Source organism: Homalodisca vitripennis, unplaced genomic scaffold (assembly GCF_021130785.1).
Source record: "Homalodisca vitripennis isolate AUS2020 unplaced genomic scaffold, UT_GWSS_2.1 ScUCBcl_1272;HRSCAF=4685, whole genome shotgun sequence".
NCBI lineage: Eukaryota > Metazoa > Arthropoda > Insecta > Hemiptera > Cicadellidae > Homalodisca > Homalodisca vitripennis.
In genome coordinates, this window is record NW_025777425.1 from 1 (window position 1) to 72,089 (window position 72,089).

Genomic DNA, 72,089 nt, shown 5'->3' on the forward strand with positions numbered 1-72,089 from the left:
CTCATAACAACGCAAACGCAAAGCAAAGCATTGTCGCGCCATTATAGAGTTGAAGTAGTCTTAGACAAACTTAGTAGTACTATTGGTGATGAAAGTGAAGGTGAACATATCGATATTGCTGTTGTAGGTGAAAACGAGTGTACCATTGACTGTAGCAAGAAGACTAAGACTAAGCACAAAGAAGACGAATCACATAAAGATATAATATTACCAACTCCAAACGTACTTATTGATGATAGGCCCTCATCATCATCTATCACTACCCATCCAAACTGATTCTCTATTTATTCCAAGTAAAGACCCATATAACTGGGAAATGAATAATGAAACAATTATTTGGTTAAAAATGACATTGTTCAAAAACACTGAGGCGGGTTTTTCTAAGTCACTGCGTTTTTACACCTGCATTTTCCAGTGAAGTGGGGTTTAATGATTGGGCCCATGCAGGGCAGAGAATATCTGAACATGAAAGCTCTAAATCTCATATGGATTGTTTGTTAAAGTTTAAAGTGAGAGGAGCAGAAAACAGTACGATTGGCCATCAAAATTCTTTCCCAACGCGAAGAAGTAAAATACTGGAGAAATGTACTACTACTATTTAGTACAAAGAGTAGTCTCTGTTGTCAAGAAAATTATCCTCCAGAGGGTTAGCTTTTAGAGGTGAAAACGAAGTGTTCGGGTCAATTCATTATGGGAATTTTATGATGTGTTTGGAGCTTATAGCAGAATATGATCCGCTTCTATCTGAACATATTGCTCGACATGGTAACCCTGGTAGTGGCTTGACCTCATATTTGTCATCAAACGGTCTGCGAAGAGTTAATTAAAGTTATGGAAGAGTCCGTTTCATCAAAAATTGTTAAGCAGGTTAAATTGTCTAAATATTACTCTTTGATTATTGATTCCTCCCCAGATATAACGCATTCTGGTCAACTAACTTTCATTTTACGTTATGTGAACGAAAATAATTGTACTGCCGAAGAGAGGTTTTTGTGCTTCATAGAAAACCCAGGCCATACTGGAGAAAAACTGTCAGATGCTGTTTTCCAAACACTGAGCAAGTTTGGGTTAGATATTGAAATTTGTAGGGGCCAGTCTTATGGCAATGGGTGAAACATGGCTGGTAAATACTCTGGCTTACAAGCAATGGTAAAAAGTGCAAATCCACTTGTGTATTTTGTACCCTGTGCTGCTCATTCTGATTCAGTAAACTTCAGGAACGAGTTCTGATAAATCTTGCAGATCTTTTGAATTTCTTCAAAGTTTGTATAACTTTTTCTCATATTCAAATGAAAGATGGAACTTTTTGTTGATTTTTTTTAATAAGGTTAATTTAACTTTGAAAACATTGAGCAAAACTCGTTGGAGTGCCCGGGAGGACGCTTGTAAAAGCCTGAGCTTGAATTGGCAAGCAATCTGCTTGGCTCTGGAAAAAGTTTATAAATGATAACGGACAGAAAGATATATCCAAGAACCAAGCCGCCAAAGCACTTTTATGGCTGTAGTATGGAATGCTATTTTTGCACAATACGGGAAGACAATGACCAAGTTGTGCAAAAGAAGATGTGGACGTCTCTCAAGCTGTGTTACTGTGTGATTCCTTGGTCAGCTACATTGAAGAATTGAAAGAAGGAGTACCATAAGAAAGCAATAAATAAATAAATAAATGAAGAAACATTGAAAAACACAAAATGTGTTCTTGATAGAAAAAAGTGAACCAGTTCTAGAGAGAAAACGAAAAAGGAGATTTTTTCATTAATCTTTTTCAGAAAGCGAAGAAACGTTAGAAGATACAACAGTTCCTAGCAAGGGTAGGACGTTTGAGGAGCAAAATCTGATTAATGAACGAAAAATGCAGTCTAGTTTCAACTTAATAACAAATTCATTACTTGAGGGTATTGGAAAACGTGCTACAGTCTACAAAGAGTTTGCAATGATGTTTGACTTTTTTGACAAAAATAGAGACCATAGACCAGCCAAACTTATTATTTAAATCAGCTAAAACCCTCTGTGAAACGTAAAGTAGAGGTATTGAAATTAATTTGTTAGAAGAGTGTCTGAACTTGAAAGGGTGCGTAAAAAATGAAATCACCAATAAAAAAGAGGAAACGTTGTAGTGCCAAGGACTTTAACGACCTTATACAAGATGATAGTGGAGAAAAACCTGCAAGACATATACCCGAACATTTGCATTGCCCTAAAAATAATTACTCCACACCAGCTACAAGTTGTTCAGCTGAAAGATCTATCTCAGTTTTACGCAGGATTAAGAATTACTTACGATCAAGTCAAGGAAACAACAGACTAGTCAACAGTGCAGTGTTGTGCATTGAATCACTGATTGTGCATCACTGTAAAGTTGGATTTTGAGGATATTATCAATACCATTGCTTAAAGACCGTTCAAGAAGAAAACTTCTTATTTGAACAAAAACTCTTAAGTTTAAAAAGATCAAGTAAGCTAACAAGGTATGTTTTTAAAATAAGTCAAATATTAGAATACTCTGTCTGTAAATGTAAACTGTACAACTACACTGAACGTTGCTTTATTTCCAATATTATACAATTTTGTAAAAGTATCCTACTTTGCTTTTTTACCACGATAAAGTTTCTTCTTAACCTGGTTTTTCTTACACAATAAACTCTTGATTATCTGGGATACCACGTTTAAAAAAATAAACAATAAATTAAAATGAGTTCGAAAACTTTAATTTAATTATATTCATTTAAATAATTTCACTTTGAAAGGTTTTAAATATGTACTGTAATTTATTAAAAGTTATCAGAATTAATATAAGAATAGCCTCCAACGTGTAGGCTACTGTACAGGTCTTCGGTCGAAATATTAGTCGAGACCGGAAGAGTGGTTGGGCTGTTTGTTTGCACAGCGAACACCTTTTAAGCCCCCCACACACCTTCGAACATTTCACCCAACCTGACCTGGCGTCGTACCCAACGCCCAACCTGTCAAGTTAGACGTTTACCCCCACACTGTCGAACGTGCGATCGAGCAGGTTGGGTGTCTTGTCAGTTGTATTATGGATTTCGAGACAAGTGTAGCTGTTTGTGCTGGCGCTTTTTGTCTGAAACGACAAAAGAAGAAAAAAGATCGACGCTTGTGGTCTAAAAAATGGTTTTTGGACCGGAGTAAGTTTAGCCATATGTCGCTTCTTGCTGAACTTGCCATTAGTGAGCCTCAAGACTTCAAAAATTATCTAAGGATGAGCGAGGAAAGCTTTGAATATCTATTCGGAAGACTGTGTGAGCACATAGAAAAAGAAGATAGCCTTTTGAGAACCTCAATTCCTGCAAAAGAACGTCTTGCAGCCACTCTCCAGTTTCTAGCCAGTGGTAGGAGCTACGAGAATCTGAAGTTTAGTTGTGCAATATCTCCGCAAGCACTAGGAAAAATCATACCAGAAACTTGTGCAGCTATTTTTGATGTTCTAAAGGAAGATTTCTTAAAGGTAAGTACAAATATTTGTTAATTAGTTTTAACTCACTCTTTTCTTCTTACATTATTATAATCCATAATTTACACAATTGTTTTTTGAGCGCAAAATTGGTTATTGTCGCGCGAGAATAAAGCAGGAGGGTACGAAATGAGTATAACCATCTTCCGAGAGCGACAATAACCTATTTTGCTTCAAATTTATCCTATTACGTTATTACTTATTTTTTAGGTCTAAAAAAAACACACATAATTTCAGAAAAAAAATTTATTTTCAAATCTATCTTTTATAAACTTTTCAAAAACATCAAATTTAAAGTCATCAAATAACAAAAAAAAAAAGCTGTAACAGAAGATGCTGTTGTCAATGTAATAGCCTATTATAAAACAAAACGAACAAACAAAGATGAAAAAGCAACTTATTATACATTGTCCTCGCTGACACCGGGTAGATTCAAATACTGTTTGAGTTCATTCCGAACTTCTTGTTGAGCAGTTTTTTCTTGAATCGCTAGTGCTTGACCTGCGGTAGGTTTAGTTGCTGCCGTTTGACTTTGAGCAGGTTCTGGTAAAGAAAAATTCTTAGGACAACGTACAGTTTGAGGTGAAATATCTACTTTTTGTTGCTGTACATGTTTTTGCTGTACTTGTTGTTGTAGATGTTGTCGTTGTACCTGATGTTGAGTAGGGTTGATTTGGCTTTGCACATAATATGGGTCAAAACTGAATGTCTGATGTTGATAATTTTGATCTTGTAAGAAATATTCAGCGTCAGCCGGCCTATACGGATATGGATTGTTGTTTTGATTAGTGTCCATAAAATGGTTAAGTGATGGTATATTCCGTTGGGTTGGCTGTTGTTCTGTCAATATGGCCGCAGATGCTTTCAAACTGCCTAACTTACCGTGGAACAAAACATCAGATATAAGCTTTTCTGCAATTACTTGTTGTTGACGGTCCATATCTTCCAGTTGGAAGCCCACGTTGTTTCCAAAAGCCCGGAACTTATTCTGATTACATAGGACAGACGTAGCTGTATCCAAAAATCGTTCTTGTTTCTTTTCAAAATCAGATATCTTTTTTCGGTTTGTTCGAGTAGTTGATCCTGGGTTAGACCTACTTGATACTGATGGGCGACTTACTGGTGTACTTGATGGTGATGGGCGTATATCAGCGTGTATCCCTGTAGATGCGTCATCTTGAGCCTGTAAAAAACACAAAAACTGGGTTTAAAACAGTTATATATAACAGCACGTCAATCAATATTACCTCAATATAACATTGTTAATTTTAATATATTATAATTTTAACTTTTATGTTTACTTTTTGCAGTTTCCTTGCAATGAATCGGACTGGATGAACATAGCTGTGGACTTCAAAAAGTACTGGCAAGTTGAAAACTGTGTCGGCGCTATAGACGGAAAACACATAGCGATTCGTCAACCTCCGAAAAGTGGGTCATACTACTACAACTACAAAGGGTTCCACAGCATTGTTCTTTTTGCTGTGGTCAATGCTAATTATGAATTCATCTATGTAAATTGTGGTACTAATGGAAGAGTATCCGATGGTGGCGTACTTATGGAAACTGATTTTGGAGAGTTGCTGGAAAATAAGGAATTGCACTTGCCGTCACCAACAAGCTTCGATGACAGGAGAGACGTTTGCCTCCCTTTTACATTCCTTGGAGATGAAGCTTTTCCTCTGAAGGAAAATCTTATGAAGCCCTATCCAAACAAAGGAATCACCCACGACGAAAAGATTTTCAACTATCGGATGTGCCGTGCTAGGAGAGTGGTGGAGAATGCGTTTGGCATCTTAGCGACTCGATTTAGAGTCCTTCTTTCGACAATGAATGTTAGTGTAGAGAGGGCAGAAATCATTGTTTTGGCGTGTTGTACTTTACATAATTTTCTACGCCAGAAAAGTCCAACCTACCTAACTCAAAGTAGTGTGGATTGGGAGGACACTTCAGCAGGCCAGTTAAATGAGGGTGAGTGGAGGCAGAACACGCAAGAACTTCTTGGGTTTAAAAGAATGAGGCGGGATGGCAGAGAACAATCAATTGCCAATGCAGTTCGAGGTTGGTATAAAAGTTTCTATAACAACGAAGGAAGTGTTGATTTCCAAGAAAAAATGATTAATAAGCGTTGACAGTTCGGTATTGAGTGTAAACAAGTGCGATGATATAGTTAACAACAACAAAAATTATAAAATATGTTGATTTTGCTATGTAGTCCTATCTTTTTCAATTTGATAACTAAATATTGGTGAACTTTGTACATTTTTTCTAATTCGTTTAGATACCATAACTGTGTCTTATTTATATTTTAATTCGCTAACTTTGGAAAAAAGCAATGTTGTAGTTTATTTAATTATATTGAACTTAGAAAAAAACTAAAGTGTATTTGTTTTCCCTTTAACGTATGCCTAAATATTACTGTATTGCAATTATATATTGCAATTTTGATTAATATATTCATTCTTGAAATTTAACTTTTATTATGTAAACTTATTAGATAAAAAATTAACTTATATTACCCTTCAAACATGTGCCAAAGAGCTTTTTGTCACCCACGATATTTTTAATATTGAGGTATGTTACTCTGAAGACAGTTCTAAGTAAAAATAAATAGGAAGGTAGATAGAAGTAAAACCAAAACAGATGAAATTCCTAGGAAATATACGCGTTTATTCATCACCATGAGCAATGCTCAAGGCTACACCTCTGTGGGGTTAAGTTAAATGACTGAATATCTATAAATGTTAGAAAACTTGCACAACATTAACACGCAAAGGATATGAGTTTTATCCTAATTATTTATTATTATTTATTTATCATAATTATTAAATAGTTTTTATCTTGGGGGCAAAATTATAGTCTATTGCAACGTACTACGAAATTAAGGAATAAAGTTGAATTTTTCAAACATCATTGACATAATGTTATACTGTTTATATATATAAATTAGTTTTGTGCTGTTTTTAACTTTAATATAATTTATTGTAATCTAACTTAACCGTACGAGGTGTTGTCCAAATAATGACCTAGCGCTCAATCCTAAGTAAAAATAAGGAAAGTAATAAACAGTAAATTGGTAACAATTAAACTGACACTTACTTTGGTTATTTCGTCCTGCGTTTCCGCTTCCACGTCGTCCACTCCTTCTTCATCTTCTTCAAGGGACGCAATACTTCTGGATCTTTTGCCGATCGAAGATACACCTTTCCTGACTACCTCTTGGTCTGTTATGAAAAGCAGTAAATCAAAATACCAAAGAGATGGTTCATACACATCATCCTGACCACTTCCGGTAATCTTTTGATTTTTCAACCTTTTTCAGCTCTCTTCGGAACGATGCCCTCAAGGTTTCGATTTTGGATTTGACAAATTTCTCGTCGCAATCCGGATTAACTTCCTTGCATTTTTCAACGAGAACGGAATATCCTTCTTTTCTGATATTTTTGTTGGAATAATTTTTACTTTTTATGTCCCATAAAGCTCGTTGCTCCCTATAAAGTTCAATAAACTCACACCAAAATGGTTTATTATCGTTAAACGACATTATGAAACTGGCCTCGCTCCGAAAAAACAAATAACAAATCTAGTACTACGCCACTGCACTAGGGAAACTGAGGTCTAGCCAGTCGAGCCGCTCGACAGTTCCCCCACACACAGCCCAACATGACAGGCGCGCGGTTGGAGTTGGGTGGTGCTGTCGTACCCAGCATCCAACCCAACAAAACCATCGCGCATGTTGGGTTGGAGCCCACACACTCTCGAATATGTTCGACAAGACGTTGGGTTCCCAACTGCTCGACCAACATGTTCGATAGTGTGTGGGGGGCTTTAGGGTGAGTCATCCAGGATCACTGCCTATCCGCCATCGCCACTACCGAACTACAGTACTTACTCAGTCAACACATCCACACCAAATGCATTTTTACGTCAGTTTATTTAATCTAAATTGATGGTAATTTTGTGTTGGTTTTTTGTGCCAACAGCCACTTTTTAGCCAATATCGGCAATTTAGCGAAAAATATACTAAATTCTCTTATATTTATATTCACGGATAAACTTCGTGGATAATCGAGAGTTTAGGGGAAAGGTGGGCATAGTGGCCACCCTAAGGAAAACTTATTTTTTTCAAGCTGTTATAATTGTTCAAAAGAAATGAAAATTATTTATAAGATACCATATATAGTTACACTCATTATTAAAAAAAATAATATATACCTGTATCTTAGTTACTTTTTTTAAACATAATTTTTTTGTCACGCCCTACCAAATGGCCACTTTGCCCGTTGGGGTAGGGCAAAATGGCCACAGGGTGGCTACTTTGCCCGATGTCAAAAATAATACTACAAATGCATTTTAAATACCAAAGTATGTATGTATTGTTACAAATTTAGTTATTATTACATTGTCTACATATTTTGAAACGTGTTAAAGTAGAAAATAATACAATAAAAAATTACTTTAGGCCTACAACTTTTTGCGATTTTGTTGTCTTTTGTTTGCAGGTCTATTTACATAGGTCACAAATGAATTCATTATCATCCTCTTCACATCCGGCAACACGCTTCATGTGCCCATTTGTGGCAACCCGAACACCGTATCCACCCTTCATTACTTTTAGATTTTGAGAACAAGTTCTGGCAGTACAAACAATCCGCGTCACTTTCATCACTATCTGATTCGTTCAGAAACAAAGCACGTTTTGCCACTTTTGGTTTCCTTTTCTCTTTGACAGGCTTCTTTTTTTTGTTCGCCAACTTCTTTTTTTCTTCTTTTTTCTCCAGTTTAATTTTCTTCAGTCTTTCTTTGTTTTTCCTTTTCTGCCTTCGCTGCCTCAAGTTCAGCCTTGTAAGGGCTTGAGGTTAACACTGCAGAGCCGAACCCTTTTTCCTCTTATTTTGTCGTTTGATGATGTTTGTTTTAGGAATCGGGATAATTTCTTGAGGGCCTTACAACAAATGATGTACTGGGTATGGCGGTTGGACTTAAAGCAGATGAGGTAGGCCTACTAGGCATGGAGCTTAAGGCAGATGAGGCATTGGGTTTTAATGGACGTTCATTGCTTGAGGTATTTGGGCTTGAAGAGACGAGAACAAATAATGTTGTGGGGTCTCCGGAACCTAATATAGGCCCTGAGGTTGTACTTGCATTGGGATCGGGATCAACAGGCCCTGATGTTGCACTTGCATTAGGGTCGGGATCAACAGGCCTGATGTTTTGCACTTGCATTAGGGTCGGGATCAACAGGCCCTGATGTTGCACTTGCATTGGGATCGGCATCAGCAGGTCCATCTTTATCAGGGTCCGGTGAAACTGGATTGATGTCAGCTGTTGGGTGTGACTGAGATGGATTGGGAATTTCCGTTGTTGTAGAAGCAACAAAATCTGCATCAGTGAACACATCCCTGTTGATTGGCACTATGCCACACCTTCTAAATCCCTTAACCGCAACAGTAGGAGTAGCAGCACTTAAAAATGATTCCCCGAGAAGACGAGACACTTGGTATTGAGTTACTTGCCTACCAGGGTTATTTCGTAAAAATCTCTCGATTGCTTGGACATAATAGGTGTTGAATGGCCCCATAAACGCTACGTCTAACGGCTGGAGCTTGTGGCTGCAATGAGGGGGGATGCAAAACCACAGTTGTATGGTTTTTCCTAGCCTTTTCGATAAAGTCAAGGTTCCTTTGTGTGAGTTGCATGTCCATCAAGTACCAATAAGACGGGGGGTCGTCTTTTGAAGGCTTAGCAAAGCGCAAAAAGTGCTCAAAACCATTGAGTGAAAATGTCCGTTTGCATCCACCCTGATGGATGGCAGGCAAAAAACTGTCCCTGGTGGAGAACCATCTTGCAGCTCAACTTTCATTCGCTGCCTTGGAAATATGACCATAGGAGGTATAAAAGTCACCTCCTGCTGACATTGAAACTACAAATGTCGAGAGAACACCTCTTTCAGCAGATGTGAGTGAGCCAACTTGTCGTCTGCCTTTAAGTGCAAAAACCTTTGACGATTTAGTCTGGACAGTCATAAGTCCTGTTTCGTCGACATTTGAAAACCCTGTGAGGTGGATATAAGTGGTTTTTCTGGACATCCTCTAAAATGTCAAAGAACTTTGTAACATTTACTTTGTTAAAAGCCTGGGCTCTTGCTGCCGAAGTAGCCTCTGGTACTCTCAACACCATTTCAGGGTGGCGCTGTCTAAAGCCCCTAACCCAATCTTTCCCAGCTAATTTTGTTTCATGGTTGAAATTATGTGTGATATTATTTTGCTCTGCAAGTTTGTAAGCAAGACTACGCAAATCATTTAAAGTGATTCCAAAAAATCGTACCTCCATTTCTAAAAATAGATATTCTACAAGATGCTGTTCTTGTTCTGCATTAAAAAACAGGACGGTAGTGGCCAAGAACTTTGTTTGTTTCCTTAGCATGCTGGTTCTTATTTAAAACCCGGCGTTTCAACGTTATTTCTTGGCACATTGAAGTTTTTTGCAGCTGTTTGCATTGGCATACCATCTCTCACGGCGTTGATAGCTCGTTGCATCGCCTGAGGGTCCCAAGACTGCTGCTCGGTTTTCCGTTTGTATTTGGACACCATGACTCCAACTAAAAAAAAAAAAAATACGTTGTAGTTGCATACAAGTGAATACCGTTCTAGGTCACCTAAATTGGATTTGGGCACATCGACAATTAATATATTTTAAATATAAAACTAAATACTTGCTTTAGGGCACCTAAACTGGGTTTCGGAACAGGTTAAAACAAAATAATATTTGTTTTATATTATATAAAATAAAGTATATTTTATATTAAAAACTAAATATTTGATGTCGGGCAAAAAGTGGCCACGGCGGAGGGCAAAGTGGCCACGGCAGTGGCCACTTTGCCCCTTTCTGACGCCATTACAAAATAGCGACCTTGCACGTACATCTGTAACACCCAGCTCTTACTCCTACACATGAATTGATAGCCTAAATCACACTCTTTTTTTAATGGTTATTGTCAGCATTACTTACTAGGGTCGTAGTTATAGTTTATAACAAGTAAGCAGACCACTTACCTTACATCAGCAACTTGAAAAACAACACATTTGATGAATAAAATCGAACACGTAAACTGACCACCTTCACAACGCTACAGAACACTAATGGAGGGGAGGTCTCGCGCAGTAGTTGAGGCGTTGGCCGCTGCGTAGCAGCACTGCGTGGCAGAGAAATCGGCCGTGGCCACTATGCCCGCAGTGGCCACTTTGCCCACCCTTCCCCTACTGTAACTATTTTTCAGTTTAGCTTTTTGCACAGGGGCATCAAACACCATAAATCCGACCCTGGGTATATAGTACGTATAAACATTGACCAAGTACACTTCCTTAAGGAACTCCGGATTCTATTGAATGTATTTGAGTAAGAACATCTTAATATTTTATTCGGAAAGATCGTTTTTATATGATTTTAGTGTTGAAAAATGTAACGGGCAAAAACTTCTTAATTTTGTTTAATAGACCAGTATGCCTTATCAAATTCGTGATTGACATCTAAAAAGGTAGCTGTATGATAACTTTTATTTTCTAAGTGAGACAGTGGCGTAGCGAAGGGGGGGGTCCAGGGGGTCCGGACCCCCCCCGAAATTTTAAGACGTATTAAAAAATAAAGCATGGAGCAGGGGAAAAAAAGGAGAGTTATCATTTACTCTTGTCTGTAAACATTAAATTAATTGATTTAATTTATTAAGGTGACCGTTGTTAAAAATATAATTGTCCTTTCGTTTAAATCATAAAGTATCAAACGATACTTTTGGGCTCGGCCTTACGGATAGTGTAGTGTAATCACGGTATGCTATAGAGCGCGGTCACGTAACGTCGCAAAGCAAAATAAATTGTAACACGGCGAGCATTCAACCTCCAGCGCTCGTTGTGTCAACAACTCCTGGAACAACATGAGTGACATCTTCAAGAAGATGGGACAGCGTGCCTTTGGAAGCGCCGGGCAGCCAGCTAAGAGGCCTAGCTCTCCACCTGCCAGCTCAGCGCCTAAGAAGGTCGCTGCTCCAGTAAAGGGCATTTTTAAAGGCCACAACGTCACTACTGCTACTGTGGCATCTGACCAACCTACGGCTTCGGTTTCTACGCCCAGGATACCCTTGCTTTTCCTGGACAGTGTTCCGTGTTCCTACCCACGCCAACAAGTTGGAGGAGTTGGCGCGGGATGGCCTGATGACAACATTCCGCGGTGCTCACTATCACTTGAAAGTGACCACCGTGGAGGACTTCAGGGCATTTCAGCGGTGCCTATGTTCCAAGAAGCTGCCCTTCTACACTCACAACCTTGGGCGTGAAAGATCGCTTAAAGTTGTGATCAGCGGACAGCCCGACACCGATGATGTGGAGCTCTTCGATGTCTTAACTGACGAGGGCTTCGCCGTCGACGAGGTTGCACGACTTCGGACAGCCAGGGGACCTACCAGGAGCTGGCTGATCACGCTGACCAGGGACAGTGAGCGAGAGATCCCTGACACCAAGCGGACTTGCCAAATCTACAACGTGACAAGCCTGCTCCATGTCAGGGTATCAGTCACTGTCTACAAGAAGCCGGTCGGGCCGCCGCAGTGCTACCGGTTCCAAAGTTTTGGCCACGGCTCCGGCAACTGCGGGAGGCCGAGAAAATGCGTCCGCTGCGGGGAAAATCATCTGAAGATGAACTGTCCCAAAATCTCGACGGAGAAGGGTCACTGCTGCAATTGTGGCGGCGATCACAACGCCAACTATCGTGGGTGTCCAGCCTACAAGGAGGCCAGAGCGGCAGCTGTCCAGTTAGGCCGCAAGTCCCGGCCAACCAAACCAGCGGCGAGGCGATCAACGGCCCAGCCGCCCAAGCGAGCAGCGCGGGACGAGTCACCAGCGGACTCCATATCGGAGAGTGAAGCTGAGGACGACATGCCGCAGAAGATGAAGCGCCGGAGAAAACCCCAGAACCCAGCCAACCGACTTCCTCGCCCGCCGGCATCTGTGGCTGACCTTCCGGTCACACAGAGGCCCAGGGCAACTCCCAGGCAGAAACTAGAGTGGCCACATACACCAGCCACTCCGCCGCAACAAACGGAGGCGCCAGCAGCTGATGCAGCAGCAGAAGCAGCCGCCCCCGCCCAGCGCAGCCTACAAGCCGTCTTGAAATAGCTGCGCAGCTGACCGCCCTCATCCGGCTCTTCAATGAAACAGTGGCCCTCAGTGGCACACCGACCAGCTCCTAGACTGCTGCAGGAGCAAATTGTTCCAGTTGACAGGCAAGTCATTGAGCTCAACTGCTCAGATACTGCCCACCGACCAGGAGGAGCGCCCAGAGGCCATCCTAGCGACCCGACTTGGACTTGGACAGTTTAAATTAGCGACCACTTCATTCAAATTCGTCTTGGGGACGTAAAATGGCTGCTTAGAATTAAGTCACGACGTTGATTTTAGTGTCATTAAACTGTAGACGTGTATATAATTATCGAAAAAAATATAAAAAAATCACTTTCGGTCGGAACATACACTTTAAAAGCTCTACTGATAAGAAGTTCCGACTACTTTGGATTTCACTGACTGAGGTATTATTTAATTTTCCTTAGTATATTCCGATCCGAAGTGATTATTTTTGTTTTTCTTTTCTCGATAATTACACTGTATAATACCACCTTTACCTCAATAACTGAAGTCCGAAGTAGTTGAAGTTCTAATCATTAGAGTTTATCAGGTGTATTTTATTTCCGACCGAAAGTGATTTTTTGGATTTTTTCTGATAATTATATACTTGTATACAGTGTAATGATACAAAAAATCGTCATTATAACTCATTCATACATACCTCAATCAGTGAAATCCAAAGTAGCCGAACTTCTAATCAGTAGAGTTTTTCCGGTGCATTTTCCGACCGTTAGCTTGATCTGTACCTGAGCAACGCTCGAAAATTGCTCTCCTTTTCTAAAGGGTTTCGGCCGTCAGTGGCCCAATGTCCCGAAGGGATATTTCATTGTTTCCACAGAATATAGTTGTGTCAATTATACGCTTGAGTGAAGCTCTGTTTTGTTCTTTTTCTTTCTTATCCAATGAATCCAGCATCACTTTGGTGCCTTCTACTCGGCCAGAATCGAACTTCGTAAAGTTTCTGTAGCTATACAAGAAAATTTGTGGTACTAGAGTTGCTGTGAGAGTTGAATTTGCCTATTACATCTTTCCACTTTCTATAAGGCGTAGTTACTAAAGCTCATATTTTTGGTATTTACCTTTTACCAGTGAACTCATTGGCAAATAACACACAAAACGTCCCCCGGATCTCCCGGTTTCGGACCCCCCCAAACGAAATTTCTGGCTACGCTACTGAAGTGAGAAATCGAGTAGAAGTGGCATTAAATGAATCAATATTTTACCAAACCCTCAAATGTATAATCTTATCTCAGCAAACACCTGCGATAAGTACAAATCATGGTGCTCAAAAAAGTAATATACAGATAATATAACTTTCTACAAGATAGGAATATTTTGCAACTCCAATCTCTCTCTCTCTCTCTCTCTCTCTCTCTCTCTCTCTCTCTCTCTCTCTCTCTCTCTCTTTCTCTCTCTGATTAAACCATTTTCGTTTAGTTATCACAAGAACAATTATACATTTAGAGGCATCACCCGAACCACAGAAAAAGATTTAGGTACTCAGTACCAGGTTAGTTACATGTATTTTATGTATTCGGGCAAATTCGTTGGATATTCTAGATCAACGAGAATATAGCCATAATCTTCATCGCTAGTGAGTTCTAAAATTGTTTCTTTCCGTTTGTCTTTTGTACAGGTTTTTGGGTCCATCCTCTTGATATCACTATATGGCAAATTCTGCGACAGAGCCCAGCCATAAAGGTTATTTGCATCAACATAAAGTAAATAATTTTCTGTCTTTGTCTTATCGAAATCTTTCAAATATTTGTTATTTGCTTTCACATATAGCTTAATACATTGAGAAATACCTCCACGAATGCCTTTTTCAATCATAAAATATATATTATAATCGTGGATTAATTGAAGCTCGATTTTCGTTAGTTTTAGCATAGCATTCCAAGCTAAACTTGGAACTGTTAGATAATGAGCCGGATCAAGTTTATAGCAATTTAAGTAAATCTTTCTGAAATTTTCAAATATATCAGCAAGCAATAAAACATCTTGGATGTTATATAAATCAGAGTAATTTCCTAGATTTTTTTGTTTTAATTTGTTCCAAACGTTCAAGTAATATTCATAATCTTTCACAGATATGCTCTCATCTGTCAAAAGTTAATAGAAATTTTCCATTTTCAGCTCTTTTGTGTAATCAAGTTTTTCAATACTATCGATAAATTTATAAGGAAATGTATACCTTTTCCAGACAATATTTTAAAAATCTCGTCTTCGTCATTTAGCTGTCTTTCTATAATTTCATTCAATATTCTTCCATTCTTTATAAAATGATTTATATGTTTGAAGTCTTCTTTCTTTAAATTTTTAGCTAATTTTTCAATAGATGACGCCATGAATCTGAACGTATCTACAAACGAAAACTTAATGAACTTTCTTGGCTTATCATTGTAAAACTCAAATCCATATCCAGAATTTACTGAATAATTTATGTATCGCTCGTCCAGTGTTCGCGATTAAACCAACATTTCCATATTGTTTATCCAATTCTTTTATGTACAAATGAGTGTCGTAATTTGACATATAGTGACAGAAAACTGGAATGTTTTGAGGCAATTTCAAATTTAGATTAGGTACAACATCTATGAGCTGCACCTCGAAATTTTCCGGTCAAATGACAGTGATCTCTTACTTTATTATCAGGAGTAAAACCAGATGATTCACAGATATGACAAACGTTTGCATTTTGAGATGAAATTTCTTCTTTTTCTGTTAATTTCATAGGTTTCATGTTCTTTGAATTATATTTTTTCGCTATGTATTTCAATAATTTATTGAGCTCTTCAAAAAGTTTTGTCGGAACATTTGGCAAATCTTCCTCATTTTTGACACGATATGTGTACATTACCTATACACGATATATATGTATAGGTTTATACATATGATTGGTTACATTTGACACTAAATATAGAGTAAAAACCATAAGGAATGTGCTTCTAAATCTTGGTTGTTGTAGATTTTTGTGGATTGTTCTTGCATGTTGGAATTTTTTCTAATATACTTTCAAAATCCATATAAATAACGTACGGATGATTAAACTTCTTTTGTGACCTGGAAATGGCATAACTGGCTTGCAAACTTCATGTTTTTTACAAATAAAAATGATCTGCTAATTCTCCAGATTTGTGGAAATGACAAACATCTTCTACATAACAATTTTTTGTGTTCGTGCTTAGATAATTGAGAACTCACTAATCTGTTTAAATCTGTTATCAAGACATAATGAGATGTTTCCTCATTGTTTACATACAGTAAAACAATATTTAATTCTGCATCATATATTTCTGAAATTTGCAACGGAACAATGTGAAATTTCTCATCATAAATATAGATATTTATGAAGTTTCGGATATTTATACTTGGAATTGTAGCTTCGTCTCTCAAATAATTGTATATCTTTTAAAGGTATTGGATAGTCGAATCCAGAAAATATTTCATCATTGATCAATGAATTTTTTCGTTATTAAATAGATTAAGATCTTTTTTACTTTCCTTAAAATTTGTCTTTAATTCCTTTAATTTCTCAATATTATACACATTTTCGTATCCGTCAATTTTTATTCTCTTCAGCCCACTTCCGTAAATAACTTAACTCCATTTCATAAATATCTTTATTTTTGAGACGATTTTTGATTTGTAATGTCTTGTAGACTGTTGTCTGAAAATTTCTTTTTTACAAAAAGGGCATGTTATTTTACTTCGCTCCATTCTTCTATTTATAAAGGAAAAATTTCATAACGAAGAATTTGAAAAGTTTGTCTATTTAGTAAAAATATATTTTTATTTAAGAAATATCAACTTTTAAGCTAAACATTCACAAGAATTAGAGATAATTCGGTAGATTTATCAGGATTAAAAAAAAACTGTAAGAACGTATGTACATTTTTTTAAACAGTGTTTTTGGCCCCAAAACACGGGTTTTCTTGTGTTTTTGAAGTAGAATGTTGATTTTTAGCTTAAAACTTGATAATGTGTCTTAAATAAAAAGATATTTTACTAAAAAAACAAACTTTTCCAATTCTTAGTTAAGACATTTTTTTATAAATGGAGCTACTATAGGAATTAAATGAAGTTAGTGATTTAAAGTTCCAAGAATATAAGAAATTAATAGAATTGGAAGAAAATAAGAAATGCAGAATTTTGAAATTGGAGAAAATTAAAGATAAATTCGAGTTTACAATAATTGCAGAATTTGGAAGATTGTAAAGTAACCGAACAGTAACCGAAGATTACCGAACAGATTTTTGACTGTTTTGGATGAAACAAAATTAAAGAATTGAATAAAAATGATAAATTACACTTGATTATTACTGGAAAGAAGGCAATAAAAGATTAAGAATGTGTTACAATTAACTTTGTAGAATAAGGATTTTTTACTAAGATTTCGAAGATTTTCATTAAAACAGCTTAAGAAATTAGAAGCAAACATCTATAGATTCGGTTATTTTTCGTTCGTGATTTACAGATTCGTTTATGGTACATTGAGCAAGAATGTAGATTGAATTTCTGTTGCACCGAAAAGTGAGCTAGAACCGCCAAGTTACTATCTACATATATATATATGTATATATATATATATATATATATATATATATATATATATATATATATAATATATACATATATTTAGTGTTTCATGTAACAACTTTAGTAATCTTTCTAACATTTTACTCTGATTTGACCCCCACTATAGTACTTCCGTTGATCAAAATAAGGATAATAGTATTTTCTGAAAGATTGAACTATTTTGTAAATAGAGGGCAAAATAATTTTTCACATGGCATTTAGCCTATTTGTTATAACAATCAGATAATACTAAGTTTATTATTGCATTAAGACTCTGGATGAGCAGCATATTTTTTTTAGTCATTAGCAGCTTTAAACATGAATACTCTCACAATATTAGATCGTTGGAAACCCATGGGGCAGAGTATTATGCAAGTCTGATAAACTGACATTATTAGGGTGACAGGAGCAGAATATATCTTCTTCAGTCATCTGCTCTTGTTGGGTTCCACACCAAAATTAGCACTACTCATGTAACCTGGTTCTGATTGACTTAGAATTTATACTGAAGTATTAATATTAAAATGTCAGCTGTCAAAATAAATTCATATGGTTATTCATTATTGAATTTACGTTCTAAGGAACGTAAATTAAATCACGAATAACCACATGAAACCACATGACTGTAAGGAGTTTATGTTATTGAGTTACAGCCTTCACACTGCCGTATTCATTTTCAGTTTAATTTATTGAAAATTACTTTGTTCATGAAACTTACAGACTAAGTTTGCTTAGTTACATAAATTATTAACACTTTGTATGTTGTATGGCATTTGATATTATATATTTATAACGCATGAAAACCTGAAGCAAAATATTTGCAAAGTAAATTCAACAAAATTATAACTAGTTTCTGATAGTATCAATATGGTAATTTACTTTTGAAATTGGCGCCACGTGTAAGGTACCGGAAAGTAGCCTAAGGTCTCCAATTTACGGTGAGCGTGCGTTGAACTCACTCTAAGCAACGACTTTTAAAGTTGACATTCAACTTTATTTTTCTTGATTCTTTTTTACGCCATGGCCTACAGTCCGATGTATTTCAAATCCACAAAAGGCACATTTAGAATGTCTTCAGTGTGTTCAGATTTATCAAGAAGGGAAATTATTGAAGCCTAATTTTTTATTACTCAATACAGGAGGTCCACGGGGCTCTAAATTCCACTAATATTCAATCTGCACATTAATAACCTTCCATATCATATGGCATCTATACGTTTAGATGACTATAGCAGATATCTTTGACTATAAGTTATAATGCAGACTATACAAATATGTAGTCTATGTTAGAATCAGTCGCTTTCTCTGTACATTTTAAAGGCGCATATCAGCGTCTCGTTGTAGGGTTCTTAGAAAATAAACAAATTATTTCTAGACTGGAGCAATAATGTTCCTCCATGAGAGAAATGAGTTTAGTGTTTTCTGTAAGTTTGCTGACATTACATTTTCATCATCTTATAAATTCTTAGGTGTATAAACTAGGTGATGTGTCTTTCTCAACACAACCAGTTTCTATTAAGAATGCTACTTATTGTATCCTAGATAAGCTAATCAAGCAGGGGTTCGATCCCGGAGTCTAAATTTGGTTATTATGCCTTATTTATGTCAAGTAGGGTTCAGATATATTTTTACCACTTAAGATGGTTGTAAAATTCAGACATTTAATTAATCATTATTACCCAACTGACCTTTAAGAAATACAAAATTTTGAACAAAACGGTGCCAATGTGCAACACTTTTAATCTTATCAAGTATCGTACAAAATTGATTTTACCAAATCTCTGTCTAAATAATATATATCCCAATACACAATAGGTCATGTAAAATAGTAGTAACAATAGTAATTTCTACACTATTAATAATATTTTAGGATTGGTCAGTATTGAACGAACAGAAGTTAAATAGGATAGTAAATAAAGTAAAAGAACAAAGAAATTACAATTTAGATGTTAGGTCCGTATCGCAGGAATATGGATTAAGCAATACCGTAAGAGAAGTAACCATCAACCAAGAAATATAATTATACTCTTTATAAGAGGTTATGTCCATATCGCAGGAATTTACGTTTAGTAAGTAAAGTAAAAGTATACCAAGAAGAATATTTTACAGGTTAAGTCCGCATTGTACTAACATAGGTTTACAATAGTAAATAAAGTAAAAGAATGCTAAGAACAATATTTTATACATCAGAAACATATCGCACGAACAATTCGTAGTCACTCAGCAGTAGCAATTGAAGTTATGGTATGGAGCGCATGCGCGAGTAGCGTGCATGCCGCAACGTGTCAAGCACCGAACATGTCTTGGCCCGATAGATAAAGCGAACTCGTGTTATCTTGATCACGACGAGAAAACTAATCCTTCGATAAAGTTTGAATTGTCGAATCAAAGTTTTAAAAATACACTGTACTTTTCTCTGTCTCACAATTCTATTGATTCTTGTTTGAAATGGGTTCTTCATATTTCAGTATTATGTAAGCATTTGAGTTCCACAATATTCGCTCTGCTATGTTTATCCAATTTTGCTTTACGTGAAACCATCAGAACTGGGCTTACTGTGTCCAGTTTGAGTCAAAGCGTATGTATAATATTGGGAATTCGGTATTTTGCCGTCTGTATAATTTTAATAGAGTATTTTTACTTCAAGAGAGGCCACCGCGGATCGTATGGAGACAGACCTCGAAGTACTTGTAGAGAGAACGATTGCCGTGCCTGCCCTGTTTACTTATTTATGACTGCTTGGTAGGTGTTACATTTTAAAATTTCTAAAATCCGAAGAAAATAATCTCGTTATCCTTGTCTTAACACTGGAATCCGACCCGATTGCAGGTTCTAGATGCATAACAGCCGAATGCGTTCTAAGTTGATACTCGGTATAAACAATAAATTTTACTTAATAATCCAAATGACTCCTGAAAAGTTTGCATTCATCCCTAGTGCATACATAAATGTATCGCGGAGTGGGAGAAATGTTGAGGATTGATTGCATGGCCTTGAACGAACCAATCACGAAGAAGCAGCGAGGTAAATCAAACCAATTTGTTTTCAAACATCTTTCCACTAGCCTTCTGTGCACGAGGCAAGCTAAATGTACACCACAACCTGCTTACTATACAGCTCAACCATAGTGTAATCGCATAGAGATATAGATGTATATAGAGATTTCATTATATTGAATGAAATTGCCAATCGGAAATGAACGAATGTAATTTTAATTAGATTTTAGGTTTGGAGAGTAATAACAATTTTCCCCTAGCTTTTAATAATTTTATAGTTATTTAAGTTCTAGATTAGTTTTTATAGTATCAAACATCCCAAGACAGGTTGGAAGGGATACCTTGCATAAGCTCGGGAAATTAAGCTCCCGTCCTGAAATCAGCCACCACTTTACATGATGACATCTCCTGATGAGGAAGATAGATGTCTATCATCACTTCACTAATCGTTACTGGAGAAAATTAGCAGTAAGGAAAGAAAAAAGGTTTTCGCAAAGCAGTGAAAGACTGACAGTGAGTGTGACGTGATGCTAAAGCAGTGAGGAATCCCCTTTACTATGAGACCTTTACCTCCACCTACACCTTCGTACATATCTCCTCATTGTGCGATTACCCAACGGTCGTTAGAGGCGCCTTCGCATCAGTACACTACCTTGAGCCCAGCACGGCCCTAATTCTATTGCGATAAAACTAACATACAACACTTCATACTTATGTTATAGACGAGGAAAACATTAACAAACCTGGATTGATATAAGTTTATTAGTTTGGACAAAAACAGGGGTGCATAATTTATGTGCTTCTCCACAATAACTTGAATGGGATTCACAGAAAAATGGGATAGACATGTGATAAAGGTGTTGACAAGGATATTTTGAGTTTATTTAGGAATGTATTTTAAATAAGCTGTTTTTAGTGTGTTTTTCTTGGGGAGTCATCCCCGGCCTCTTTTTTACTTGGGGGTTTTCCGTATGGTCCTAAGACCCTCCGGTGGACCCCTGTTATGTTATCTCATGTTATGTCTCAAATTGGTCCTAGAGAAGGAGCATCTAGTACCCTGATGTAACCTGAAAGTTTCCCACACCATCTCTGATTGACTTATAGTTATTTTAAAAGTTTCGGTTTCTGCTTTCTATTTTGCTCCACTGATTACGGATCCCGTTCCAACAGGGACGCCATCGCGACAACAAACACGACGAAATATAAAACCTTGTCACCATTAATGAGATAAGGTCTATTAATTTGAAGAAAACTACCGTGTCTGGCTTTTTCATTATCGCTTACGCTTCCAAAACGATATAATGTTAACTTTTTTTAATATTTTTTATTTTTAATATCTTCTGAACCTAACTACACTGTCTCGGATCCATAACCAGATTTCTACTGAAATTCCAGAGTCTGTGAAATAGGCGACTCGTCATATGTTCACTATACACATTCTCTTGTGTTAAGTTTATATTGTGTTTTTAAAGTCCGATCCTTTAAAATCTAAAGAGGATCTAAAAGGGACCACATAAAGGTAATCATCTTTTATTAAAAAGAACGTTCATTAAAATAGTCCTCGTAATTTCTTAAAGCCAATGAACAAACGTGAAAAGATACATAAAAAACGTGTCGAATTGTATAACTAACTTCTTCCTTATTTTTGAAGTCTGTTAAAATGGTAAAATCTGAGTCGTCTTCCATAGCAATAATAGGATTAGAATTCATCTACTTCGCCATTACAGTTTATATGCCCTCTCATTTTACTCTATAGTCTTTGTGTACAGTTTTCCTATTTTGATCAGTAAATAAAACTTGACAAAAGCAAGAATATGTGAGTGCCGCTGGATACTACAAAAACAAGTAACGTTGGCAAATCTCGTTGTGGTAACATAAGGGTTACCAACCTTTGTATCTCACTGTATACAGTATATATATATATATATATATATATATATATATATATATATATATATGTATGTATGTATGTATACTCTGTGCTACTCTATGCACATTGATATTCGACGTATATTTTGTTTTAGGACCATTGATAAAGTCACCAGCTTATGGTAGGTGAGCCTGACTGACGCTGGATACTACAAGTAGTAGAACTATGCCGCGTCGTCGCCGCCATCATAGGAAGAGAAAAAACCGTCTTCAATCTCAATCCTGGTATGTATGATATATGTTCTTGTTGATGTGGACAACGTTCAAATCCTTGACAATTTTTTTTCACTGTCATGGTTTATTAACGTTTGCCGAAATATACAATGACAGTTGGAAAAGAGCTTTGTTGATATCAACTCAAAGCTGTAAAATGTGATAAATTCCTGATTCAATTGAAGTAACACTCCATACATGAAGTATATAATAAAAGCGTTGGGGATGAATGAAATAAATTATATACATTGAATTATACAATAGAAAACTATTTAATGCAGTTTTATTGACAAATATATGTTATTTCAAGCTTAAAAGAAACTTTAAAATATAATTATGAGTAGAACATTTTATCTTGTCTTAGGAGCAGAGGAAGAAACATATATTTTTGAAAACGCTTTTAAAACGATTCTTTAACTCTTTTTCATCAAAAAGAAATGACCGAATCGGTTCGCAAGCATTTCAGTAGGAAAATATTTTGGAAATGCAATATTCTGTTTACAGATTAACATATTAATAATTTATTTTGTGATAACTATTGATAATAACTGCAAACAATTTATTTATTTCAAATATTTAACATCCTTGTAATTAACACATTAAAACTAATTTCACAGAATAAATGAAGTGAGTTCTCAAAATGCTTCAGCATTGATTGCAATTCGACGAATATTCTCTAGTTGTATGTTCCCAGTTCTCATATTATATATTTTTAGTATATCTCATCGTAATAATAGCAGAAGCTTATAATACATTTTTAAAGTTTTTAGAACTAGAAATAAATGTAGTTTGAAGTTTGTTTTCTTATCGAGTTTTCGCAGTTACATACGTAATAGGGTTTTACCCAACAGGTTTTGCAATGCCCACTGTTTCAGTGCGGCTTGAAACAGTTGTGTTATTGGTAAATAACGTCGAGTGTTGTATGGAGTGTATACGTACAATAATCGCCTGTTGAATACCTGACATAGGTGACATTTAAATAATAACTTAACTATGAACTCATTAATACACTAAAGCAGTTAGAAGATCATAGGTGATTAATTGGATATAACTAATTAGCTTAGAGGTTTAATATATTACCCCACCTTTTGCACTGCATTTAAAATACACATTTGACGCAATTGTTGATTTTAAGGCACTGAAAAATTTATAACGTTTACATTGAAAAACAAATTATTTAATCTATTGTCGTTACATGATCTTTAACTATGGCTTAATAAAACCTGTTGTTATTTGTTTGTATGAAACTTGTAATATAAGTATTGTTAGTAAATTTATTTAAAAATGTCTATGGTTTGAATGTAAGTACCATCCAGTTGGAGGTGGTGTACGGAGGAGGTGAGTATACTGCTCGAAAAATAATGTTATTATTGACATCAAAGCCAAGGGTAAAGCTTTGGAAAACGTGTACCTCAAATACTTTATAGTGAACTAATAATGTTCATGTTTTAGGTTAAACAAGATAATACAAAACTGTTAATTTTGACTTTAGTCATCGAGATATTAAGAGCTTATATAATACAGTATTAGCCATAATAAACAGTACTGAAACTGAATCAGCTGTAGTTGCCTTCTCAATCAGCTGATTCAATTGTCGATTGTTGCCACGGCTTCGTCCTCATTACTTCTTTCTTATTTGAGGTTAGTTTTTGCTAACATGGTGCTAAAAACGGTAGAGAAGTCTTTTATCGTAGAGCATTATTTTCACTGATACGGAATTGGACGTGCGGGTGGGCCAAGCTTGTCATACACTTGCATTACGTTTTCAGGAACATTTCTACAAAAATCTGCCTAGTAATGCTGTGACTCTTAGTGTTGTTGAAACATTTTGAAGAACAGGTAGAGTTTTGACACAGCGAAAGGGTTTTTTAGGTCGCCCAACTACTATCTGTACAAATGAAAACCACGGAAGAGTTACAGAGTGCAGCAAGTGTTACAGTCACCGAAAAGAAGTCTAATGCGCGCTTCTCTTAAACTGAATATTAGCAATACGTCAATGCGAAGAATGATCAATAAGGTTAAAAAATATTGGTGGTTTTCCCTACAGAATACAAATTGTACAAACTTTGAACTGTAGAAACAAACTAGCCAGAGTTCAGTACTGTGCTTCAATGTTAGCAATATGCTATGAAGAACCTGAGTTTCTGAGTGATGTATGGTTTACAGATGAATGTCATGTGCATCTTAATGGTTTCATAAACAACCAGACAACACGTTTCCTTGAATTGGAACGCCCTGACATTGTTGTAGAGAGGCTACACCTGTATCGTTCAACTCAAAGAAAAAATAAGCAAGTGTATTAGGACAATGGAACAACCGCTATTCATGAAAATGATGCGAAACCTATAAGAACGGTACGAGTGTTGCCTTAAACTGAAATATAGAACATGTTCATACCCGAGTTTAACCGATTTTGCATCTTTTGTCTTGTACTTATTGGTAAAATCTATATGTAATATTACCGTGTTTACCATAATAAAGTATTACCATTTCAATACTGTTTATTTTGGCTAATCTATATATATATATATATATATATATATATATATATATATATATATTTCAATAAGCGCTTACTTTTTCCGATTCAATTATTTTGTATTTGGCCGTATCTGTCACATATGCGTTTAAAATAAGCAAACTAACATATGTGTAAAGGTAGCACATTCACCCGGCAAGTGAGAGATCCGGGTTCGACTCCCGGCGGAGCAAGTACTTTTTGCGATTCAATGCTTATTGAAATTAAATAAGGCTATTGCCATTTATAAAGTTTAACGTATATATATATATATATATTGAATGTTTTGAATGTTATTGAATATATATAAATGAATGTTTGTGTGTGTTTGTCCTTTATGGAATCAGAAACTATTTGACCGATTATTATGAACATTTTTATGTACATGTATTTCTCCACGGAGAAGGTTTATGTGCTATGCTCATTGATGTAACTAGCCACCAGGCGTCGCTGCAAGATAAAAGTTTTCAAAGCACCTGCACATTAAAACTGCAATTACGAGACAGTACGTATATTAAATAGCCAAACACTATTTGAAGGCACTAGGTTGTGATGTATATTTGTCTTTAAAATATATATCTGGTTGAACTTAAAGCTTGAGTGTTAGAACCCTCTAGAATAAAGTACATGTGTACAATGGCTACAAACGTATACTTATGACATATTATTTTCTTGATCATGGCAACAAGGCAAAGTATAAAACGGCGTTGGAAATATAGTTCACTTGAACCAGAAGTGCTCACACACGGGCAAAGCTTACGAAAAGCGTGCGAAGCCGCGGGAAACAGTACTGTATATTTGAATGCAATAACATCAGGGATTGGATTGTACCACTTTTAGGTCCGTTTATTTTAATAAACGTTGTAATTTCATATTTCCTTTTGTATGAGTTCGTCTCAATGAAGCAAAATTGCGTAAGTGTTGGCCAATATGAGAAGCGAACATTCACACAGTTTTCTAAAAACATTGTTATATATTACACATTGGAAAACTCTATATTGAATTACAATAGAAACTATAGTTGTTTTCAACCAAATATAACTCACCAAATTATAAAATACTACGGAATATTAAAGTTTTCATCTAAGAGTGTTTTCTCCAGCTGTTCCATTTTATTAAACCATGCTTCCTCCACACAACCAATCGGAGCACGCTCACTGGTTACATGATCGTTTTGTTTCTCTATATTTACTAGGTTATGTTCAGTGCTATTTTTTATTTTTTAAACTTTTAAACTTACAGCGGGTGTCACGGTAGTGTAAGAGAGATAGTGAACGTCCCCTACCATAATTCCCCCTACTTCAATGTTTTACACTATGTTAAAAATTTAACTTTCATGTTCGCTTTCGTTTTAATACGATGAAAAATGTGTACATTGTAAAAATCATTAAAACATATGTTTTTGTTTTATACTGGACTAGCGTCCAGGACCAGCGGCTTCGCCGGCAATCCCTCTTCATCAGAAAATTGATATGTTTCCGTAATGCAGAGAGTAAGGCCCCATTTTCTTCCTTATTGTTCTTGACACGTTTATTTGTTGAGAGCGATCTTTCAGCAGTACATGTCAGTTGTACTGAATTGTTTAAATAATAATAATAGTTTACTAAAAAAGTAATTTAAAAATGTATAATTTGGGGAGTCCGGACCCCTGGGACCCCATCACTGGCTATGTCCTTTCTCTGCATCCAACACTCCATATATTTGATTGAATAGTTACAACGGTTTCATTAACACTGGAACTATTTTAGACCAAAGGAACTCCAGTCCAAGCTTTTAGCTTTCTTAATGAAAGCAATTATGATATAATACGATGGATTTTTTAAATAGGCATAATGAATTTCGACGATTTTATATAATTAAAAACTGCATTTGGTGTCTGGTATATTACTTTGTAAATTCACTTGCAGTTATGCGCAGCTTCGCACGCAATTTCGAAGGTTTTGCACGTACAGTATAGGCTATGAGCACTTCTGGTTCGAGTGATTCATATTTCCAACGCCAATGTTGAGTTTGCCTTGTTGCCACGATCAAGAAAATCAATCAAAAGTCTTTATTTATGGCCATTGTAAATTACTTCGGTCTAAGTATTTTTTGTTCTATAGATGGTTTTGCCTTGTTTCCCCGACCAATAATATACAGGGTGATTCATGAAGTTCTCCCCCCACTTCTACAGCACATTGTACTAGTAAAAATAATGAAAAAATGTTATATAAACATAGGTCCGAAAACGCTTCGTTAGCGAGTTACAGCTAGCGAAAGATTTCGCCTGAATTCCTGGGTAAAGAGTAAAATAAAGCCATACTGAACTTTTGGAAAGGTTAATTAAGTAAGAAATATCGTGGATTCTTATGTATTTTTACCTGATAAAGCTAATAAAATAGGTTTCAGAACTGTACCTGTAGTAGTTTTTGAGGGATTCAGGGTTAAATGCAAAAAATTGGGGCACGAAACAATGTTTTTTTAAGTTTGATGTACAATAACTTTGTTAAATTGGTAATAAATACATAAAATCAACAAACATTAATTGTAGAGAATTTAATTCTGAGAAAATTGATATAATCAAAGTCTAAAATAAAACAGAAATAAGTACCAAAAAATCGATTTTATTCAGTACAATACATTACTAGTTTTAAGCAAAATTAATCAGGTTGGGCCAACCGTACGCACCTTTTTATAATAGATGTTCGAAAATGAGGCCATCATTATCAATACATTTTGCAGCACGTTTGTGTATTGCTTTTGTTGCGTTTCTTAATTTTTCAGGACTTCCCTGTATCTGCACAGCCGAATCCATAATACGGGCAATTAATTCATCACGAGAATTCACTTTTGTCTTGTATACAATGTCTTTCATCCATCCCCAGATGCAATAATTCAATGGAGATAGATCTGGTGATCTTGGTGGCCAAGGGTGAGGCCCTCCACGACCAATCCAGTGTCCAGGAAATTGATGATTTAAGTAACCAGAAACGGCACGTGAAAAGTGGGGAGGTGCTCCGTCATGGAATGCTCATCATTAAGGAACAAACATTTTGTTTTTATTTTATTTTAACTAAATACCGTACGGTATTTCTTTACAGCTAGTAATGTATTATACTGAATAAAATCGATTTTTTGGTACTTATTTCTGTTTTATTTTAGACTTTGATTATATCAATTTTCTCAGAATTAAATTCTCTACAATTAATGTTTGTTGATTCTATGTATTTATTACCAATTTAACAAAGTTATTGTACATCAAACTTAAAAAAAACATTGTTTCGTGCCCCAATTTTTTGCATTTAACCCTGAATCCCTCAAAAACTACTACAGGTACAGTTCTGAAACCTATTTTATTAGCTTTATCAGGTAAAAATACATAAGAATCCACGATATTTCTTACTTAATTAACCTTTCCAAAAGTTCAGTATGGCTTTATTTTACTCTTTACCCAGGAATTCAGGCGAAATCTTTCGCTAGCTGTAACTCGCTAACGAAGCGTTTTCGGACCTATGTTTATATAACATTTTTTCATTATTTTTACTAGTACAATGTGCTGTAGAAGTGGGGGGAGAACTTCATGAATCACCCTGTATATGTGTACTTCTCGTATACACACAAATGTCTGAGAAGCCTATTTACGTCAAAAACAACTGATGAGTTTTAATAACAATGTTTAAATTTATAGTAAAGGTTAGATGGTAAATTTGTCTTTCATAACTGCATCAAAGGAGTGACCAAGCACTGCATAGACTACTTAACATTTGCCAGAATATACAGTTAAAAGTATATTTTTACCAAAGCATTTAATTTTCTGATGTGGATATTTTCTTACTCTGTGCTCAACAACGTTACAGAAAAGGTTGAAATAAGAAGTGTTATTACTATCTAGCTTTCTCTATGCTTTCACACTATAAATGTTAACAAATTGAAAATATTCATTAAATTAATGAAAACATATGGTTGTGGTGTCATAAAACAATATTTACACAGAAAAGTTAATAATATACTCGTATTTAACAGGCTCTTCCTAAATAAGAATGGGTCTATTATATTCAAAACAGGGACCCTAAGAATGGCCATGTAAAATTTCAGTACAATCGGTTGATTAGTTTACGGGTGAAATCAAAACAAACAAAGTCACTTTCGCATTTATAATGTATTAGGATGTTGATTTCATAAATTGACTGTACTATGCCATTTGGAGGGGGAAAGTGTTAATGCGCATGCGCAGACCTAGCACCGAGCACTTTGAATCGCTCTGTAATATATTGCGATTAATTAATGGCAAAATCAACCCTACGATGTTTTCAATTGGTACAAACATATTACAAAATATTTGCCTGCCAGTTCTGAAGAAGATGATGAAGAAGAACGTGATAGGTAGGACGACCATGTTGGTTTGAGAGATTAAAAATTTTAACAAATAGAAATTTATTTAATTTTTTGGTATGTGTTTTAAACTACGAGTTACAAATCATAGACCCAATATGTAGTTTATTTTGGCATTTGCGTGGACATAAAATCTAAAATGAGATGTTATTGGTGAATATAAACTTATAGAAACGAATAACTTCACATAATAACTCCATAAAAATTGATCCTCTTTGTTTTTGGTCACAAATTAATATTGTGATTAATATTTCATTCAAATCCTGTTTTACACAAATATCTAACATTTAAAACATCTTTTCTTAATTGAGTTTGTTCAAAACCCAGTTTTTATAAATTGTTAATGCATTTTTAAACCCGTTTATTGATCAAATAACTTCTACATGCTTTTGAGTAGCAATTGTCCGCGATTTCGTAAGCAATCTTCAAAATCTAAATCCATAACCTAATTCAAAGCACTTAGAGCCTTATGTTATTTTTCAAACGTAAGTGAGCATACATTGTAACATTTTTTTTTGTGAACCTTAAATTTTGTAACAGAGAGTAAGAGTTAGATTTTATTAACTTTGGCAGACAGGCCTGATCAAACCTGGAAACTCCTAATCAGCTGGCTATTAAACAAGCTGCAGCTCCAGCTGGCCAAACAACAATTGACTCCTACTTCCTGTTGGACTTTGTTGCTTACTGACAGGCTTCACGAAGGCTTAACCTCTCTCTCTCATGGCGATAGTTTGAAGATTGTTCAGTTGGAAATTGAGTCTCCACGAGGTTATCTATAATGTCTTTTACCTAAATTGCTCCCTTCCTGGCCCATTACTGGATTGTTGCCAAGGGATTTGTTCGGGGGCGGTTTGTGTGCCTCCACATAGGTCTGCGTACCACTACCCACCCAGTGCCCGTGCCATACCTGCTACTGTGCCTTCCTCCCTGACCGTGGAGCCCTTACGGAGGCGTATGGTTGTGATCTACGTACTGATAAGTATAACTTTTAAATTGTTTATACCGACCAATTGACGGATTACCTCAAAATAATAAGGATTAAACTGGTACCAGTAATTTTATAGGCCTAGGCTAACTAACATTGCCTCCAGTGAAATTGACTTTACCTCGGACTTGGTGAAATTTATGAAATATTTTCACTATTCAAAGGACATTGCCTGTGCTCTACATCACTGCAGTTACCTACAAGAACTTCAGCGCATCGCGTAGATTGAATAATTACTTTATAAATATATTGTTGTATTGGGTAAATACTGATGTTGGTAAATATTAAGATCAGCGACTACCGCTCCGATCGCCGTAAGGTTTTTCGTACTAACACAGGTTAACGTAATTTCACCGAAAAAAAGAGTCCCGATTATCGCTAACAAACATATAAAAACCAGTTTTACGGCAGTACAATGTTGGCAATACAAAACACATAAATAACAAGATTTTCGACTATCAAACTAAAAACAATGGCCGACCATGGTCGTTTTTGATGAGTTGACAGTAGTCACGTGACAAACAGGAAAGTTTCCGATTGGCCGGGCGGATCACGTGACCTGTAGGAACGGCTTCGATAGACCGCCAGACGTAAAACAAACAAACCCACATGGACAAGGAATAATTAGTGAAGTTATTGAAATGGCGTGCGAATGGTTCTTGTCACACGCTAAAAAGACCCTAGCTTCCCTATTCAAAACTCAGATCACGCGATGCTTGCCCGCTGCGCAGCGCTTTTTGCGCTGCTTGCTCTTTTTAAGAAAAAAAATTAAACTCGAGCTTGCAAAGTCCCAAGCCCCAGATCACGCCATGACTGCTTACACACACAAAACTCAGACAGAACTAACGCAGTTTCATTACAGGCAAAAGATAAGCGGCGCGCGTTTATTACTGATAAGATAAGACGAGTTTTATACTAGAATTAGTACATGGACTACTGCCCTACGAACTAATAACACCAAAAAAACAAATAAATGCATTGTCAGTCAGGTTTTTTCAAATTTTGTTTTTTCCAAAATTTTTTTTGGGGGGGGGGGGAGTAAACGGCTACGGCGATAATCGGGACTAACTTTTTTCCGGTGAAATTACGTGCCCTGCGAGAAAACTAATAACACCAAAAAAAAAAAAAACGAAATAAATGCACTGTCAGTCAGGGTTTTATTAATTTTATTTTTTCCAAAAATTTTTTTGGTGGGGGGGGAGTAAACGGCTTCGGCGATAATCGGGACTATTTTTTTCGGTGAAATTACGTTTAACCTGTGTTAGAATGCAAAAAATTACGGCGATCGGAGCGGTAGTCGCTGTTCTTAAGATTTGCCCTGATGTTTAATGTGCTTTGTGTAAATATATGTCTAGTTTATGTAAGTATTGTTTGATTGATATCTAATGGGTAAAATACCAGAAGTACTAGTTGGCCGGCCAACGGTAATGTTGTTTAAGTGGTATAATTTACTGGTGTTTAGGGTATATTGTGTTGAATAAAAATCTAAGGGTTTACCTGTACCCATCAGACTGTTGAGATCCAAATACAGAAATGGTAATCAAACCTTTTTCCATGATATGAAAAAATGTAAAATTACATAATTTTAATAAATATTTTCATTTGATAAATGTTTCTTGTGCAATAAAAAAAGGCTCTTTTCAACTCGTTTGGGTTTTCATTATCAGGCCTGTATAACTTGTCATATCTGGCAAAATGAGAATATTAAGTGATTAGATTTAAGCCAAACAACAGGCTCTTAGAATTTTTCTAAACTTAATGATTACATTGAATGAGTTTAGCTTTCTTACATGTATTTCCTTTTCTTAGATTTACCTTGTATTTAACTCACTCTTACTTTGGTTGGTTACAAGGTCATTAATTTTACAACATCATCCAGTAACGGGTCTTTTTCCTTGTTCCTGACTCCGTTCTCCTACCACACTACTACTGGAAAACAAGGTGGTGCCCTCGGATAGTACCGTTAACAGTTTAACCTACTACGCCGTTAACTTGTGAAAACCAAACCTCCCCTTCCCACCCCCCTAGACTGAGCAAACTGGGACCGCTACAACATCAAAGCACAAGGTGTTCATGCATCCGGTTATGAGGTAAATTTGTAAACGACTTTTACTTCAGGTTTTTGAGCGTGTATTTATAGAATTTCTAGATCAAATTATATGTACGTCTCACGCCAAAGATGTTTGCATTGTAGTCCCAATAAAAAGATATTACCTATGTCTGGGAAACCTACTTCTGAGAAAAAGGGTTAATTTCCAGTCCATGTAATCTAGTTCCTGTCTAAGATATTTCCAGTACCATAGTAGAGTTTGCTTTGTATGCAGGACAGTATATATACATACTTAGAACTCAGACCCCTATTTCGGCCAAAAAGTGTCTTCTTCCAGCATGAAATTCATTTTCGGTCTAATGTATTTACAATGTTACATTTCAGCCTGTTCTTACCACCATCAACAAAATATATAAACATTTAGGCTTCGGAAACCTATTTAGGTAAAAATATCGTCTAATTCTGGTTCTTGTAATCTATTTTCGATTTAAGATATCTACAGTGCCAATGTTGAGTTTACCCTCTGCCGATGAAGAAAATATATACATATATACATAGGACTAAAGAGTCCTACTACGTTTAAAAAGCATTTACTTACCCGGTATATGACGAAAGTCCTTACTAAGTTCATACAACACTTCAAAATAATAGTATCTAATAACTTTGGCGGTACGGTTCTTGTTGTTTTTCAGACTGTAGTTCAGTAGCGTAGCCAGAAATTTCTTTCGGGGGGGGGGGGTGCGAAACCGGAGGATCAGGGGGACGTTTTGTGTGTTATTTGCCAATGAATTCACTGGTAAAAGGTAAATACCAAAAATATGGAGCTTTAATAACTACGCCTTATAGAAAAGTGGAAAGATGTAATAGTCAAATTAAAACTCTCACAGCAACTCTAGTACCACAAATTTTCTTGTATAGCTACAGAAAACATTACGAAGTTCGATTCTGGCCGAGTAGAAGGCACCAAAGTGATGTTCGATTCACTGGATAAGAAAGACAAAGAACAAAACAGAGCTTCATTCAAGCCTATAATTGACTCAATATATTCTGTGGAGAAAATGAAATACCCCTTCGGGGACATTGGACCATTGACGGCTGAAAACCCTTTAGAAAAGAAGGGCGATTTTCGAGCGTTGCTCGGGTACAGATCAAACTAACGGTCGGGAAAATGCACCGGAAAAACTCTACTGATTAGAAGTTCGGCACTTTGGATTTACACTGATTGGGGTATTTATGAATGAGTTATAAAATGACGATTTTGTGTATCATTACACTGTAGACGAGTATATAATTATCGGAAAAAAATCACTTTCGGTCGGAAATAAAATACACCTGAAAAAACTCTAATGATTAGAACTTCAACTACTTCGGACTTCGGTATTGAGGTAAACGTGGGTATTTTTTATTGAGTTAGGACGACGATGTTTTTGTTATCATTAAACTGTACTCGACTACCTATATAATTATCGAGAACAAAATCACTTCCGGTCTGGTAAATACCGAAGAAAAGCTCTCTACTGAATTCGTTTTGACCATTTTGGATTTCACTGGTTGAGTGGTTGAGGTAAAAGTAGTACTTATAATTATGTTAGGACATTGAATTTAGAGATTAATTCAACGCCGACTAATTAAATATATAATTATCGAGAAAAAAAAACAAAAATAATCACTTCCGATCGGAATATACTAAGGAAAATGAAATAATACCTCAGTCAGTGAAATCCAAAGTAGTCGGAAGTTCTTATCAGTAGAGGTTTTCCGGTGTATTACCTGACCGGAAGCGATTTTTTCAATTTTTCTTTGATAATTATATAAGTATTAGTCGGCGTTCAATTGATGCCTAAAATCAATGTTTCTAACATAATTCTAAGTACCACTTTTATCTCAACGACTCAACCAGTGAAATCCAAAATCGTCAAAATCTGATTCAGTAGAGCTTTTCCTCGGTATATTCCGACCGGAGGTAAATAATAATATAATAATAAAAAATACTTTTTATTGTGTCAACAATAATAAAAATTACACACAATTGTAAAATTAAATTATTTAGAAATATGTATATCTATTTTAAATTGCCCCTATTCATACCCGTTCATATACAGTCCACACTCATTCCTAAGACTGATACATACTTACAGCCATACGTTTTAAAATCTTCTAAAATTACCACCAGAAATAGAGGATGATCGAATTACTTTAAATTTCATCCCAGCGGCTCATTATAAATTCTTCCACTGAATAAAACACCCTCGACACCAAAAAGTGTCTCAATCGACCTTTTAAATTTATGTTGGTTAATTCAAATTTTTGATTTCATCAGGGAGCTTGTTGATCAGCTTAACACCAACCTCGGATGGCAAACGTTTGAATGCGGCTGTTCTGTACGGATGTAACCGAAGGTTGTCCCTGCCTCTTGTCCCGTATTGATAGACGTCCCTGCCCCGGACGAACTCGCACTTAAATCGGCAGTACAGGGCGACATCGAGGATGTAGAGACAGGACAAAGGAATCCAAGCTCCCTAAAGGCATCTCTGCATGAATTTTGGGATTTAAATTTTGAAATGATGCGGACAGCTTTCTTTTGACTTCTAAATACTCGCTCAAATTTGTATTTAGAACAGCTGCCCCATAGCCTCGACTCGTACATTATATGGGGGTGTACAAGGCCATTTTTAGTACATCCCAGGAGCAAAATTTTGAAAGGTTCCGTAGAGCATAAATGCCTGAAGAGAAACCGTTTGAGCAGGTACTTTCAATGTGATTGTCTCAAGTCAGACTTCGATTAAGGTACATTCCGAGGAACTTGGTGGAATCATTTTCCTCTATGAGGACATCGTACTGAATACATGAATTCAGTTTTTTTTCCCTCTCAGAAGCGATGAGTTCCGCCTGCTGAATGTACACAAGGAACAAGACTGGTCCAAGTATAGATCCCTGTGGGACTCCATAGTTTTCTTAAATTTAAAATGATTAAATGTTTTTTTCTCGATAATTATATATGTATTAGTCGGCGTTCAATTAATACCTAAAATCACCATCCTAACATAATAATCCTAAGTATCACTTTTACCTCAAAACACTTCAACCAATGAAATCCAAAATCGTCAAAACTTGAATCGGTTGAGAGCTTTTCTTCGGTATTTACCGACCGGAAGTGATTTTTTTTCTCGATAATTATATAGGTACGGTGTACAGTTTAATGATAACAAAAATCGTCCGTCCTACACTCAATCGAAAACCCCATGTTTTACCTCAATTATTGAAGTCCAAATTAGTTGAAGTTCTAATCAGTAGTTTTTCAAGTGTATTTTCCGACCGAAAGTGAATTTTTTTTTTTCGATAATTATATACACGTTTACAGTTTTAATGATACCTAAAATCAACGTCGTAACTAAATTCTAAGCAGTCACTTTACGTCCCCACGACGAATTTGAAACGAAGTGGTCGCTAATTTAAACTGTTTGCCGTGTTACGGTTTCAGGTTACTTTGCGACGTCACGTGACCGCGCCCTATAGATATACCGTGATTACACAACACTATCCGAAAGGCCGAGCCCAAAAGTATCGTTTTATACCTTATGATTTAAACGAAAGGACAATTATATTTTTAACAACGGTCACTTCAATCAGTGAAATCAATCAATTTAATGTTTGTAGACAAGAGTAATGATAAACTGTCCTTTTTTCTCCTGCTCCATGCTTTATTGTTTAATACGTCTTAAAATTCCCGGACCCCCTGGACCCCCCCTTCGCTACGCCACTGCTGTAGTTTAAGAAAGAATAGAAAGTTGAACATAATAGTGTTCATTTCTGTTTTTCCTGCAACGGTAAAAGTGCCATATCACAATATCAAGGATGTACCAGTCTTGAGTACCTTGCTGTTTTAAAATCGTCACTGGTGCAATTTGGAGCAAAAGTTAGTAACTTTGTCTATAACACCTGCATTACACTGATGAAGCACTGTGTGTTTAATATTTTCAAAGATTTAATCGTAAATAATTGTTTTAGTCTCTTTGAAGAACTTCAGCCGAATGTGTCAACAGCTGTATAGTGTCAGTTAAAATTGGATTTTTAAACATAAGTATTTACATTATTTTCGAAGTTCTGAAGTGTTCCGGGACATTTGTCTGACTTTTCTCTTTTAAAAAATCTTCCTCGGGCTTCAACAAATATTTAAAAAATATTTGGCCGAATCGGTCAGACATTCCCGAGCGACTAATTTTTATTTACAAAACTAGCTGTTATCCGCTGCTTCACACGTAATTTTCAAAATTGAAGTCCTTATGTTTCTTAGTAAAATCAATTATCATTTAATATGATGGAATACTATGAAAATGTTCAAACATGAGTAGTCGTAGATCAAGTACACATTATTTCAGTGTTTATGGTTTAGAGTATCGGAGTAACAAAACTCATATCATATTTTGCATGCGTAGGAGCATTTCTGGTTCCAAATAATTATATTTCCAGCGCTATAGCTGTGTCAGGTTTATTTTCCCGATACAAAGTACAAATAAATAGGTTTGTTTTGACCACAGTAGGTTTCGGTCAAAAAGAGTTCACTTCTAGCCCTTTCATTTACTTCCGGTCTAGGATATTTTCAGTGCCATGGTAGAGTTTGCCTTATCCCGGGGAGGAAAAATATATATATGTAGGACTTGGAAGCCAATTACGGTCCAGGGGGAATCCTGTATACTTGTTGTCTACTCCAGGCATACTAGGAAAATTCTTATTAAGTTCATGCAACTTTCTAAAATAATCATTTATAAGGTTTTTGCTTTGTGAAATATTGTTATTTTTAGGACTGTAAACGTATGTGAAAATATTCACAGCTTTATTCATTAAGGTTGGTTTTATAACAGTGTTGGAATAACATTTACAATGTATTATATTTTTTAAATTCGTCTCTGGTGCAATCTCGAATTAGGTATTGATCTTGTATGTGCTATCTGCATTACACTACTGATTAGGCATTGTACAATATTAATGCATATTTTTGTACAATTTAAATATAAACAGATGTTTCAACCGATTTGTCGAAATTCACCTGAAAGTGTTAGCAACTGTTTAAGTAGCAATTAAATTTTATAAAAAAACATAAATACTACAATTTGTTCAGAGTTTCAAAATATTCCAGGTAAAATTTATCCTTCCTCTCCATAAAAATAATTAGCCAAATATACTGGCCGTTCTTGTAATAATCGCTTAGTAACACATTTTGTGATTAATTTTTATCCATAAGATAATCTATACAAAATCAATAAGAATTCAAGAGCTGATTGGCATTATTTTTAGTCACACGTTTTTTGCCTTCCTTGTGAAGTTGTATCTAAAGGATAAAAAGGTTTTACAGTAGTGTTTGCTCCTCCTATAATAGAACAAATTCATTTCTGTCCGCGAGATATGTCGAAAACATATTAATTTATGCACCTAATAATTGCATGAAACTTCATTTCTACATAGGAAATACTTATTCGATGGTGGCGCATTGATGGACTTTGGTAAGCGTTAGCGAATAACGTTGCACTGGTCTTATGTGTAATCATAATGTCAACGAGAGAATAAGTAGAATGAATAAGTTTGTAAACAAACCGAATCAATCATATGACAATATTTTAACGAGGAATAACTATATTTTTATATAGTACAACTATTTTATTTATCCTTAGATAAGTAAATTTATGAATAATATAGATTACAAGAAACATCGGAATGTATATTTTAAAAGCCGGTGACAGTATTTGATTTCAGCCCACTCCTGTTGCCCTCCTTAGTTCATCGGCACTGTTATTACTTTAAAACTTAAGTAATTTCACAAACCGTAAATATATATATAGTGGTAAGATAATCCCGAAAAAGAATTCCTATGTAGGAAATTTTTGCTCCAACTTCTCATTTGTTCTAAATGCCCTGAATTATTACTCTTATTATGAAGTTAACGCCATAAATTAATCCTCTGATTACAGGTCAAGTTTTGAAGCCTCAGAACCCACTTCGATTAATGGAAATAGATCTTCTGAACCCAATGAGACTGATGTCAATGCAGAGGCAGAACACACATCACCAGAGATGCCAGAGTCTGCGAACCAGTCCATCCGTGATAGATTCACTTTACGTAATCTCTTGACTTCATTGTCTATTGTGCTTCACGCTATCCAACTGATTCTATCACCGATTATCCACCGTTTGAATACTGCTCAGAATAAAAGTTCTGAATCCAGTTCGACATTTCAGAACCAAGATTCCGATGAGGATAACACTAATACTGACCCAGATCTTACCTCTCAGGCAAATGTGGCTCCAGAGACTAAAAAAGCAACAGTACATGATGAAGCAGACAATCAAGCCTCTGATAAAATTGAGACTTCAGATACACCAGAAATTAGACTACACTATAATGTTAAGAATCAAACCTCTGAACCAGGTATGTCCCCTCAGAGTCAAAGACCCCCAGAGCATGATGAGACTAAAAATCAAATCTCTAACTCAAGTGTGGCTCCTGAGAGTCAAACACCAGTGCAAGATGATGCTGACAATCAAACCACTGAGGTAGGTGTGGTTGCTCAGAGTCAAGAAACACCAATGCATGTTGAGGCTGAGAATCAAACCTCTGAGTCAAGTGTAGCTCCTGTGAGTCAAACACCAGTGCAAGATGATGCTGACAATCAAACCTCTGAGGTAGGTGAGGTTGCTGAGCGTCAAGAAACACCAGTTCATGATGAGGCTGAGAATCAAATCTCTAACTCAAGTGTGGCTCCTGAGAGTCAAACACCAGTGCAAGATGATGCTGACAATCGAACCTCTGAGGTAGGTGTGGTTGCTCAGAGTCAAGAAACACCAATGCATGTTGAGGCTGAGAATCAAACCTCTGAGTCAAGTGTAGCTCCTGTGAGTCAAACACCAGTGCAAGATGATGCTGACAATCAAACCTCTGAGGTAGGTGAGGTTGCTGAGCGTCAAGAAACACCAATGCATGTTGAGGCTGAGAATCAAACCTCTGAGCCAGGTTTAGCTCCTGTGAGTCAAACACCAGTGCAAGATGATGCTGACAATCAAACCTCTGAGGTAGGTGTGGTTGCTCAGAGTCAAGAAACACCAATGCATGTTGAGGCTGAGAATCAAACCTCTGAGTCAAGTGTAGCTCCTGTGAGTCAAACACCAGTGCAAGATGATGCTGACAATCAAACCTCTGAGGTAGGTGTGGTTGCTCAGAGTCAAGAAACACCAATGCATGTTGAGGCTGAGAATCAAACCTCTGAGTCAAGTGTAGCTCCTGTGAGTCAAACACCAGTGCAAGATGATGCTGACAATCAAACCTCTGAGGTAGGTGAGGTTGCTGAGCGTCAAGAAACACCAGTTCATGATGAGGCTGAGAATCAAATCTCTAACTCAAGTGTGGCTCCTGAGAGTCAAACACCAGTGCAAGATGATGCTGACAATCGAACCTCTGAGGTAGGTGTGGTTGCTCAGAGTCAAGAAACACCAATGCATGTTGAGGCTGAGAATCAAACCTCTGAGTCAAGTGTAGCTCCTGTGAGTCAAACACCAGTGCAAGATGATGCTGACAATCAAACCTCTGAGGTAGGTGAGGTTGCTGAGCGTCAAGAAACACCAGTTCATGATGAGGCTGAGAATCAAACCTCTGAGCCAGGTTTAGCTCCTGTGAGTCAAACACCAGTGCAAGATGATGCTGACAATCAAACCTCTGAGGTAGGTGTGGTTGCTCAGAGTCAAGAAACACCAATGCATGTTGAGGCTGAGAATCAAACCTCTGAGTCAAGTGTAGCTCCTGTGAGTCAAACACCAGTGCAAGATGATGCTGACAATCAAACCTCTGAGGTAGGTGAGGTTGCTCAGAGTCATGAAACACCAATGCATGTTGAGGCTGAGAATCAAACCTCTGAGCCCGGTTTAGCTCCTGTGAGTCAAACACCAGTGCAAGATGATGCTGACAATCAAACCTTTGAGGTAGGTGAGGTTGCTGAGCGTCAAGAAACACCAATGCATGTTGAGACTGAGAATCATACCTCTGAGCCAGGTTTAGCCCCTGAGAATCAAGCAACACCAGTACATAATGAGTCTGAGATTCTAACCTCTGAGCCAGGTGTGACTGCTGAGAGTCAAGAAACATCAGTGCATGATGATACTGACAATAAATCATCTCAATCAGTTGTGACACCAGAGATTCAAAAAGCAAGATTGCATGATGAAGCAGACGATCAAGCCTCTGATAAAATTGAGACTTCAGATACACCAGAAATTAGACTACACTATAATGTTAAGAATCAAACATCTGAACCAGGTATGTCCCCTCAGAGTCAAAGGCCCCCAGAGCATGATGAGACTAAAAATCAAATCTCTGAGCAACGCGTGGTTGCTGAGAGTCATGAAACACCAATGAATGATGAGGCTGAGAATCAAATCTCTAACTCAAGTGTGGCTCCTGAGAGTCAAACACCAGTGCAAGATGATGCTGACAATCAAACCTTTGAGGTAGGTGTGGTTGCTCAGAGTCAAGAAACACCAATGCATGTTGAGGCTGAGAATCAAACCTCTGAGCCAGGTTTAGCTCCTGTAAGTCAAACACCAGTGCAAGATGATGCTGACAATCAAACCTTTGAGGTAGGTGAGGTTGCTGAGCGTCAAGAAACACCAATGCATGTTGAGGCTGAGAATCATACCACTGAGCCAGGTTTAGCTCCTGAGAATCAAGCAACATCAGTACATAATGAGTCTGAGAGTCTAACCTCTGAGCCAGGTGTGGCTGCTGAGAGTCTAGAAACATCAGTGCATGATGATACTGACAATACAACCTCTCAGTCAGTTGTGACTCCAGAGATTCAAAAAGCAAGATTGCATGATGAAGCAGACGATCAAGCCTCCGATAAAATTGAGACTTCTGATACACCAGAAATTAGACTACACTATAATGTTAAGAATCAAACCTCTGAACCAGGTATGTCTCCTCAGAGTCAAAGACCTCCAGAGCATGATGAGGCTAAAATTCAAATCTCTGAGCAACGCGTGGTTGCTGAGAATCATGAAACACCAGTGCATGTTGAGGCTGAGAATCATATCTCTGAGCCAGGTTTAGCTCCTGAGAGTCAAACACCAGTGCAAGATGATGCTGGCAACCAAACCTCTGAGGTAGGTGTGGTTGCTGAGAGTCAAGAAACACCAATGCATGATGAGGCTGAGAATAAAACCTCTGAGCCAGATTTAGCTCCTGAGAGTCAAGAAACACCAGTACAAGATAATGCTGACAATCAAGCCTCTGATAAAATTGTGACTTCTGATACACCAGAAATTACACTACACGATAAGGATGAGATTCAAACCTATAAACAAAGTGTGATTTCTGAGACACCAGAATCTGTACTTCATGATACGTTTAAGAACCAAACCTCTGAGCCATGTATGGCCACTGAGAGTAAAAAACAACCAGTGCAAGATGATGCTGACAATCAAACCACTGAGCCAGGTGTGGCTCCAGTGAGTCCAGAAGCACCAGTACATAAAGAATCTGAGATTCTAACTTCTGAGCCAGGTGTGGCTGCTGAGAGTCAAGAAACATCAGTGCATGATGATACTGAGAATAAAACCTCTCAATCAGTTGTGACTCCAGAGATTCAAAAAGCAACAGTGCATGATGAAGCAGACGATCAAGAAACATCAGTACGTGGTGAGGGTGAAAATCAATTCTCTGAGCAAATTGTAACTTCCGATACACCAGAAACAACACTACATGAACAGATTGAGAATCAAACCTCTGATAAAAATGTTACTTCTGATATACTCCAAACTACACTACATTATAATGCTAAGAATCAACCCAATGAGCAAAGGCAAATCAAAACTCTTATCACTTCTGAAGCGACAATGCAAGGTAATTTAGAAAATAAAAAAAATCACTACAGTATATAAATCATTATATACTAGCGAGACCAATTTTTACCTTATTTTAAATTTGACTATTAACTCTTCCAAAAGAATTTGCTACACCTACGTTTGGGTCTCTTCATAATCCAGTATCAGAACCTTCTGATACTTTTAAGAATCAAAAACTGAATCCCGCCTGGTATGACTTTAAATGTATAAACTTCTCTTCTATCTCTAATTTTTCAGTATGTGCTTTAAGGCCAACATCTGATACTATAATCTCTAAACCAATTTTATCTCTCCATCCTCCAATCTTAAAATCTTGTCCAACAACTATGATTCTAACTATTTCTATTTAAATAGTATCTCTAATTCCTATTCCTTCTTTGCGCTTATGCTAACCGAGAAATCTCCAGAAACTATTTTAAACCCAGTCATCGGAATATAAATTCTGTCAGTTTAATGACATCTACCTGACCCCAGGTAAGCGCTATTTGTGTGGTTAATTCCATTAATATGACAGCAATAATAACGATAGTTTCTAGTAATCCAATAACATTTAAATGGTAAGCAACTAACTATTCTAAAAAATCATGTTCTGTGTTGTGTTGTGTTTTATAGATTATCTATGCCATACATAGATTTCTGTAATTTTAACTTTGTTTTAATCAGATCATTTATTTAAAATACCAACACAGCATGATAAATGTGTTACAATAAAATATGTTAATGGTTAATAATAATTTATTACAATGTTTTTATTTATTCTCCAACCTGCATGTTTTTAATGGAGGTATAAAAAACGAGTGTTATTTTCGATACCGGTCGTTTATATTTAGATATCTTAGTATCCCCGGCTTTGTCCCTTCAAAAACTTTTGTTTGAGTATTACTCGATGAGTTTTTCCTTTAAATCTTTTGAGCCTTCCCACTAAACGTTGGAGACGCCAGTAATTTTGTTACACATAAAATTATCTTTTATTATTCTTGCTAAATGTCATTTGACAGTTTCCAAAAGTTAATTAGGGAGAAGCTTTGGACTACTAGTTATTGTCGTGAAATGTATAATTTAATCATTGTACCACGCAAATCAGCTTATATTACTGTGATATTAAGAAACTGAAGCTTACAAAATGCTGGATCTAACTTTCACAATATATGCTACCCAATGTGACGTCAATAACTGTCAAAACTACAGTAGGTACACTTCACGTGTCGATCTTGCAGATATAATATTGAAACAATAACAGTTTTGTTAGTTTCGTTTTTATAAACTGTGAGTAAAATACAATACTTAATAATTAAATGTATGTATTAACAAGAGTTATATAGTGATATAATTTGGAAAAGTAAAAGACATACATTGTTTATTGATTTTTGTTTTTTCTTGTTAGAGGACAGAATGTACGTCGATCCTGCAGAGTACATTTTCAGCCACAGAGAACTACACGATTGCATCCTTACTGTAGGCAAAGCTGGATACAAACTTGTAAGTATATAATGTAAGAATTTCATCATGCTTTTCTTAAGAAAAACTTTACAGTTAATTTTTAGTCCCACACAAATCTTACTTTTTATAAACATTCCTAGCTCACCGGAATCAGGAATCCTACTTTCTAACCTCTGTAATCCGGCGCTTAATACAAATCAACAACGATCCTAATTCTAATAAAAATAAATACTCACTCATAATTCAACGTGGTTTATACCGTTTCATAAAGATGCGTTAAAAATTAAAGCGATATTCGTGATGCTACGTAGATAGATTACATTTACACACTGCAATAGATTATAAATCTAGCTAAAAATAATCATAGAAATGGTTCAAAACGTAAAATTTTAAATACGTGGAAAATTATTTAAGAAAAAACTTAGTTTATATACCATCATTTTGTTCCACATAATATGGAACAGACACAATACAATATTATAATATGCATAACACATGAGCAAACTATTTTTATATGTTTTAGTATTACGTAACAAGGCATTATAATTATTAAGAACTATGTCAAATAACACTATCCGTAATATGCCAAATTAAATCACTTAACTCCAATTGAAAATTGATTATCAGTTTTTACATGTTGCAAAGGTGTGATAACTCTTTATTTTACAGGAAAAAATAAGTGCAGTGAAATGTCATCTTAAAGCCTCGAGTTCAGTGTTAAGAGACCTTTTGACAGATTCTACCACTGAGGTATCCATCAGCCAAGTCAGCCCTGAAGTCTTCAAGCTGCTATTGTCGTGAGAATTGATTAAACTTAGCTAATTCGTGTTATTAATATCACATTATTAGTTATTTTATTTTATGTTAAACTAGCTGTTACCCGCGGCTTTGCACGCAATATTTAGAGCCGGTCCTTATATTACTTAGTAAAAGTAATTATGATGTAATATGATGGGAGTCCTATACAAATTTTAAAACGTAAGTATGCATACATCAGGTAGATATTATTAAAGTTTATAGTAAATAGTATCAGAGTTTAACTTAATTATTATATCATGTTTGGCACGTGTAGTAGCATTTCTGGTTCTAATTAATTATATACATAAAACGCCACAGCTGAACCTGGCTTGTCATCCCGATCAAGAAAACACAAATCTCGGATCACATAGGTCTCGGAAACCTACTTCGGTCAAAAAGCGTACATTTCCAGTCCTTGTCATATATTTCAGGTTTAAGATATTTCCAGTACCATAGTAGAGTTTGCCTTGTTGTTCTGACGAAGAATATATATATATCATATATATATATATATATATATATATATATATATATATATATATATATATATATATATATATATATGACCGAGATGCCTACTTCAGATCGTTTAAATTCACTTACCTACTATTTCACAGTTGAGCTTGCCATATTGCCTCGATCAAAATACTATATACGTTCGATTATCTAGTTGTCGGAAATCTATTTTGGTCCAAATCGTGTTGTCGTAGTTAAGTTTGCCTTGTCCTGATGAAGAAAATACACACATAAGTAGGACTGAAAAGCCTATTACGACCTAGGGGGAAGTCCTACCTATTTATGTACTTTCGGTTTAAGAGGAAAATCCTTATTAAGGTTATGCAACATTCCAAAATAATCATTATTGAAGTTTTGCGTTACACTTGTTTTTTGGACTGTAGCCAGGGAAAGAATGAATCGTTGAGGCATGTTAGTATTCATTTCTCTGTTTTTCCATAAGCCATTGTTAAAATGTAATATCATAATGTCAAGGAAGCCCACCAGTTTAAAGTAACTTACGTGAAAACATTCATAACTTTGTTCATTAAGTTTAGTTTTATAATAGTATTTAATGCATTAGATGATTTTACTTCGTCACTGGCCCAACCTGGAGTGTTTTATTCATGCTATATTTACTATCTGCATTACACTACCGATCAAGCACTGTTTACTTATTGGTGATAAAATTTAAATGTAAACAAATGTTTCAGAAAGTTTGTCGAACCATAGCTGTCAACAGCTGTTTAGTGCTAGTTTAATTTGAATCATGAAACGTAAAATCTACAATTTTTTCTGAATTCCAAAATATTCCAGGTAACTTTTCTTAACTTTTTCTTCGTAAAAACCTTCCTCGGATTTCAATGGACATTTTACAAAAAAATTAACCGAATTGGTCCAGCCGTTCTCGAGATTTGCGCTTACCAACACATTTTGCTATTCATTTTTATTTATAAGATTTAAATCCATCACTGGCGCAATCTGGAGTAAAAATTGATATATTAACTTCATATTTACTATCTAATCTGTATTATGATCAATCACTGTTTACTTAATATTTCATCATATTTAAATGTAAACAGATGTTTCAGCCAATTTTTGGACATAAAACTGAAGGTTAAACAGCTGTTTAGTGCCAGTTTAATTTGGATTATGAAACGTAAAAACTACATTTTTTTAATTTAAAAATTTTCAAGGTAACTTTTCTTACATTTTGCTTAATAAAAACCTTCCATGGATTTCAATGAACATTTTAGAAAAGGAATTAACCGAATTGGTCCAGTCGTTCCCGTGATTAGCGATTAATAACGCATTTTGTGATTCATTTTTATTTATAAGATTAGACGATGGAAGATTTGGATGGGTATAACATGACTGAGATTTGCAAAATAGAAAGATTGCGTTTGAGAATCTAGAATCAGGTTCGGTTCTCAGATGCATTAATTACCTTGTATATTTTACAATGAAGGGCACACAGTAGATGTTTCTCTTCAGTGTCTGCGGACTGTGTACGGAATGTACATTTCAGTTTTGTGTGCGCTATGCGTTTAAACTTGGCTCTGTTTTAGTTAACTTCTTCAGCACGTCACCTATTGTTCATATAAAAACACTTTTTATTATTTGTTTATTTAATTAAATCTGTTAACTTATATATTAAATTCTATTCATCCACATCTGAGGACTTTATACAATCTATTACAGTATCCTAGAAAGTTTTCTAAAATCTGTCTCTCCAAAACTCAATTTTCACACGGCACTGAAAACCTTATGATTTTCAATTATATCCGGAATATGTAATTGAATTGAATTACAGCAACAGATTTCAAATATCTGTTTTATCTTCAGCTAACACCTTGTCTCAAGTTTCATGTTAACTAGGAGGGTGTTGGTGTAAGAAGGTTAAGGGACATATACGTAAGATTAAATTTGAGGCATGAAGGCATGTGAACACAGAATGGTGAAACTGTGAATGTTGAAACTGATCCTTTCCCAATATCCAGGGATAGGACAGGGTGAATAAAATATCATTTTAGGCAATACGATGAGGTCGATAGTTTCGTTACTCCAGCAGCAAATAAATTTCCCCCAGAAAGGTTGTATTACGTTGAATATTAGGGGTTATTTTAATTCTTTAATTTTAAATATAGAATTAAAATCAAACCAAATTATTAAAATGGTTAACTAAAGTGGTGTGTTCCAGTTATGTGTATGGGGGGAAATTGCCGACTTTGGATCAAGACACGGCGGCGCAATTGGCTTTGGCTGCTAACTTCTTCAATATTCGACCCTTGGTGACCAAAGCCTGCAAACGGATACTGCTGAGCAGTCCAGAAAGTGTTTTCCCAGCATTGTGGTGTGTCGCTTATGGCTTACCTTGCCAATCGTTCGAGCGTCATATAATCAATGTAATTAAGACTTTTAATACACCGAAAATTATTTTTAAGAAATCGTGTATATCAGAACTAATGATACTTGATATCAGAACTAAAGATCGTTGACATTCGTTCGATGAATGTTTGCTGTTGGAGTAGTATTAATTGGTGATTCACTTATAGATTGTTACAATATTCTTTAAGTAGAGAAACAATAAAAAAGTTTCTAAATCTTCTTTCCAGATAGTCCAAGAGGAAACACAAGCAATATTGATGTCTAAACAGTTTATGGACCTAGATGTAAAGTGTTTGGAATTCATCGTTCGACAGGAAAGATTGTCCGTGACAGAGTTTGAGCTATGGAAAGCTCTCATCCAATGGGCGCAGCATAAAAAAGGTGCTTATTTTAAAACGGTCTTATTAGTTAACTTTCTTGTGTTTGTTAGTTTTGTAAAATATACATTTTTTATTTATTTATTTTTTTTGTTTGTAAAGGATCAAAGTTTGTTTCATCTCCAAAAGGAATTCTGCATTATTTAATTCCTGATAATGCAGTATATATTATCAATTTTCAGTCCTCTAAGACTTAGCAACAGTCTATAATGACGCCAATCTTTATTTTAGCCCTACAATAAGGAAGTAAAACACTTACGGACTTACTTTTTAAAGATAAAATAAAGTATATACAAACGTCTTTTATATTTTAATTGGTTATGAAGAAAAACATTCCAAACTTGTTTGTACTGTATCGTTTGAATATTCAAAATGTACACAGTTTATTGTATTATTCAATACTAAAAGAGTACATCACACTTTACGAGAATAAGTAACAAGCATTGTAAAGCATATATACACATACCTTTAAAATATTTATCATCTCCCACATGAACAACAAAAATATAACAGCGTAAAAGTTATTGAAATTTTTCTGGAGTCAAATTTAAGGTTGTTGCAGTAGATCTTAAGTTCAAAACATGACATTTAAAACAAGTGATTAACCTAGTCAATATCAGATTTTACTCAAACGTTATTGCCAAGTTAAAGAGGTTGTTGGTTGAGGAATTTTCTAAGAGTAACTATGGAAATTTTAAATTGACCATCACAGGCTGAGCTAAAACCTTTCAAAATTATTTAACTTCTTCAAATCATGCAAACCCTGATCTGGATCAGATCTTAGAATTTATGTGAGAAACGCCTGTTTTGTAAGATTTGTCAGTAGACCCTAACTTTAAAGCTGAAAACGATGTCATTGGTTGAATAAGTTACAACGGCTAGAATAAAATATATTTTTAAGAAAAGGTTGTTCAAAAGAATTTAGTAGGGATCAGCCATAGCCCGAAACCATGAATCATTTAGTAAAAACTGGTTTTTCACATTAAAATTTGTACTATAAGATCAATGGCGAAATTACTTCGCTAGTTCTAAATAGTCAATTACTTTCTAATTCAAGTTACCTGTTTCCAGCCTTTGCCGAATCAGATAAAACTCTACGAGAACTTCTGCAGACAGTCATGCCAGATGTTCGCCTTGCCACTTTTGATGTATATGATATCGTTAAGGAAGTGACACCATACATGATCCTCACTTCGGACGAAGTTATTGAATTGCTGACTTTCATTTGCAGTAATCAACCCATGAAGTCTCCTTTGCTGTGCAGTATCCGGGAAACAAGAAATGTATCTAAATCACGCCAAAGTAATTTGAACGATGTTGTACATGTGCACAGTAGATACTACGTATTTAAAAGTAACCCAGTAATCTTGGGCTACAGAGTCTTAAAACTACCAGAATATCACGCAAGATCCAGTTTCATGCTAGACACTAATCAGGAAGTTCAGATTGATACGTTCGCAGTACAGAACAGGTCGGTTATGAGTTTGGGTAAAAGAATGACCTACGAACTTATCTGTAATATAACTGTAGACACATTAAAGGACAACTCATGTAAAAGGACTTGTCATATTGTTATGAGAGGGAAGGCAATTGGAGGCAGACTCAGTTCCTATTCTATAAGGTTGGATAATGGAGGGCCACTGATACTGAAACCTTGTTACAAATACAAATTTACTCTGGAATTCAATTCCCCTCACCCTGTCTACAGACTGGTAGATTCTCAATTCAGAGACGTAACACTGACAAAAATCAATCACACCATTCAATCCAGTTGTATTAGAGTCCGACACAGTACCTCACTACATGTTCGTAAAATTGGTTGCTTTCTAAGAATGCAAATTTGAGGTTTTCTCATATATCATTCCTTGCATTTTTATTGATTTAAAGCTATAATAGATTTCCATATATTAAACTTTGAAATTGATTAATTTTTGTCCAAATAAATCATGAGAACTAACACGGTTAGGGATTTTCATATGGATTATAAGCCACTGTAGTTGTCCTTGTTATACAAAACAGGGAGGAAATGGATAACAATCCTAACTGGCAGTGCAAGTTCCCCTATTGCTTGAAATCATAATACTGTGTTCTCATTTCTTCAGTTTATTGTACCATTGGTTTATTAATTACTTAAGCTCGTTAAGCTTTTTTAAGCTATTCCTTGAGTTCGCAGCTCACTTTTCCTTGTTGCCTGAGCTATCATATTTCAATGCATATTTCCAATTGGGTGTCCAACAACGAATTTGCAGTCTCGTTTCCAAATTGCTCAATTTTGTAGGTAACGCTCGTTTTCCACCGGTTGTACAAGATTCCTTCTTAAGCAATCAATTTTCGTCCTTATGGCTTGAGCTTCAAGTGCCATAACAATTCTCATTCCTGTATTAGTTCACTTTTCAATATTTAACCTCGTAGAGCTTTATTTCAAATTGCTTGAGATCACAGTGCTCGATTCTCCCCTTATTATTTCACATTATCATTGTCATATTGCTTGAGCAAGCAGCGGCCGCTTACCATAGTTAGAGTTCGTATGTTTCTGGAATGTTTAATCTTGCAGTTCACGTTGTTCTATTGTATAGGTCCTATTGGCAATCCTAGCTACGCTCGTTTGCAAAGCTTGTTTCTCTGTTGATAAGATCGAAGCACTCGTTTTCTCATTGATTGACTTTAATGTAACTTACTTATACCAGTTTCTGTACAGCTACAAATCGCAGTACTCATTTTCCTATTGATAAGACTCGCAGAACATACATATTCAGAAGATTATTTTAAAAATAAACAGTTCGAGAGTGGTCTTTTCCGATCAGTTCGGCCCACAGTACTAGTACTCTAATTGTATGTTTTGCCCTATTTGATTGAGCTCGCAGAACATGTTGCTCTATTGCTTAAACTCGCGGTATGTGTTGACTGACGTATTGCTTGAGCTCGCGGTATGTGTTGACTGACGTATTGCTTGAGCTCGCGGTATGTGTTGACTGACGTATTGCTTGAGCTCGCGGTACGTGTTTCCCTATTGCTTGAGCTCGCGGTACGTGTTGCCCTATTGCTTGAGCTCGCGGTACGTGTTGCCCTATTGCTTGAGCTCGCTGTATGTGTTTCCCTATTGCTCGAGATATCAGTTTGAGTTTCTATATTGCTTGAGCTCGCGGTACGTGTTTCCCTATTGCTTGAGCTCGCGATATGTGTTTCCCTATTGCTTGAGGTAGCAGTATGAGTTTCTATATTGCTTGAGCTCGCGGTACGTGTTTCCCTATTGCTTGAGTTCGCGGTATGATTATCCCTATTGCTTGAGATAGCAGTTTGAGTTTCTATATTGCTTGAGCTCGCGATACGTGTTTCCCTATTGCCTGAGCTCTCGGTATGTGTCGTAGTGTCACCTATTGCTTGAACTTGCGGTTTTTGTTGCCCTGTTTCTTGAGCTCCCAATGCTGAATTCCTTATTGCTTGAACATACAGTTTGCGTTTCCCTGTTTTATACGCTCGCAGTCCTGTTTTTTTTTTTTTTTTTTTTTTTTTTTTTTTTTTTTTTTTTTTTTTTACGTACGTATAATATTTATTACTACGTTAGCAATTCGAACATTGCATTGTAATAAGCGTTAAATATTCCACTCGCCCTTCATCTAAATCACACTCGTACATACATTTATTTCAGCTATTCGAAGTTTCACTCTGGCACCCGGTGGTCTCCCAGTGGTGTACAATGAACTTGTTTGTACTGTAAAATGCATTAGCAACTAGCGTTGTGTACAGATGAGATTTAAATGCTTTTAGCATTGAGCCACTTATAATCGAACATTGCATTCTTTGGACAAACTGAACTCCTGCCTGTGAAGGCAAACGTTCATGTATACTACCTTCCTTTGTCTTTTAGTTTTATTCAATCATATTTTATTTAAACATGTTTAATTCAATAACATGGTATCTATTCGAAGGGTAATTTTTAAACATAGGGGTTGGAACTTATGGTTTATATTTTACTTAGCTCACGTGTCTCATATTCACATTGTTTGAACTTGCAAAACTTGATTGAGCTCGTACTACTCGATTCCTTGTTGCTTGAGCTCGCAGTGGGCGTTGCCCTTATGCTTGAGCTCGCGATGCTATATTGTCGTCTCATATTCACCTTGTTTGAACTTGCAATACTTAATTAAGCTCGCACTACTCGATTCCGTGTTGCTTGAGTTCGCAATGCTATTTTGCTGTCTCATATTCCCATTGCTTGAACCTGCAACACTTGATTGAGCTCGCACTTCTCGATTCCTTTTTGCTTGAGCTTGCAGTGGGCGTTGCCCTTATGCCTGAGCTCGCAATGCTATTTTGTCGTCTCATATTCACCTTGTTTAACTTGCAATACTTAATTAAGCTTGCACTACTCGATTCCGTGTTGCTTGAGTTCGCAATGCTATTTTGCTGTCTCATATTCCCATTGCTTGAACTTGCAACACTTGATTGAGCTCGCACTTCTCGATTCCTTTTTGCTTGGCTTGCAGTGGGCGTTGCCCTTATGCCTGAGCTCGCAATGCTATTTTGTCGTCTCATATTCACCTTGTTTGAACTTGCAATACTTAATTAAGCTCGCACTACTCGATTCCGTGTTGCTTGAGTTCGCAATGCTATTTTGCTGTCTCATATTCCCATTGCTTGAACTTGCAACACTTGATTGAGCTCGCACTTCTCGATTCCTTTTTGCTTGAGCTTGCAGTGGGCGTTGCCCTTATGCCTGAGCTCGCAATGCTATTTTGTCGTCTCATATTCACATTACTTGAACTTGCAATACTTGATTGAACTCGCACTACTCGATTCCTTGTTGCTTGAGCTTGCAATGCTATTTTGTCTATTGTTTCAAATCGCAGCGCTCTTTTTACAAGTGAGCTTGCAGTGCTAATTTTTCCATTAAAGGAACTCACAGTAAATATATATTTAAAGAGTAATTTTAAAACACAAGAAATAGAAGTTATTGTTTCCATTTTACTGTAGCTCGTACGTCTCATATTCACTTTGCTAGAACTTTTCATGCTTGTTTCCTTTTAGATTCACCTCGCAGTGCTGGGTTCTTTGTTGGTTGAGTTCGTAGGGGGCGTTGCCCTTTTGCTTGAGCTCGCAATGCTATTTTATCTATTGTTTGAAATCGCAGCGCTCTTTTACCGCGTGAGCTAGCAGTGCTAGTTCTCCCATTGATAGAACTCGCAACATATATATACTTAAAGAGTGATTTTATAACACAGGTATAGAAGTATTGTGTTGACATTTTTCAGTGATGACTGCTATTATTGCGCTAAACGGATTATAGTTAAGGTTCATACTACAAAGGTTAAAATAAATATGTAATATTTATTTTAAGCTATACATTTATGTTGCTTCAATTCAGCTTCTTGTTGAGGAATATTCTAAATGTATTGTTAGTTTTCACTAAAATTTATACTTTAATTGTATAACTTTTTATTACCTGAAACTATGCGAAGGAAGTGTACATACATGTATTAAGTACAGTGAGTGAGTGAAATTATAATTAATTGGACTTTCTTTATTATAATTTCTTAGTTTAATGCAAATGTAATAAATTGTTATGTTAATGTTTAATAAATATTTTATTTTATCTTCTACGATAATTTTAAATTTGTATTATAGATTTTTTTCACATAACATATTAAATTTGATTGTTTCGACATCTCCTCCTTTATTGTGCAATTTTATTAAAATCCTTCGTGTAAAATATAAAAGTATAGAAATCAGAAGTAGACAGCTAACACTGTTATAAATATAGATATAGACACACACATTTATATTACTAAGGCAACTCTTGTGTATTGGTGTACACAATTAATATGTACGAGATGGTCCTTTGTTTGAAGTTTATTTTTGATAATTAAAGGATTGTGAAGGAAATAGGATTTTGCGGACATTTCCTTCCGGAATCCATCTTTCAGTTAAAAATCAGAAACACATCGTTTCGAGATTTGGAATATGATCTCTTCCTCAGGTGAATAATTTACCTAGCAAATAACTATAATCTAGGTAAACCATACCAGAGCGTTGTGATAATCATAATTCAGAAATTCCAACAACCATGCTGAGTGTCACCTCCATGCACACTTGCTTTCAAACATCCACATAACAAAAACAAAACACTAATTATTAAAAATGAACTAAATAATACAGGTATAATAGGTCTTCACTAAAACAAACACACACACACACACACACACACACACACACACACACACACACACACACACACACACACACACACACACACACACACACACACACACACACACACACGATAATGCACATGTATGATAATGTGATAATGCACGTACGTGTGTGTGTGTGTGTGTGTGTGTGTGTGTGTGTGTGTGTGTGTGTGTGTGTGTGTGTGTGTGTGAATAATCAAACAAATAAATAAATATATATATGTATATATATATATATATATATATATATATATATATATATATATATACATACATTATATAACATATAACTATGGGAAACGTCCGAAATCCTATTACCCTTTCAAGCCATCCATCGTCAGTAACAAATTTTAAACAAAGATTTCAGTGAAATTTTTACTTGTGTTGATATTTTAACTTTCACAGCTGACTGGCAACCCAAGACTCTCGCTTTGTATTTTTGTCTAAATGGAGAGTCCATATGTACAGTACAGCACTGTCGCTTCGAGCGAGAGATTCAGCGAGTAATGATGACAATAAGCAATGATCATCTCTTTGAATGGTTACTTTGTAATAGTCAGCATGGTTCCAATCGCTTTCTTTGTTTACACTAGCGTGTATTAGACTTTTGTTAATAAAATGCCAAGATGTAGTAGTAACAAAAATTTAAAAGTACAAAATACTTTTAATTTGCTCATTGGGAAGGTTACATAATCTTTCGTTTCTTAAAAATGAAATTTTTATTCGTTGAACTATCAACTAATGATAAACTATATACTAATAACACGTCTTAATATTGTTTCTAGCAAAATTTCCTGAGTCAAATTAACATTCAACCCTTTCGCGGTGGTTTATAGGAAGTTATGAGATAACCCTTTTAGTTTACTCTATACAATATTTTAATAAAATGTTTGTAAAACTATATGTACGAGTACACAACCAAAGTAACGAAATATAACTGTTTTTCTAATGCTATTTTAATTAAACTATTTAAACTTTATTATTTTATATTATAGAACATTATATTTTTATACAAATAATTATACATAATTGTAATAAAAAATAATTAAGTAAATTTTGAGCTCATATACAAATAATCTCTAGAGATTCTTGCAAACTACAAAAGCCTCTACTACCAGACAACGTCCAAGTGTTGTTCTAAACAGTATTGCTCTTGAAACGCCAAAATAAAGAATTGAATTGTTAAAATTTTTCACTTAAATCTATCTATTGTTAACTGATTTTAGTTTCTAGTTCTGCAGCTATGAGCTGGAAATTTAAATAAATTGAGGCTATTAAACACAAAATCAGTACAATGATCAATTAATACATATAGCAGTGTTAAGACGCTATCCGACTGAAAATATTCTCTGCAACTTACTCGCGCTCCGTACTTCAGACTAACATGTGGAACAAAAATTATTTTAAAATACTGAATAAAACAAAACCCAGAACACTATGGCATATTTCTTCCCCCTGAGAGTCTCGTGATAAACAACATCAAATGTCTAACTTGAATTAAAAAAAGAGACAAGTTGTGCTCGTTTGCCTCAACAGAAGCCACAACTTTTTAAAAAAAAAGTACCAGCGTAAATTGGGGAGAGATCATTATGAAAATGTTGATTTGATGGAGGAGTTGAACAAGGAAGTTAAGCTAGGAAGGAAAACACATTCTTTGATGAATGAAGAAGTATTTAAAACTGTCGAAATTGTTTGAGGTCCTGTAATATTGTACAATAGTTTTACCGTCTTCGGATACGCTTAAAAGAAGATTATAGTGAATCTTAGTCAAGCAAATCTAATTTAAAATATCCTAGTCTTTGAAAATGAAGAGGGGTTGCCCCATATGCATTTTTGTTTTGGGTTTCGAGTTAGACTGGTGTCCATAAAAGAGGTACCGACATAGCTTGCAAACAATGGTCTCTATAGTTTGTAGCTCATTCGTTGACTTCACAACCCATAGACTCGACAGAGAAGAGAAAGACAGGCTCACACTAAGTGTGTGGAGAACCAGTATTGATAGAAGCGTGCCGGGTCAAACTACCTAGCTCCGCCTCAAACAACGTGTCGTTTATTAGTTTTTGAGCATAAATCCTCTGCTCGTTGTCAAGTAATCGTAACTTATGAGCGACGCTTTTGGCGTACGAGTCCAAGTGATCTTTCTGTTTAACGTCTGCCAACTGTTTGCCAACACTATAGATGGTCTGGTCGCTAGGGGACAGATGTTTGGAAAGTTTGAAGGAGTAATTCCCACTTGGCGACGAGTTCCGCTGGGCTTCTTCTTGTCTGGACTCTGTCTCAGTGAGATCATCTGGTGTGGCTTTAGTTCCCAGTTCATTCTGAAATAATACAAACCTTATATATGAATGGTACTAGATTTTTATTATAGCTTTAACAATATTGCAAATTAGGGTTTCAATCATTTAATTAATCCATTTAATACCACCGATGAATTATTGGTGTCATTGGTTGATCCCCAGAGTGTTATAAAACACATATGTCTATATTTAATAGACGCATCTTATAACATACCGGACCATACTTAGTACACTCTTTTATATAACATACCTGTGTTAAAAGTTTAATTAGGTTGTTTAGTTATTTTTATATAATGATTTTATTTTTATTTATTATAAGATTATAAAATGTGATACAATTTCAAACGATCATGCTATTGTTCTTATCAGCCAATTCTGCCTGCAGAGCGGAATTGCGTAGTTTACTTGAATGTAGTAGCCTGCAGGAGGTAGGGGGAGGGTTAGTATGGGTAGGTGTCAGGCGATGACCCATCGGAAATACAGACGATTAGACCAGCCATCAGCTCCTCTTGCCTCGCAGATCGTTTTGTACCTTAAGGTGTCACTGTTATTTTTTGTGTCGGTGAGCCGTTGAAGTTTTCTGCTAGCTTGTTGTTGATTCATTTGAATATTCTGATAAACTCAGATGTATTGGGCTACCTGAGTGAAGTTTGAGGTAAGTTGTATGATATGATAATCATCATCATCACTATTTATGATAATTTTCAACTATGGCACATTATAAATTATACGTACTGTAACAATACATTTTAGTTATGTTAATATCCGTGTCAAAAATTATCTTAGTACGCTAAGTTGAATCTTATTTTCAGTTACTAAACTTGTTAATATAGGCTATACTTAATCGTCTGTACCTAAGGGAGCGATATTATAATAACCAAATGAAATTCTTTCAGAGACTATTTTGTATAAACAACGTTTAACTTTTTAAATAAATGTAATGCTTATAAAAACTACATTTTAACCACTTTTTGAAATTTAACAAATTTCAGTTTTTGAAATAAGTCAGTCAGAAAGCCCATATGGGGCTGAGTTGAGGAAGAGAGCTAAAATTAAATCTTGCCGCGACAGCTGCGACCAGTAGTAGTGAACGATACTGTGAGTGCCAGGTTTGAGGTTATGTTACTCTGCACATTGCATGATGTCGTTGTTCAATTCGTAAGTAGTTTTAACACTTAATTTTAACATTTAGATTCCAGAACTACCTTAAAAAGTTAGATAAAGAGCTAATTTATAGTAATATATCAGTAGATAAGGTAAACTACTTTTATAACACAGGTCTAGTGTGACGTAAACATTGATGTAGAAAAATGTCGACAATGGGCGTAATCGGTTACATGGTCATGGTTGTCCTCCTCCGTAGACTAATGGTTATAGTCTCGGCTCTCTAACCGAGAGATCACGGGTTCAAATCCCGGGGAGGTCCAATCAGGCATAGACACGATTGATAGTGTACTTTGTAAATCAAAAATACCAGTGTAATAAAATATCAGTGTACATCGAAGCCAGCATAGCTTAAAGCTGAGGCTTAAAAAAGAATTTAAAAAAAATGGTCATGGTTACAGGTGTTGTCGACAAATGTCGACAGTGAGCGCAGACGGGTACGTGTTGGTATCTGTCATTACATCTATGTTTTTTCGTTTTAGGCTGACCATAGAACAAATAACTTCTTTGTTAGAAGACACAACTGACGTTGTGAAGGCTACAATATTCATGGAGCCTCCAGTCAACGCGCTGCAGAGCGATGGAGATAGTGACGATGAGGACCCTTCGGGAAACATAAATACACTTTCCGGCAACCAACTAAGGGCTGGGGCAAAGCTCGTTTGTGAGGAGATAACCGAAAATGGAATTGAAAACTTTAGGTATGGGGACAACTCTGACACATACGATGAAGATTTTGTACCAGGTACACCAGAAAAAATCCATCTCGCTTTAGTTTTTTGAGTCAGAAACGAGTTTTTTTTCAGTCTACACAACGAAAGTTTTCACAAAGATATTGACATACCTGTAAATCTACAAAAACAAGCAGATAGAGGCAACAAAGAGGATTCTACTTAAAAAATAAGTTTTGATATGACAAATAAAGATTCTCAGCCAAGTACAAGCACTGAAACTTTGTCCAAATAATGTTCTCAGAGAACATGGCTGTAAGCCACGTTGTGGTAGTAAAAAGAGGAAAGTTGAGGATAGTAAAACAAAGAATAGGAAAATAAAAGCATCCACTCAATAAGACAGCGTCAAAAACCATAAGTCAGCCAGGAAATGGGAAAAGAAAGACATACCAAACAAATCACGGGTAGAGTTCGAACGTTCCAGATACCTACAACAAGACTTTACTCCTGTTGATATGTTTGCGTTTTTTTTTCGATGAAGAAGTTCTTGACTTCATAGTCGAATGTACAAATGAATTTGCAGTTGAGAATGGAAACGATAGTTTTACTACGACAAAAGAAGAAATTCGACTATTTGGGATTCTTTTTCTGTCCTGATATTGCGTCGTGTCAAGAACAAGAATGTATTGGGAACTAGCTAACGAAGTACATAACAACGCTGTTTCAAAAGCCATTAGCAGGAATAGATTTGAGGAAATAATGATATACTTCCACTTTTGTAAAAACGGTCAACTTGAAAGTGGAGATCGCTTTGGGAAAATTAGACCAGTTTGGAGTATGCTAAATGAACGCTGGCTAAAATTGTTTACAGATGATATTTACTTATCTGTTGACGAATCCATGGTACCCTAATACGGAAGACATGGAGCAAAGCAGCATATCCACGGAAAACCGATTCGCTTTGGATATAAAGTTTTGGGTTCCCGCAACAAGACTAGGCTACATCGTTCAAGGAGAGCTGTATCAAGGCAAAAGTTCCGGAACATCAGTCTCAGGATTAGGCGTTAGAGGATCAGTGGTTATTGATCTCATAACAGAATTGCCCAAAGACAGGAACTACTGTTTATTCTTCGATAATTTTTTTACTTCGTTCCGTCTGTTGGAGGCGTTGAAAAAGGAAGGCCACGAGGGAACTGGTACAGTAAGAGCTGACAGAGTGGAGAAAGCTCCGCTTCCAGAACCAAAAACCGTAAAAAAAGAAGAACGATGCTCATACCACCAACTTAGTGACCAAGAAACTAAAATCACTCTTGTCCGCTACAATGACAACAGTGTGTTCACTATCGCATCTACTGTTGCAGGAGTTGAGCCTCTTGGCAAAGCGAAGCGGTGGTCAAATGAACATAAAAACATATTTATGTGGATCAACCTGCCTGTATTGTCTTGTACAACACGTATATGGGCGGCGTTGTTCGTTTGGATGAAAACATTTCCACATACCGCATCAATATCAGATCAAAAAAATTGTATTGGCCAATGATATCATACTCAGTGTATCGATGAACAATGCTTGGCTTATTTATCGAATGACCATTAAAGGCAAGGAAGAGAAGTTGGATTTCCTTTCTTTTACAAGGTATGTAGTCCATCTTACATCGATTCAGCTCATGTTTCCGGAAAAGGTTGGTCCGATGACTCAAATGCAGGAGTGGCGGCCCCATTGTCCAAAGGCGAGCGACTTATTTTTCTACACGCAGGAGGAGAAATGGGCTTCGTGAAAAACTGTTTCACAATGTGGAGAGCCAACTTAAAAACAGGAGATTGTCACGGCAATGTGAACGGCAAGATGTATTTTAAATGGCTGATGGAAACATTAATTCCAAATTTACCTCCTCGGACTGTTGTGGTTATTGACAATGCATCGTATCACAATGTCCAAGTAGATAAGTGCCCAACTTCGAAGAACACTAAATCAGAAGTGCAAGATTGGCTGATACAGAAGAATATTGCATTCTCATCGTCATCACTCAAGGTGGAGCTCTATGAGTTGATTAGGCAACACAAACCGGCGCACATTCGCTATCAAATTGACGAGATTATGAGAGAACATGGACACGACATCCTTAGGCTCCCTCCATATCATCCCGAACTCAATGCCATAGAGCTAATCTGGGCTGATGTAAAAAACTGGGTTGCAGCTCACAATGTGACTTTTAACATACATGATGTTGAGCGCCTTGTGAACCAGAAGTTTGAAACCATAACTGAAACGGACTGGAAAAAAAATATGTGAAAATGTGAAGAAAATGGAAGAGAAGTTCATAGGAGTTCAAAGTCAACTGGAAGATACCATTGAATCTTTTGTTATCGATCTTGGTGCAGAGTCCAGTGAAGAGGACAACAGTGACTTTTCTGAAGATGACATTGAAGACGGGAATTTGTCAGGGATCGAAGAGTTGATTTAAATGTTTATTTCCAATCTACACCCATTATTGTTTATGGACAATGAGGAGGACAATACAGGGTGGTTATAAATTATTGTACACATTTTAAGATTGAATAAATAAATAACCAATCAACTTAAAAACATGGGAATTGTTTTATTAAATTGTAAATTTAAAACAGTTTTATATACTGACTGAAAATTAATAATTGTAAACATTACAATAATTATAAAAAGTAGTTATAAAAAGAAAGTAAAAATGTTACTTAAACTGTGGGTGTAAGGTATGATTCTTCTTAATGACGTGTGTTGTGACATAGTCAGCTGGTCAACAATGGATCTTTCCACACCAGCTGTTAATTACAGTTGACTAAACAAACACTAAACTAACCTCAGTATCAAAATGGCTAGTGTGCAAGAAAAAGCAAGGTGTGTTCTTTGGTTTCATGAAAGCAGATCTGTAATAACTGTTCAAAGAAGGTTTCGTTTAGAGTATGGCCGCAATCCTCCGAGTAACAATTCTATAAAACGCTGGTATAGGCAGTTTGAACGGACGGGAAGTGTCCAACATAGAAAAGGTGCTGGTAGACCTCCAGTTTCTGAAGCTATTGTTGATCAAGTAAGAGAATTGTTTACGAGGAGCCCTGGTAAGTTTACTCGGCGTGCAAGTTTGGAATTATGATTACCTCGATCAACAGTCTTAAAAATTTTGCACAAACACCTTAAGCTCCATCCATACAAAATTCAGTTATTACATGAACTAAAACCTAACGATAAACCTCGACGCTACGATTTTGCTGTTAGATTACTTGACCTCGAAGAACAAACAATAAACATTGGAGAAAGCAATTTCTTGAAAAAAGTAATTTTTTCTGATGAAGCAACCTTTCATGTTTCTGGTAAGGTGAATAGACACAATTGTAGGATTTGGGGTACTGAAAATCCTCATAATGTACGAGAACAAGAAAGAGACAGCCCTAAAATAAACGTTTGGTGTGCATTGGCTATAGATGAAGTGATAGGACCCTTTTTCTTCGCAGAACCGACAGTCACTAAAGAGGTATACCTCGACATGCTTGAACTTTTTGCAATACCGCAAATTGAGCATAGACAACCAAATGTTTACTGGCAGTAAGATGGTGCCCCTCCACACTGGGGTAAGATAGTACGTGACTACCTAAATGACACGTTTCCTGGTCGTTGGATTGGACGGGATGGTCCAATTCCTTGGCCTCCACGTTCCCCAGACATTACACCCTTAGACTTTTTTTGTGGGGCTATGTCAAGGACAGAGTCTTCGCCAAAAAAGTTCAAGATATTGAGGAACTCAAGAATAGAGTTCGAGAGGTTATTGGAAGCATAATTCCAGCAATGCTCAGAAACACATGGTGTGAGGTTGAATTTAGACTACAAACTTTGCGTGCAAACCTCGGAGAGCACGTGGAATTAGTTTAGTTTCCTTGTAAAAGTATGAGTAACAGTAATCTTTTTGTCCTTCATTGGTAATAAAACTGTTTTAAATTTGCTATTTAAGAAAACAATTTCCATGTTTTTAAGTTGATTGGTTATTTATTTATTCAATCTTAAAATGTGTACAATAATTTATAACCACCCTGTATATCACTTTGGAATCTTTAATCCCACAATGTTGTAATTATTTTATATAATAAATATTGTTTTGTGAGTATGTAAAATATGTAAATAACTTTTAATGCGGCCTTCGGCAGTCTCAAGCCTGCAATCGAGTATTAAAACTCTGAACGCAGAGAGAAAGTTATTTGTAACCATCAGAGGGAAATACCTTATCACAATAATTATGTCATGGATTTAAAGAAATATTATTTAAACATTTCTATGAAATCAATTTAAAGAAATATTTTGGTTCATACTGTTTAATATAAATGTGTTTCCTCCATTGATACAATAACGAAGATATTTTAATTTGTTGTGGAAGACACGAGGGCCAGAGGGACCTGCTAGAGTTGACTGTACCGAGTAAAAGTAGGGGAGGTGGAGTGGGAGCATTGGCGTTGTCTCTCAGGCCACCCTCCCCTACGCGCCGAGCACGTGACACTACGTGTACAACGAGCTCCTCACGCCTGAGTTTTAATGGGGCGATCAACCGAGGCGGAGAGAAAGAGTGGGGATGGAGGGGCCCCTCCTGCCAACTACAGATAGCCCTTGTATTAGAATAGAGTGGAATGAGCAGTCCGCGCGTTCTCGCTCTGTACTCCTCTGAATTTAATTTAATTCAGTACCTGGCAAACCTATTAAAATGTATCACTGTATTTTCAAACCCCTTTCCGTAGTTTAGGGAAATAAATTATATAAATTTGTTTAATTGTAATTGTATCATAAATCTGTATATTCGTAGCATTAGAGATCAGTAGGACTAAATTATTTTCATCATCTGTATTACATAAATATTTCTGTAATATAAGTGTAATATTTCTTACATAAATATAAGTGTTTAAAATTGTAAACCAAAAATATACTCATATATGATCTTAAACTGAATTTTTCAGTTACAGTAATAATTAGGAAAATTTTGTATTTATTAATGATGTCACGTGCTATGTTAGGTATTTAAGTCAGGTAGTTGTCATTGATTTTGTCATATTTCTATAATTATGTTTTTGGTTGAATATTTACTCGCAAGTTTCTTTTTTAATACCCTTAGTTTATTACAGCTATTACATGACTCTTATTACAGATTTTGTAGCGTAATTATTAATTTATTTACTACCAATTAAGGACTCCACATTATAATATGTTGCTTTTGCCCTATTAATTTGAATATATTCCAATAGCACAAAAAGGTTATGACATTTTATTCGTTGTGCACCATCTCACATTTTGTAAAGTGTCTTTGGAGTTATAAAGAAAGTTCAATATTAATATAATTAATTCGATATAATTTCTATGTTTTGCAGATATGTTTGGATATAAAACGACTCATTAATTCGGATATAAAACGACTCATTAATTCGTAAGATAATAGAAATCAGAACCGTTCCGAACTGAGGTCGCTATCAGCTGCATGTACAGGGTTTGTCAGGTATTTTCGGGATTTATCGGTACTGCTCGGTTCTGCCCCCACTCTTTCTCTCCGCCTCGGTTGATCGCCCCATTAAAACTCAGGCGTAAGGAGCTCGTACCTGCGCACAAGGGTAGGCTTGTATTTGTATCTGGGCCCTACGAGCACAGCTAAATTCCTCCAACTGTACAGTTGGGGGGCAGCTCTTTTACTCTACGAATCGTTGTCTCAACGACCCTATTTTTATATTTGCAATATTAGTGTTGGGTCTTTTACACTACTAATCGTTGACTCAACGACCCTTTCTGAAAAAATAACAAATAACAGAGGGTCTTTTACTCTACGAAGCGTTGTGACAACGACCCGATTTACTAAGAAAACTAAAAGTTAAATCAAAAGGTTCTTTGTTACAACGACCTATATCAAGAATATAAGTTTAGAACTACAGATGGGGTCGTTGACGCAAAGACCCTATAATGCATCGAAACTCAAATAAGACATTTGAGGGCGTTTACTCAACTGATCGTTGTCTCAACGCCCCTCTGTCCCAAACAAGCGCTTTAAAACGAAATAGGGTCAATCAGTCAACTCCTACCCCGGTAGGCATGAAGGCGCTGCGTCTGTGCCGAGTTTAGTCCTAACATCTGATATAAGGGTAAATACTTTGTATACGTACTGTATATAAATATTTTTTTATTATACATGTATATTATTGAACTATATTTAAAGTCTGGTAACAGTTGTATTTATAAAATATAAGAAATATGTTTAAGACATAAAATTCTTGTTATGATTCCTATTACTTGTTTATGTATTCAAAATATATTTCACTCAGTTACATAAACTGAAATAATGTAACTATCATTCGTATTGAAGACTTTTGGAGCAATTGGAAAATTATTTAAATATTACTAAATGTTAATAAAAACACTACTTTTAAAATTGGTTAATATTTTGGACGAGGCCTTTCAAAACCAAAGGTTTCATCTTCAAGCAACTCCACAAATAAATAGTTACATATTGTTTGTTACAATTAATATTAAAATAACATATGGTGTAAAAATGCAAATACAAAAATGTTGGAAAATTTCAGCCAGTATGAAAAATTAGATTTGACTAAAGTTTAATTTTTGAATAAATTGAGAAGAAAAATTACATAAAGATTCAAAATGTTTGTTATTTGCATTTTTACACCATATGTAATTTTAATATTAATTGTAACGAACAATATGTAACTTTTTATTTGTGGAGTTGCCTGAAGATGAAACCTTTGGTTTTGAAAGGATTCGTCCAAAAAATAAACAATTTGGAAAATTAGTGTTTTTATTAACATTTAGTAATATTTATCATTCGTATTACTACTTCTGTCGGAAACAGGTTGAAGTTTATATTTATTATTGAATAGTTAATCAAACATTACCCAACATTCAAATTAAAGTTAAAATGAGAAAGCTTCAAACAAATTAAAACACTAATAGTAGATTTCGACAACTTACAACTCCAAACATACATTATGAGGAATTCGAATGACAGAAGCCGCCGATTGACAGTACCGAAGCCACTCAACTGAGAAGGACGAAGCATTTAACTTCTGTAAGTCTGTATGACCGCACAATATCTCGAGAATGAATTGACTTATATATCGTCATTGACTTTATAGCGATCACTTTTAAATTGCTATAAAACTAATCGTGTTAACCGTGATAGTAACGCGAAAATCGTAGAAGAAATACATTTGTAAGCAACTGTGTACAGTCATATGATATTTTTAGATGTGGCAAAAAAATATAAAAAACTATGATGTCTTATTTTTGTAAGCTTTAAATTTTATATGAAACTTCATTTATACCTAGACAAGAAGGAGCTCCATTTTGGCGCATGTCTACTCATGCTTTACGGCTGAGCGTCATTGTATCCTGTCACTCATTAGACTGGCACAATGACTTCTGTATGCCAGGGGGATGTAAAAATTCCTTTCTGTATGATTATCTGGCTGTCTGTCCGCAGGATATCTAAAAAATGAAATTATGTATAGACTTGAAATATGTCATGCAACTTCACCAAAGCCTGTTACGTGACAAGTGGTGCGCGTACTCCTGCCTTGAAATAATAATAAGTTTAAAGAAACGGCCAAATACAAAATAATTGAATCGTAAAAAGTGAGGGCTCTGTGGTGTAATGGTAGCACATTCACCCGGCAAGTGAGAGATCCGGGTTCGAGTCCCGGCGGAGCAAGTACTTTTTACGATTCAATGCTTATTGAAATTAAATTAGGCTAGTGCCACTTATACAAATTTAATGAATGTATATAGATAGATAAAATAAAGTATCGATGGATCTCATACTGCAACCAATCCTCCATCATGTATTCAAATTTCATACTAAGTGTACTCAGCCGGTCTATAAATTTATTATTGTATGATTTTTTTGTCGCCAATGTACGGATTTTCGCGAACGCTCAGGCAATTCATATAGTGACATGCACCACTATTGAACTCAATGTTCATCGTATAGAAATTAAAACACGTATAAATTGGCATTTAACATTTATGAGTAAAAAATAAACCTTTCCTCTACTCTTTGATGCCCCAGTGGGAAACTGCCCTAAGTGTAGTTAAGATATCTGGAGTTGTTATGTACTCTCCAGTAAATTACAGTAAGAACGTACGCGTGTTACGTTTTGTATACGTAAACAGATTTGTATTTTTCCATTCGATTTTCAACGAGATTCTAAATATACATTCTTATGCCAATAACGTGTATTTTGATATTTCCGGACTAAAATATTAAGTTCAACGATACAGTACGGTATCAAACGTATCTGATGCATATTATAATGTAAAGCCAATATTGAGGTCATACTTTGTATTTTAAGCAGCAAACAATTTCCGAGGTTTATGCGTTAAAACCACATGTTTTAGGTTTGCAATTTATGACTTATTAAACATAGTCAATATCAAATAAATGCTTCAATGGTATTACTATTTCTATGAGTATTTAAGAAACATCATGTGTACCAGACTGACCTTAGCCCATATAAAATTTTGATGTAATGGTACCGCCATTTAATTATATTATTAATTCTAAAAATATGGAACTTCTGGAAGGATTTTTCTCTACTTTGTACTATGTACTTTCGGTATAAGGGGGAAATCCTTATTAAGATTATGCAACATTCCAAAATAATCGTTATTTAAGTTTTGTGTTACACTTGTTTTTTGGATTGTAGCCAGGGAAAGAACGAATCGTTGAGGCATGTTAGTATTCATTTCTCTGTTTTTCCAAAAGCCATTATAAAAGGTAATATCATAATGTCAAGGAAGCCCACCAGTTTAAAGTAACTTATGTGGAAACATTCATAACTTTGATCATTAAGGTTAGTTTTTAACAGTTTTTAATGCATTAGATGATTTTAATTCGTCACTGGCGCAATCTGGAGTAAAGTTTATATTTTAATGTTTTATTTACTATCTGCATTACCTACCGATCAAGCACTGTTTGCTTATTAATGATAAAATTTAAATGTAAACAGATGTTTCAGAAAGTTTGTCGAACTACAGCTGTCAACAGCTGTTTAGTGCCAGTTTAATTTGAATTATGAAACGTAAAAACTACAATTTTTTCTGAACTCCAAAATATTTCAACTTTTCTTAACTTTTTCGTGACAAAAACCTTCCTCAGATTTCAATGGACATTTTACAAAAAGAATTAGGTAACCGAATTTGTCCAGCCGTTATCGAGATTAGCGCTTCCAACACATTTCACCATTCATTCTTATATATAAGATTTTTCCCGTCTACCAGTTGTCAGCATTAATGAGATAAACTTCTCAAGCCTCCACCAGATCTGACACTGAAAAATTAACAAATATAAAGGAAACGCTAATGTCATTAATCACAGGACATTAAAATACTACAGAACCGTGTGACATAATAACTTTGAAGAAGATTCGCATGTCCTGAATAAAATCAGTGATTAAAAAAATCCTCAACAGTATTTAAAAACTTATGGGCTATAATGCCGTAACAATATCTCAGTAGTGTTATACAAACTCCTTTAATAAAAAATAAGGGTTATTAAAAACATTTTAACACCTTTGAAAACAAATTTTTGCTTTATCTGCATCAAAACATTAAAAAAACACAATGAAAAATAGTTAATAAAATGTAAAAAGTATTTTGTTGGGAAAAATATATGTGAGTTTATATTAGAAATTAGCCTACAAGTTTTATATTAAGAACAAATTTCCTGGTTTCCATACATTTTCATGGATTTAAGAGGACAGCGCCATTTAAACAATTACATTTTGAAACATAAAAGAAGCAGTAATATTTCTGTTATAACTTATACTTATAAGATATATCTGACAGCAGAGGAAGTTAAATAATTTCCGCATGCCAAATTTTTAAGCTATCACTCTTTATAAATGCTTGTAATTTTTCACTTTTAAAAATGACAAAAGTCAGGAATACCAAATTTTAACGTTTTACGATATATACTAATCTAGTTAAGATAACCTTGGTATAAAATTGTCGTTTTAATAGACTTATAATCCTCTCCTTCAATTTTAAGTAACAAGGATAATAAAACCATATGTCACTCTAACGTGAAACAACCCTTCCAACCATAGTGTAAGAAGGGCTGTGTTATGTGTTGTCAGTCTAGTTAACATTCATGAAAACGATTGATTTGGTGAAAAAAATTCTAGTTATTTTAAAAGTTAAATCATGTTAATAAAGTTGATTTAACAAACTTGCTAGTGCAACTTTATTAACAAGACTGTTTTATTTATTTACTAGCAGTGACCCGCGGTTTAGCTCGCAATTTCTTAGGCACACGTGTGAGCACTTTTGGTTCGAGTGAATTATATTTCCGACGCCAATGTTGAGTTTACCTTGGTACTACGATCAGTAAAATATATAAAAATACGAATATTTATGGCCATTTTAATTTACTCCAGTCTTAGTATTTTTTTAATAGTTAATTTTGCCTTATATACGCGTATATACATACACAGGTTTGAAAAGCGTACTTCTGTTAAAAGAACTAATATGGGTATTATAATAATCTTTAAAATTATAGTCAAAGATTGCAAGCATTGTTTTTTATATCTATTACTTAATATCTGCTAAAAATGTATAGTTAAAAGTATATTTTTACGATGACTTTTAATTTTCTTATCTGGATATTTTCTTAATCTGTGCTCAATAGCGGTTGCATAAGAGGCTAAAATAAGAAGTTATTATCAAGCGTACTCTATTCTTTCACACTATGAATGTAAACAAATTGAAAATAGTAGTTAAATTAAGAGTCCATTACATTTAACAGGCTCTTCCAATTATAATTTCGTAACTTTAGAGATCAGTGGGGAGTAGCCCGGAGAGAGATTCGTAAGAAGAATAGGCCCATCATATTCATAGGCCCTGGGAAGGGACCCTAAGAATTTCCGTGTAAAATTTAAGTACAATCGGTTGTATAGTTGAATAGTATGAGTGAAAGAAAAACAAATAAACAAAGACACTTTATCATTAATGGTTAGGATTTGAATTATTGCCGATTCATGTTTTATTAGAGATGACATAAGAATAACTATAAGGATTCGAGACATTAGTTTTGGTTATAAGATAAAAATATAACAATGTGCTTCGAGAATCGGAGGCAATCCTTTTCTAAAAATATAAAATACCTAATGTATTATGTCAAGGAAACAAAAATTACATACATACATGCTCGTATAAGTTGTTAAAAGAGGTTTGTTTGCATTGGATAGTTTTAACAGTTTAAATTAATCTATGGTCAAATATCAATGGAATGAAACTTAAATATTCTGACTACAACTACAGAAACAACAGTGAGGTAGTCTCAGGTAAAGACTCGGGTGAGGTGGTTCCTTCCTCGGAATTGTGTCGTTAGCTGACAATAGTTTTATTGCAACCGGTCTCGAGTTTGCGTGTCCCTTCTGAATGGGTCTAATGAAATTACGTGGAAGGGGTTATAAAACTATTCTCAGAAATTCCGTAGGTATTGGGTAAAGAGATAAGTCTACACAATAGCTTTTCCTCCATATTATAACATCTGCTCATACCTACCAGGTGTCAGCAATAACATAAATTTCTCTAGCCTCAACCACATCTGACTCTGAAAAATTAGCAAAAATTAGGGAAACCCTAATGTCCTAAATCACACGACATTTAAATACAATACAACCATGCGATATAATAACTCTTAATAAGATTCACTTACCCTGAATAAATTCAGTGATTACAAAAAACCCTCAACAATAGTTAAAAACTTTACAATAGTAAAATAATTGGTGACACATTTATTTTATGTTAAGTACGCAAAAGAGAAGCAGTAATATTTATGTTATAACTTCTGATATACCTGGCAGCAACGGAAGTTGCACAACTTCCGCATGCTGGAATTTCAAGCTATCACTTTTTATAATGCTTTTAATTTTTCATGTTTTAAAAAGAATGAAACTTTGGAGTACCAAATTCCATACAACGTTTGAACATTTTACGATAGATACTAATCTAGTTTAGATAACCTTGATACTTAAAAATCTAAAACCACTTGTCACTCTAATGTGAAACAGTCCTTCCGACCATAGTGTAAGAAGGGCTGTGTTATGTGTTGTCAGTCTAGTTAAGGTTCATGTAAACAATTGATTTGATGAATAAAAACATGGTTATTTTAAAAGTTAAATTCATGTTAATAAAATCTATTCAACAAATTTGATAGTGCAATTTTGTTAAAACAGACTTTTTATTTATTTACTAGCAGTTACACGGCTTATCGCGTAATTACTTAAGCTTCTTAGGCACATGTGTGAGCACTTTTGGTTCAAGTGAATTATATTTCCGACGTCAATGTTGAGTTTGCCTTGTTACATTGCCTTGCAGGCGTTTGTTACATTGAATTTCGTAAATCACATTTTTAGATTCACAGTACTAGTTGCCAATGATAGGATATGTCTTACTTGTTTTGCTATTAGTGAATTTTGACGAATTTGGTTAAAATTTCACAAATCAACCATCTTGGTTTGTTACATGGATGTGATGCTTTTTGTTTTTCCACAACACACACACATACATACAATTTAACCGGTGTACAAAACACACGGAAGTATAGAACTTTTGTGAATCACCGCTATCGAGCGAAGACGTCCGTTTTCACACGGTTTCGAAAAGGAAATTCTCCCACGCCTCCTAATTGCTCACCCGGTTCTGGGGCAGTCTAGCTCTATATTCTGTAAGGGTTCATCTATACTAATAGATCCAGTTCTAAATAGCGAAACATTATCCGAAAACACATAAATTCTTTTCCAAACTGCAGACATAAGCATTTTCACAAACTAGCTATTAGCATAAGCTTTTTTTATGAACAAACACATGTTATTTTTGATTAAATATTAAAATACAAATAATGTATATATATACTATCTGACATAATTAGTTTATATAGTAATTAACAGTAAACCTTTTAAGAAAGGAAAAGTTATTTGTTAAAACGCCTTTAACATTGCAACATTAAAACAAAAATATTTGAAATGTTTATCTATTTAGTCAACTTTTTTACTATTGTCGAGGGAACTGCAGATGGTAAGTTAACTGTTAAAGGTAATAATTTTAAATTTTATGTTATTGGGGGGTGTTTTCGTTTTATAGCCATTTTCTATTTTCTTTTCTTTACATAATACTAGGGCCTATAGTTTTGGTTGTATTTAAAACATTTTCATAAAATATGCTAAACATGCTGTAAATATGTAGTGTTTTTCAATTCGTAAAAAATAAAATAATTAAAGTACAAAACAAAATTAGAACTTTTAAATCTACAAATTTTAACATTTTGGTGATTGTGTATGGAACTGACGAGTGTATCAAGGGAAGTAACATAATCTAATTTAAAGAGAATGTAATTAGAAAAATATTGATTGAAAATCGTACTTCTAAAATTATTATTAACGTCGGGAAGCTGGCCGAATACGGGTATGGGCGAGATATAGCCAAACATATTTGTCTACTTCACAGTTGATGAGAAAGAAATTCGCTTTATTTGTATTACTAATTGCATTGACTGAAATGACCTACTGACGAAATTATACACACCCAAACGTGTTTTTCACTGCTCAACTACTAAAATAACCGCATGTATATAACGGTTAAAAAGGCTCAATACTTATTACTGCATTTTTCAATAATTTAAGTGATACAATTGTATCAATACTCAATGTTAATTGTTGTTGTCAATTAATATATTTTATTTGTTATTTATGCTAGTTATCTTTTAACAATTTTACGTTTAGTGGCTGTTATTAAAATATGAGTACAATTGGTTGCATGTAACACTAGCTACCGTCACTGATACCTTTAGATTCACACGCAATTTTGCTCGCATGACAGATGCGTAACGGAGACATCCTTTTTAATGGCAACGCAGGCATTTCCGACATAAATGGTAAATGGTGGTTATTAAAAAAAATTCCACGTATAAATCCATTTTCGATTAATTAAATATGACAGTAAAGATGTTTTAGAATTCTGAAGTCGGAAGTGAAACATTTCTATTTGCACTATTTAAATAACTGAAATTTTGCTTGCTTGAATAGTTTC

At 35.4% G+C, this 72,089-nt stretch overlaps 3 protein-coding genes across 3 annotated transcripts; all 3 read left to right on the top strand.

Annotated features, from left to right (window-relative positions):
- The first annotated feature begins 2,904 nt into the window (after positions 1 to 2,904).
- Positions 2,905 to 6,670, top strand: LOC124371364 (putative nuclease HARBI1). Its single transcript, XM_046829694.1, has 2 exons — positions 2,905 to 3,466; positions 4,783 to 6,670. The coding sequence occupies exons 1-2, from the start codon at positions 3,038 to 3,040 to the stop codon at positions 5,602 to 5,604; spliced, it is 1,251 nt and encodes a 416-aa protein (XP_046685650.1). The 5' UTR covers positions 2,905 to 3,037; the 3' UTR covers positions 5,605 to 6,670.
- Positions 6,671 to 14,076: 7,406 nt separating this feature from the next.
- On the top strand, positions 14,077 to 53,269 carry LOC124371365 (mucin-4-like). Its single transcript, XM_046829695.1, has 8 exons — positions 14,077 to 14,155; positions 22,244 to 22,373; positions 38,252 to 42,171; positions 43,558 to 43,652; positions 44,283 to 44,410; positions 47,107 to 47,311; positions 47,522 to 47,675; positions 48,743 to 53,269. The coding sequence occupies exons 2-8, from the start codon at positions 22,315 to 22,317 to the stop codon at positions 49,513 to 49,515; spliced, it is 5,334 nt and encodes a 1,777-aa protein (XP_046685651.1). The 5' UTR covers positions 14,077 to 14,155; positions 22,244 to 22,314; the 3' UTR covers positions 49,516 to 53,269.
- A 6,517-nt stretch (positions 53,270 to 59,786) lies between these two features.
- Positions 59,787 to 60,287, top strand: LOC124371363. The gene has a single exon (XM_046829693.1). It carries the CDS (start codon positions 59,787 to 59,789, stop codon positions 60,285 to 60,287), a length of 501 nt encoding a protein of 166 aa, XP_046685649.1.
- Positions 60,288 to 72,089: the final 11,802 nt, after the last annotated feature.

Excerpts from the sequence above, each read along its gene's own strand:
- LOC124371364 (XM_046829694.1), top strand. The coding sequence starts at position 3,038 with ATGGATTTCGAGACAAGTGTAGCTGTTTGTGCTGGCGCTTTTTGTCTG. Across the intron at positions 3,467-4,782 it reads TAAAGGAAGATTTCTTAAAG|TTTCCTTGCAATGAATCGGA; the intron begins GTAAGTACAAAT and ends TACTTTTTGCAG.
- LOC124371365 (XM_046829695.1), top strand. The coding sequence starts at position 22,315 with ATGCCGCGTCGTCGCCGCCATCATAGGAAGAGAAAAAACCGTCTTCAA. Across the intron at positions 22,374-38,251 it reads CGTCTTCAATCTCAATCCTG|GTCAAGTTTTGAAGCCTCAG; the intron begins GTATGTATGATA and ends CTCTGATTACAG. Across the intron at positions 47,312-47,521 it reads TCGAGCGTCATATAATCAAT|ATAGTCCAAGAGGAAACACA; the intron begins GTAATTAAGACT and ends TCTTCTTTCCAG.
- LOC124371363 (XM_046829693.1), top strand. The coding sequence starts at position 59,787 with ATGTGGAGAGCCAACTTAAAAACAGGAGATTGTCACGGCAATGTGAAC.